At 39.3% G+C, this 72,089-nt stretch overlaps 1 long non-coding RNA gene across 2 annotated transcripts; it reads left to right on the forward strand.

Annotated features, from left to right (window-relative positions):
- The first annotated feature begins 20,965 nt into the window (after positions 1-20,965).
- Positions 20,966-50,669, forward strand: LOC121140344. Of its 2 annotated transcripts, XR_005877132.1 has the most exons (7): positions 20,966-24,021; positions 35,311-35,483; positions 40,108-40,138; positions 40,924-41,033; positions 41,565-41,614; positions 48,452-48,529; positions 50,270-50,669. It is a non-coding gene; the product is annotated as an uncharacterized LOC121140344 (long non-coding RNA). The 2 variants fall into 2 exon arrangements; XR_005877133.1 differs by lacking the exon at positions 35,311-35,483.
- The last annotated feature ends 21,420 nt before the right edge of the window (positions 50,670-72,089 follow it).

Genomic DNA, 72,089 nt, shown 5'->3' on the forward strand with positions numbered 1-72,089 from the left:
GACTCGTATGCTAATAAGAAGGAAGGAGAGATAAAAATAGAGAGATAGTCATTAAAAATTAAATATGAAAAAGAGAGTAGAGAACAAAACACTCGTTCTTATAGATTTTTAGTAATTTCCCGATTTTTTATTATTTAATTATTACTGGATTTATATTATGAATAATCAAAGTTTCATAGTAATAATAAGGATATATCTTCAAGATGTTTTGATATCACAGAGATAATATGAAAAAACAACCTGTCTAAATTTGATCTTGAATTCTGATGTAATTAATTTAGAAAAACCTTGCAGGATAGGTGGGTTTACTTACCTGAATGAAGAAAAAATAACTCCTTACCATGCCTCCAGAGCATTCTATGTTTTACATTTTGCATTCTTGATTTTATTGAACATCTATTATATACAGCACAATGCAAAAAAGCAGCAAGAACAATGTACCTTTGCCCTCACATATCCTCTGTTCTTAAGGCTCTTAGAATCTTGTTGAAAGAAAATAAACAGCAGTTTTGTCTTAGCTATGCATTCATTTTCTGCACTTCTTTTTTATTTTTTTATTTTTAAATTTAGAATCTATCTTCATTTCCTGCACTTCTAGTTACTCAATCAATTCATTTTGAATATATGGACAAATTCTATAAATAAATGACTTACAAGTTTTAAACTGTGTACCATTCATACCTGTATGCTAAAATCTTTCAGCATTCATCTTTTCACTGTGTCCATGCTATATACACCATCCACCAGGTGGTCACTTAGGAGCCGTCTTATAAGATGGCCTGTTTTTTCACAGCTCTTGTGCTCAAGCATCTCAAAGTACTTAGTGGTGTCTCCAAACCAAGATAATAACAACACTAGCAATTTACACAACACAGAAAAGCTATAAAATATGTCTTCTTGGGATAATCTTTCCATACACTGTGAAGATGTGTCTCTGTTCTTTCTCACCTGCTTAAAGCACCTTCTGATTGGTTTAACAAAGAACTGAATGGCCAATAGTTATGCAGGAAAGGATAGGCGGGACTTCCAGGCCTGGATAGGAACTGGGTTAATTTAAGTTTTAAGAGCTAGTTGGGGAAAAGCCTAAAATAAGGTCAAGCTTTCATAACTAATAAGAACTCCCTGTGTCATTATTCAGAAGCTGGTGATCCAAAGAAAGACCCGTTACAATGTCTTTTAAGTAAAAAGTGAGAGTTCTCAATAAGCTAGGGAAAAATTGTAATTTGAGGTGGCCAATTGTTTACTGTAAAATAAAATATTTTGAGAGACACCATATTCACATAAGTTTTATTACAGGATATTGTTATGCTTTTATTATTTGTTATTAGTCTTAATTCTTGCTGTTTCAGATTTATAAAATGTGTCATGAGCATGTAAGTACAGGAAAAACATGAGAGCATATTCTTAGTTCGGTACTATCCATAAATCACTGAGAGTCTTGGAATGTATCCTCATTCTAAGACAAAGTAGATGAGTTCTAGGGGGAAAGATCCCTAAATATACCACCAGAGTGGCAAGACTATACATATAAATTTAAAAAGGTAAACTATTGTGTAAATGCTGAAATGTGACAGAATAATGAGCAAGTTCCAGGAAATAATTGTGAAGGCAGGTGTCAGCTCCAAATGGTGTACAAGTATATGCATGGCTGATAACTGAAGGAATCAGAAATCATCAGAGCCCCTAACCTTAGGGAGCTCCAACTTAAATGGTGGAGACATATGATGCACTAAGTGGCAGTAGATGCTGCCACATGGGACTGTAGCAAGGATTCTTCTGTTGGGTCCTGAGAATCTCCCTCAGAGTAAGGACAGGCAAACCCACTTCCAGGAAGACTTTGGCCATGAGAGCAAAGGTAGAGCCATGCCTGCCAATCATCCTTGTATCTGTCTCTCAGTTCTGTCAGTATGGCAGCTAGGCAGGTCTTGCATATCATTTTAATCTGAATGCCAGATCAGTATATGCGCATAGTTTCACAGTCTTGCTTCCTGCTGTCGACAGACATCCCTGCCACACTCCACTCCAAAAGGAAAGGGCACAAGCACCAAGAGGACAGCCATGAGAGACCTTGTTCTCTCCTGTTCTCAGCACAGTTGGACGCCCATGAGTACTGAGCAGTGCTGGGAGTTAAGGGCTTGGACTCAGAAGACAGAGTGGGTTTCCACATATTCACTGAAAAGTGACCGGAGAACCTGGGGTGAGAGAGTGACATTTGGTCACACTGTCTGAAGGCAGTGTAATACCATCATTATTCACTTGTACTGTGCTCAAATGCTTATCATCGGAGGTCAAAATGACAACATAAATGATCTTGCACAGTGCCTGAAACACAGTTAAGGTCTAAAATGTTTTCTTAATACCATTTAATAAATACCCATTTATTTAGGTATTAATATGTTGTTGAAAACAGACATGATAAGCTTGACAGTGTTCTATGAGATCAGGCGCAATAAATGTTTTCACATAGCAAAATATAAAAAATAACTCTTACTGTAATTAAAGATTATTTTGTGTCCTATGGAAGGTTAAAATTTTATCAGTAGTCACAGAAAGAGGCAAAGGCCAGGACTTGACCGTTTAGACCTCTTAGATTTGTATGTAACTGGGACACTGAAGTACCTGCAGGACTGTGGATGACATAGGGGAGTGGATTTTCAGCTGCTGTAAGCATTGCTGAAGCCTACAGTCACCCTTCACTCTCCTCTGAACTTAGTCGCTGACAAGCATGCCTGCAGATACAGGATATTGGCACTGGTGCAGACTGGCTGCCAATCAAATAATAGTTTCCTTGCCATTTCAATCCATAGATTTGGAGAGTGAAAAGACGGGCATTGCTTTCGATATGAGAGGTTTGTCAGGCTAAGTTTGGAAATGGGCTTGGCTATGGTAGTACAGTGGGCCTTCATTCAGTAGTGACACTCTGTAGTGGCTTCATTTGCAGCTATGATGGGCTGGGATTAAATTCCATCCCTGAAGCCCGGAGGAGATGTATTACCCAAAGAGACCAGAATAGTGACTGAAGCACAACTAGGGCAGCTCTGGAAATGCTGGGGGAGAAGGGTACTGAATAAAACAGCATGGGTCCGTGTCTAAAACAACAGTTTACTGCCTCACAGTTCTGGGAGCTAGAGGCCTGAAGTCAGGAAGTCACCAGGGCTGTGCTCCTCCAAACCTTCTGGGTAGGGGTAGGAGCTCTCTCTACCCTCTTCCAGCTTCTTGGCCAGTAATCTCTGCATCCCTTGGACTATAAATGTACCACTTTAAGCTCCCGTTTCCAGGCAGTGCTTGTCATGTGTGTTGCCAACTCACAGTTATTTCTGTATAAGACCCATGCAGGCCTCATATTGATCTCTCTTTTTATAAAAGATTCACTTATTTTTATGTGCATTTGGTTGGTGCTTTGCCTGCATGGATGTGAAGATGTCACATCCCCTGGAACTGGGATTACAGACAGTTGTCAGCTGCCATGTGGGTGCTGGGAATCAAACCCGGGTCCTCTGGGAGAGCAGCCAGTGCGCTTGACTGCTGAGGCATCTCTCCAGCCCCTCATATTGATCTCTTTAAAAACAGTTTCAAATAAAATCATTAGGTTGAGATTTCAACATATCTTTTTTAGGGCGGTGGGTTGCATGATTAAATTCCTAACAGTCAATAAGATTATGCTTCTGAGAAGGCCATTCTTCCTGCATTGAGCATAGTGTGGAGGTTCTGGAATGTTTTTCTCCATTTAAATATTTAAGAAATGACTAATTATTAAAAATGTCATTTTAAAAGCTGAGAAACTCGGTCTGATGGGAAGACACCCCTCTCAAATGGTAGTCAGCAAATTACACCACTAGGAACCTTTGAAGCTGGGAGGATGGGGACCTAGTGGTAGGAAGGTTAGCATCTCTCCTGGACATTGATGTCCCAGCATGAGGAGCATCTGTGTATATAGTCTCTGCTGAGCATCCCTGATGAGGCGCTGTTTCTCCTGAGCTCTACCCCAGAGCCCTTTGTCACTTCACATTTTAGTCATTCTTATTGGAATGTGTCAGACAGTAGATGCAGGCAGTCTCAGAGATTTCTTCTGAAGACTGTCCTATCTGAAAACTGATGGCCGTATCAGTTCTATAGGGTCATTGTGAGTGTTTCATAAGCTATTGTCTATAAGGAAGTTAACATGGTTTCTGACAAATATAAATTCTGGGTGGGCTAAATGGTTCAGCAGGTAATTCCATCTCTGACACCCACCCACAGAATGGAAGGAGATATCCGAGAACAAATGCTGAAGACATTATTCAAGTTCATTCAAAAGCAGAATCTTAAATCAACAAATGATAAATGATAAAAAGAAATAGTATGTAAAATTGCTACTTAGGGTAAGCTAAGGAATTGCAATAATGAAATACACTCTGATCTTCAAAGTCATTAAACAAGTATTATTAACTGTGTTACATTGTGAAAATTTGCAAAATGAATATTGGGAAGTAATTTAAGAAAACTGTTTTATAGACTGAGGCATGTTGAATTTTAAAATTAAAAGTAACCTGAGTCATAATTTCATAGAACCTAATAAAGTTAATGAGGTAGTGTGCAAAAATGCTCTCCATTTTAAAGAGAAGTATGCGAGAGTGTACGGGTTTGAGAATCAAAGGTTAAAGGAAAACTAAATCATCCTAGCCACCCAGTGTACTTCTCACACCGTTCTTTCCATTTCAGCTGTCCTGAGGAATTAAGGGTCTTTCCAGATGAAAAACTTTAAGTCCATATCATTTTGTAGAGAAAACTACAGCTTTTGATATTTAAACTAGTCCACTTACATATAAACTACTGAGTAATTCCATATGGAATGATTATTTTAAAATGTCAGTAAGACACAGGAAATGAGAAATGAAGATAAAAGAAATGGGAAAGAGAAAGATAAATATAGGGAGTGGGCTGGGGGAATTCTTTCCTGTAAAGCTCCACAATTTCCTGGCCCCAGGGAGTGTGCTTTTATCTCCCTGGTAGCGTGTTTTCTGTAATTTGACTTAGCATTTGTTCAGTAGATTAAAAAGCCTTCTCTCCTTAGGTCTATGATGCTGCGACTGGTACTTCCCCCAGCCCCAGGAATGCTGCCCGTAAATCACTGCTTACAGTCCCTGTCTGAGACAGTCTAACTCCATGTCTATCTTTGCCTGACCTTGTGCGAGACCATGGGAACTTGGTAATGCTTCCTCCTGTTCTCCTGAGAAGTACTCAGGCCAGAATTAAGAGAAAGGTTCCTTTATTTCTAATCCAAAGTCGGATTGTCAGAAATATCTGTTTGCCAATGACAGAGCAGTGACCAGGCTGTGTTGGAAGGTGTGTGAATGTGGGGACACTGGTAAAAGTTCATAAAATTAGTGGCAACATCCCTTGTCTTTTCCCATATGACATCCCCGTCCTAATCACACTTCCCAATATTCTTCCTGGGGCATATTCCCCTCCAGCCTTTTATATACAAGTGAAGTAGTTTAATCACAAAAAGCCGATGTACCACATACCACGGTTCTTTGCGGCTTTGTGTTGTGTGCTGACTATCAAAGCTCACGACTACTGTCTTACTGAGTAGCAATGTCTAACAAGGATGGGCAAGTGGGACATAAAGCAGAGACCTCTGGGAAGCAGCCAAAGCTGCTGTCCCAGTTAGTTTTATTTCTGCTTCTCACTGACTCCTTCTTTTCTTCTGAGGCAGTCCTGGTTGTGAGTGAAAACTTAATCCTTTGACTTCTAACAGTCAACTCAAGGACACAAACAATGACAAGCATAATACTCAGTCAGTCTCAGGTCACCATAGAGATTCTCAGCTTGGTGGCTTTCATTGCTCTGCATTGTTGTAGGCAGAAAGTGGACAGTGAGGGAAGGAGTAGAATGATCACCTACCTTCTCAGGTAAATCTAATTCTCCTCCTCCATGGTGTTGTGTTTGGAGATGGGTGAAGTTGAGAGAGAAAAACAAACCATGCTTTATCACTCCATAGTTGTATGAAGGTTGTCGGTGACCTGGACTGACAGAGGTTTGAAGCACTCTCTGTCTTGGGGTCCATTTTGAAGGCTTTAAAGAAATCTGTTTTCTTTTGTTCAAGCATTCGGTAGTAGTCCCACATTTTTCTGTCATATCCTTAACTTTAAATTCATTTATGCCTTACTTCTTTTTATTTACATATTATAGAAATGGGATTAGAAAAATCTTACTTAGCATAAACTCTTGTAAAATAATTCAACTTCTGGGCCATAGTCCAGAAAGTTTGCCAATTTATTTGTCTTTAATTCTCATAAAAGCAGGTGATATTATTGTTCCGAGGTATCTGGACCAAAGTATGTGGAAAGTAACACAGGGTATCAAAAGTGGGTATTGTAGTATTTCTATAGTTTAAAGTTATACCAAGAATAAGTCAGTTTTCATATGGAACTTGTCTTCATAACCATAAAGACAATACACTTTTGTGAGTTGGGTGTCATAATTCCATTTGACAGATAATAAAATAAAATTGAGTCTCAGAAAAAATTAATGCCTTGAATGATGTCATAAGCAACATTAAAAGTCAGAACTAGGATACATATCTAAGTTGTTCTGATTCCAAGTTATGTCATGATATTATAACTTGTAGTGTCCTGAAATACATCAAAGTATTTTATTAAGTGATGATGCTCAGTATTTTCAAAACTTTAAATAGACAAAGCGTTAGGACCATGGTAACTAAGAAAATGTTTGCAGGTTACAGGGTGATATTGTGACCACCCAAATGTCCACAATTCAATCAGTCTGACACAGTGGATGGGTTCCAGTATCCTCATGCCACAAACACTGTCTTTCTTGAGTCAAAGAGTGGGATTCCCTGTTAAATCCTGCAACTGTGCTCTCAGTAACTTTCTGCAAAGGGATCTCTTAGCGGTCATTTTTATTTGGCATCTTAAAGAAGTGATCTCCTTCAGTATGATGTTCCTCAGAAAAATGGGAATCAGTCTACCACAAGTTGCAGCAATTCCACTCTTAGACACATACCCAAAATTGCACATTCATACAACAAGGACATCTGATCAACTATGTTCATGACAGCACTATTTGTAATAGCCAGAACCTGGAAGCAACCTAGATGTCCCTCAGCTAAATAATGGATAAAGAAAATGTGGTACATTTACACAACGGAGTACTGCTCAGCAGAAAAAAATGGAATCTTGGAATTCACAGGAAGATGGATAGGGCTAGAAGAAATCATCCTGTGTGAGGTAACCCAGTCACAAAGAGACAAACATGGTATATACTCACTCATATATGGATTTTAGATATAGAGCAAAGGATTACCAGCCTATAATCAATACTTCCAGAGAAGCTAGGAAACAAGGAGGAATTTAAGAGAGACATACATGGTCCCCTGGATAAGGGGAAAGGGACACGATATCCTGACTTAATTGGAAGCACGGGGGAGGGGAGAGGGAGTTAGGAGAAAGAGAAGGGGAGAAGAGGAGGGGAGAGAATATGAGGGAGCAGGAAGATTGAGTCAGGGGAAGAATAGAGGAGAGCAAGAAAAGAGATATCTTAATAGAGGGAGTCATTATAGGTTTGAAGAGAAATCTGACACTAGGGAAATGTCCAGAGATCTACAAGGATAACCCCAACTAACAATCTAAGCAATAGTGGAGAAGCTACCTTAAATGTCTTTCCCCGATAGTGATGACTACCTTATATCCCATCCTAGAGCCTTCTTCTAGTAGCTAATGGAAGCAGAATCAGACACCCACAGCTAAACACTGAGCCAAACTCCTGGAATTCAGTTGCAGAGAGGGAGGAGTGATGAGGAAAGGGGTCAAGATCAGGCTAGAGAAACCCACGGAAACAGCTGACCTGAGGAGCTCATGAACCCCAGATTGATAGCTGGAAAACCAGCATAGGACCAACCCAGATCCCCTTGAATGTTGGTGTCAGTTAGGAGGCCTGGGCAATCTATGCAGCCTCTAGTAGTGGATCAGTGTTCATCCCTAGTATATTAATGGACATTGGGAGCCCATTCCACATTGAGGAATTCTCTCTCAGCGTAGACACATGGGGGGGGGCGCTAGGCTCTGCTCTAAATGATATGACAGACTTTGAAGATCCCCCATGGAAGGCCTCATCCTCCCCTGGGGAGCAGAAAGGGGATGGAATGGGGGTGGGGGGCAGGAGAGGGAGAGGGAACTGGGAGTGACATGTAAAACAAACTTTTTTCTAATTTAAATTAAAAAAATTAAAAAAGAAGTTATTTTCTTAGTGTTTAATTTGCTTTGATGACTTTGAGTCAAAGCTAGCTGCATCATTTCTATTCTTTCATGTTTTTGTAGATGGTAAAGAGCTCCTGCCTATGTCACTCCTGTGAATATAATACATATAGGATATTCATATTCTCATTCCTCTTTGGAAGACTATTTTATTTTATTTATTTATTTATTTATTTTGGTTTTTACGAGACATGGTTTCTCTGTATTGTTTTGGAGGCTTTCGGTCCAGCCCAGCCTCGAACTCACAGAGATCCGACTGCCTCTACCTCCCGAGTGCTGGGATTAAAGGCGTGCGCCACCACCGCCTGGCTGGAAGACTATTTTAAAGTAATTTATTCTCTGAGGTGTGTTGGTTAAAAACAGGTAATATGAGTGATTTAATTGGGGTCCACTATATACATTACATTATAATGCACTAAAAACTAACAACTGAGAAAGACCATTGCCATGTTCTATCACTCTTCTTCTTTTCAGGATACCCTGAGACCTGGGTCTGGGAGGTCTTTACTCAATTTAAACTAAAGTGGTCTTATAGACAAACCATAATTTGGGGAAAAAAGTTTTATTTCATCTTACACTTTCACAATCACTATTACATTCCATACTTCACAAGGAATAGTTCATCACTGAGAGTAATCAAGTCAGGAACTCAAAGCAGGAATTGGTGGCAGGAACTAAAGTAGATACCATAGAAGAACCCTGCGTACTGGATCATTCCTCTTGGTTTACTAAGTTTGCTTTCTCATGCAACCCAGGACCGCTTTCCCAGGGATGGCACCACTCACAGTGACTTGAGTTCTTCCACACTGATCATCTCATGAAAACACCCCGTAGGCTGACATATAGGTCATTCTGATGAGGACACCTCCTCAAACAAGGTTCCCTCTTCTCAGGTAACTCTAGCTTATGTCAAGTTGACAGAAAACTAGCTAATACAATAGGTCAAGAAGAAATATGATCAAGAATTATAATGTCCTCTTTATGTGCCCCATAAGGTTGGTTTGCTAATAATTCAGGGTACAGGCATGGACTTTGAAGTCTTGTAGACCTTGATCCAAATCTTAGTTCTGATACTTAGATGCTAAGTGGTATTGGGAAGTTGCTTCATTTGTCTCCAAATCATTGCAAATTGGTGACTAGTTATTTAATTCTGTGGCTCATACTTCTAACTTTGCCAACACATGCCACACTGGTGACTGGTGGTCTTCTATAAGGAAGTGAAGACTACAAGGTATAGAGTAGGGAGATCGTAACATGTAGATTTGAGGCACAAAAATATTTAAGAAAAGAGAGTTTAGAAAATCCATTCTCACCTTCAGATGAAGGTTATATTCTAATTTTCACCAGTTTGTTCTACATAGTTCATTGAAAGTGAAAAAGTAACTCATTTTTACTACATTGTGCATTAATGAAATGCCCTGGAAACATGGGTATCCCCTTATCTCTCTCCCTTAGCAAAAGTCAGATATAATGAACACACTGACATTTGAGATGAGTAATTAATATGCAGCTTGCTTAGTCAGGATGAGTCAGCCTTTTGATGACATCTTGTGAGAACAAGATTATATAATTGGCAGGGTTTCTGCCTTATGGGTGATAATTTTAGACTCTAGAAGAAACAAGGGCACTAAATAGTACACAGCCTTATAGGGGACAAGTGCAAGTTATAGAAGCAAATTCATAAAGATAAATTAGAAATACTCTAGCTCTAATATATTCAGATCATTAAAATTTTGTTACATCTCTTGAATTATTCAAAACAATAATTTAAAACAACCAATTTAGGAAATCTCTTCTGTGGTTTGCTATCTATAACCTCAGTGAGTTTTTCCTGAATTGCCCTTTCTCTTCTCATTGACCTAATATTAATTATAATTCAAGGTAATGACTGACTTCTACAGTTACTTATTTGCCTGAGGGTTTTCATTGTTCTTAGAGACAGCATACTTATCCAAGCCTAGGATGGAATGAACACTTTGTTCCTAATCACAAATTGTCCTTGTCTATGGTAAGTCCACCCTCCCAGCCATTGTGAGGTCTATTAGCCTATCTTGGCTTCCTTTTTGGTCTCCTTCAATCCATTCAGTTCTCTGTTGCCTAAGTCTGCCCTAATTTTCACAAAGTTCTTTCCTGTTTAGTCCTGTATGGCCACAGTCTCTCTCGTCTCTTGGAAAGATGCCACAAGTGTGGATTTTTAGAACACAATGCCTCTGAGATGTTTTTGGTGACGAACAGAGAATTTAGGCAAACGCTGCACTTGCTACATCCCCCTGGGACATTCACAGTATGATGAAGTTCTACTGTAAGAAGCTTATCTTGATGAACTTGTTTGGTCATGATTTAGATCCTGAGGAATTGTTCTGTGGAATTTGCCCCAGGACTCATACACCACAGCTGTGGGAATCTGATGATTGGGATGAAGTTTTCTTATGTCATTGTTGGAGCAGTTACTCACTTCTCCCTTATTTGATGTAAAGTATTTATGCCTTTCCCCATTACCCCATGGACTTTATTCAAAGGTGTCCTTTGATTGACATGGATTGAATAAGAAACTGAGAGATTATTGTGATCCACCTAAAAGTAGTCAACTTGTTTGACTTGAAATGGCCTAACCTAGTAACTTGGACTTCGACAGGCCTTGCCTGTCCTTTCTTTTAATTCTCTAGTCATCACCTTCATTAAAAATGCTGCTAAACACATTCAACTTCAAAGACTTGTCATGGGCCTTTGATTTTAGTTCCTATTGCTAAGCCTGGCCTTTCCCGGGTGTGCAAGTCGCAGCTGGTAATGATGGAGACCAGATGATGTCCTAGTAGCACATTAAAGGTTTTTACCAGGATGTGGTTTGATGGTTTTGCCTGGGTATTTTGTTGTTGTTATTCTTTCTTTTGGAATGTGAGTTGTGGCCAAGAATTATTTCCCCGATTGCATCTTTGTTATCCCCCTGCATATGAGACTTGAAAATTATACAAATCCATAAGACATATGCTTATAAATGCTTCTCAAGATAATTAGTAGACTTTTATTTGGTGACATTTAGCTGCAAACTTTTGTTTAATCAGTAAATATGTTTCTATTATGTTCAATGTCCAAGGTACCATGGCTAAATCTTGATCTCACTTCTTGTACCTCAGCAGTATTTTTATATATCTTTAAAAAATAAAATTAGTTTATAGGTTTAACTTGACTAAAACAATAGAAATTATTTTTCACCATAAGTTCACATCCTAATGTGATGTAATATGCCTGGCATTTTGATGTAAAGATATTGGATTAAGTATGTTCTGTACAGTGTAAAAGATAGCACTATTTCAACTGCTTGTTTTTCCTCATTACAAAATTGGTACATGCTTAGTGGAGAGAACTTAAAAAAGAAAAGGGCAATAAAAATTATAATAATCTTAGCACTTGAATACACACATACACACCCACAATTCTTCTGTGTTTAAAAAAATGATGTTAGTAAAATTAATTTTCCAGCTATGTGTTTTAATAACATACCTACATGGTATGCCTACACTTAATATTTACTAGACTCAGAACCTAATGGTTTCATACTCAGAAGCTCTAGTGTTAGAGTTACCACATCCTAAGATGCCTGTCTTCTTATATGTGTGTTTGCTCTAGTTTATCTGGAGAAGTTGCTAGACTTAGAACTAATTTTGTGCCCAAATATACACCCCAGTTTTGGAATCTAAAACTCATATAGCCAATTGCCATCTCAACACGTCAATTTAGTTGTCTACTAGGCATCTCAAATGTAAGAAGGCTGGTGTTGAATCTCTGATGTTCCTTTATCTACATTTTATTTTCTAGGCATTTATTCTTCACATCTGACCAAGGAGAATCTCACCTACTTGCTCAGATCAAAGTGTGTTCACCTCCTGTAGCTAATATGGGTCTGCAGAGAAACATCTGAAGGAATTCCAGGTTTCTCAGGGTAAAGCCATTATTTAAAAATGTAATTTATAGAGGCTAACACTCCACCCGTGAGAAGCAAATGGAATCCTGTCAACTCCCAGGCTGTGGATAGGCATGGCTTGGGCAGAACAAATGCTTTCCATATTGAGTAAAATGGAAGGACCTTAGTGGATGTCCAACAATATGTATCAGACTTCAACAATTGCTGGTTTTTGGCAGTAAAAATCAACCCCAAAGGCTGAAATTTTTGAGTAGTGGCTTTCTGAGTAGCTGCCAATAAAGAATGTTCAGCAGGTTGAGTGGAAAACAGCATTCTCAGGAAGCCAAGAAAGCAGGGCATTCTGGATGAAGAGAAGTCAGGACTCAGGACTGGAGACTCTCTTTTGGGGTGATCTGTGCTAATCCATTTGTTCTATTTTGCTACACGGTACCAGCTAGAATTAGCTGATGCTGGTGGTGTGTGGAGTGGTGTTGAGAAGGGAAAATGGGTAAAGAAAGAAAAGAGCAAAATCCTCACAATCCACCACTTTAAGAGAACCTGGTAACAAGTGGCACAATTATTAGCGTTTATGCAGAGGGTTATCCATATTAGAGGACATTTGATAAGTAAGACTTTGTGTGTCAGAAGTGTTCACAGTCATGATGATGAAAGATGTCTATCCATATTTCTGTGGATGCAAAGCTGACTCAACTTCTGCAGTGTTTTCCTCTTGAGGGAATCTCCCTCAGGTGAAGAGACAAAAGAGAACAGGAGGGGGTACACAATTAATTCCATTTGCTTCTCATGGGTTGAATTTTACCCTCTATAAATTACATTTTTAAGTAACAGCTTTACCCTGAGAAATCTGGTATTCCTCCAGATCTTTCTCTGTAGACCCATATGAGCTATAGGAGGTAAAGACTTTGACCTGAGAACCAAGTAGGTGAGATTCTTCTTGGTCACATGTGAAGAATAAATGGGTGGAAAACAAAATGTACTTTTGTGTCTTAGCGTGGTCAGTCTACTCCACAGATGGAGAGCATTTCCTGTGTCAGCCTTTTCAAGGGTCCCTCAGATTGGCAGAGCATTCATTAGCATCATCCTCTAGGAGAACTGCATACCAATTAAGGCATGACCAAAATTAGATTCTTTCTGCTATGTGGATCCAAAAGCATATTGAGTACAATTCTGCTACAGCCCTATAAACAAATAGTGTGTGATACACATATCAGTGATGTCATTTTTCTGTTTGATACATTCCACCAGATTGAAATACCTAAGAACACTTACCAGCTCCCTGTAGTCTGAGCGTGGATGCAAGAGTGGTGGAATGGTTTCACTCCTGTGGAAAGATAGGTATGCTTCCTAGTTTTTATGTTAACTTGACACCAAGGTAGAAATTGGTACCAGAATATTAGAGACATGATACATTGAACCCCACAAATTAAAAGTGGGGTACTTCAACACCTAACCCTCACCAATGTAAGGGTCATCCAGACCAGATAGAAACTAAAAAGAACAGTAATGAATCTAAGAGATATCTACAGAATATTTCACCCAAACATAATAATATATATCTTTTTCTCCATACATCATGGAATATTCTTCAAAATTGACCATATACTCTGCCACAAAGAAAGTATCAACTAAAATAACCCCTTGTATCTAACTACACCACCATGGATTAAAGCTGTTGATTTCAATAACATAAACAATAGAAAGCCTTAAACTCATGAACACTGAACAACTCTCTACCTAGTTAACACTGGGTCAAGAAAGAAATAAAGAAAGAAATTAAAGTCTTCCTAGAAGTCAATTAAAATGAATGCACAACATACCCAAACTTATGGAACACAATGAAAATGGCATTAAGAAGAAAGCTCATGACATTAAAAATTTGGAGAGATCTCATACTAGTGACTTAGCAGCACACCTGAAAGTTCTAGAACTATAAGATCAAACACACACAAGAGGAGTAGATGGCAGGTAATAAACTCAGGACTGAAATAATAAAATAGAAGCAAAGAAACAATACAAAGAATCAATGAAACAAAGAGTTGGTTCTTTGAGAAAACCAACAAAAATAAATAAATCCTTATCCATACTAACTAAAAGGCAGAGGTAATATGCAAATTAGAAAAATCATAAACAAAAAGATGACATAACAACAGACACCAAGGAAGTCCAAAGAATCATTAGGTTATACTTTAAAAACCTGTACTCCATAAAATTGGAAAATCTAAAAGAAATGGACAAATTTCTTAATGGATAATACTACTTACTGAAGTTAAATCAAGATCAGATAAATAATTTAAATAGACCTAAACCCCTAAAGAAATAGGAGCAGTCATTAAAAGTCTTCCAACCAAAAATAGTTCAGGGACAGACAGTTTTCTAGTCGAATTCTACTAGACTTTCAAAGAAGAACTAATATCAATCCTCCCCAAATTATTCCCCCCAAAAAATAGAAACAGAAGGAACATTGCCAAATTCCTTATGTGAGGCCTCAGTCATCTTAATACCCAAACCACACAAAATCACAACAAAGAAAGAAAATAAAGTCTAATTTCCCTCATGAATATGGATGCAAAAGACTCAATACAATGCTGTCAAACCAAATCCAAGAACATATCAAAAAGATTATCCACCATGATCAAGTAGGCCTCATCCAGAGATAGATCAATATATAAAAATATGTCAATGTAATCCACCATATAAACAAACTGAAAGGAAAAAAATGATCATCTTATTAGATGCTGAAAAATTCTTTGACAAAATCCAACACCCTTTCAAGACAAAAGTCTTGGAGAGATCAGGGATACAAATGAAATACCTAAACATAATAAAAATATACAGCAAGTTGATTACCAACATTAAATTAATGAAGAGAAATTTAAAGCAATTCTACTAAAATCAGGAAGAAGACAAGGTTATCTGCTCTCTATATATCTATTCAATATTGTACTGGAAGTTCTAGCTACAACAATAAGAGAACTAAAGAAAATTAAAGGGATGCAAATTGGAAAGGAAGAAGTAAAAGTTTCATTATTTGCAAATGATGTGATAATACATGTAAGAGACCTCTAAAATTTTACCAGGCATCTCCTACAGTTTTAGTCAAATAGCTGGATCCTAGATTGACTCAAAAAAATCAGTAACCCTCCTATATGAAAATGATAAATAGGCCGAGAAAATAAAAATGTGGTACATTTACACAATGGAGTATTACTCAGCTCTTTAAAAAATCCACAAAATTTGCAGGCAAATGGATGGAACTAGAAAAAGTCATCCTGAGTGGGGTAACCCAGACCCAGAAAATAACTTGGCATAGACTGACTCATAAATTGATATTAGCTTTAAAGTAAGGAATAACTATACTACAATCTGAAGATAAGAGAGACCAGGTAACAAAAAAGATCTCCCTGGGAAGGAGAAATAGAAGAGATCTCATGAGTGGACTGTAGGTTGGTGGGGAAGGGACTATGAGAGATCAGGTTGGGGGAGGATTGAGAGGGAGAGTACTGAAAGAGACTACTGGAAAAAATATGAGGAGGTACTTCAGGGTCAGGTCTAAGGAAATCTCTCAGGAATCTACAAGGATGACCCCAGCTAAGACTCCTAGCAATAATGGATATATAGCCTGAATTGGCCGTCTCCTGTTATCAGGTGGTACCTAGCTCAAGCTGTCATCAGAGAGGCTTCATCCAGCAACTGATGGAAACAGATGCAGACCCACAGCCAAACATTTTGACCTTGGGGAATACTGCAGAGTGGGAGAAAAGATTGTAAGAACCAGAGGAGTCAAGCACACAACGAAAAACCCACAGAATCAACTAACCTGTGCTCACAGAGACTCCAGAAAGCAAGATTAGCAAGCTACAAGGAGCAATCCAGTAGGCAGTGTTCCTCTATGATCTCTGCTTTGGGTCCTGTCTCCAGGTTCCTGCCCTGATTTCCCTTAATGTTAGATGTTGTAAGGGAAATAAACCCTTTTCTCCCCAAGTTTCCTTTGGTCATGGCCTTTAATAGTTAATCAGACAAATGCACATTTTCCAAAGCTGCTTTCATTTCATGTTACAATATCAAAATTAGTGAGCAGTTCAACTAATTTACCTCAGCTGGAGCCTAAAAACCACAGTGCCCAGTTCTGACAAGAAATGTTTAATTTCTTTTAATAGAAGCTGAAAAAAAAATGAGGAAGGTGTAAGTGACTTATACTTCTCTTCCAGTGTCTTCTGTCTTAGCCCCAGAGTTAAATACATTCTTCTCAGAAATGAGTCTGGTGCATAGGTTATCTCATAGGAGCTAAAGAAGAGTGTAGAATCTGCCAAAGAGGCAAAAACATAAAAATAGAGAAGAGGCCACTGCTGAGATTTGTGTCATGTTCAAGCTGGGTGGTAATGGGATACTTAGTATATATGTGTGAGCTACTATGCAGCTGCTTTAGTAGCACATTATCCATTCCTTTTTTGGCTCTAAAAGGGAACAGAGAAATATGAACCGGCAAGCACCCGGGTAGCATAGGCTATACTTACAAAGAAAGAGCACCACCCCCAATAATGTGGCAAGTCATCACTCTGAATAAGACCAGTCACTCCAATAGAGATGCCCCCCCATTCAGAAACATAGGCAATGGCAACATATAAGAAAGATGGCTTGGACCATGTTTGGCATCATAGTTGGGGGTCTTGTAAACCATCAGCAGCGTTGGTGGGGTCATAATTGTGTCCATATAGAAAATTTCAGGAAAGTTCCTGACCCAAAGAGTTGACAAACAGGCTCCTCATGCAACAAGTCTGAAAAAAAAAGAGTCTTTACTTTCCTCCATTCCCCTTCTGCTTGTGAAGGAAGATGACCCATAAGATGTTCATGTAAGCTATTCAGAGCCATAGTGGCTCCTCTACCTACCAGAAGTAACTTTGTGAAGAAAGATAATTCGCAAGACTTGACTCTTTTCAACATCTGCCATTGGAAAACATTTTTTAAATATGAATTTTACAATAGGTGACTTAAAGGACAACATACATAGAAAACGGAGCAAAACAATGCAAACTGATTTGTAATCAAGTCACAATCATCCAGTTGGTAGTAGATCTTGTAATCACATCTTGGTTCTGTAAGATACAAAGGAATCTGGATGCATTTGGGTCCTCAGAGTCCTCGGTCCACTACTCCATCATCAAAGGGTGAAGGTGGTTTACAATTGCAGATCTGTTGAAATCTACACATTGCTGTCTAGTTTGTAAGTTTTTGTAAAAGCTTGATTGTGTGTGAATAATAAACTTGAAAACTTAAATTATATCATATGTGGTAAACTACTCTCTTTAGGGGAAGGAGTCCAGGTAAATAATCACAAAAATACCCATTCTAGATCACAAGCAAGGAGGTCTATATTTTGGGGGAAGGTATTGTATTTCTTCCAAGGTCATAGAAGCCAATGATGGTTTGTTGACTGTGATGATTTTGTTTTCTCATCTGACTTTTCTACTTCTCATAGGCTAAGGGGAGCTTCTTCACTTGCCTAGGGAATGAACCTTCCAATCTGATATTTTGTCCTGGAATATGGAGATGGCATCATAGATGTCACTGATACTCATGGGCACCCAGAGGCTAAACTATTCTAGAACCAAGTACCAAGCTGGTCCCAAACAGAAAAAAATCTGCACATGCTCCTGGCATGGGAAATAGTCCTGACTGTTTTAAATAGTTGTTTTCTGTCTATAGAAGAAAAATAGGGTGAACAAAACTAATCATGTGCAATCTTAATTGTTTCTGTGCAGTTGGCTATAGAGATCAGATCTTAAAATAAAAGGCATCCCCAGTCCATACGACATAAAAATTAAAGAGAAGAATAGCCATTTTGTCATGAAAATCTTTAGTGGGTGTTGTTTCCAAAGGATAATTTCCTACTTCCTGAGTTGTGCAGGTTCTCATTGCTGGAAAGAGAGATGCTAACTCCTATTAGGGTGTGTGTCATGTGGAGAGATTAGTGGAGGTGTACCTTGTGGAGGCAAAAATGCGGATTGCAAGAGAACAATTGGTACGTACAGTCTGATTTCAGGTCTATTCCAGGATTCTGGTGAGAGAGATGCACTTCAGCTCCTTCTGCCATACGTGGCTGCGGATCCACAGGGATTTGTTTTCAGCTCCTCAGTGGCGCCAGCTGTGCTGGAAAATTCACCTTCCTTGTCTGGACTAGACTCTTAATAACTGCTGTTCTTGTCATTCTGTCATCCCTTCTCCATCTAATAGCCAAGAAGGACCTTTTAAAAGTCTGGATCAGATATGAGTCTCTCCTGCTGGAAAGCATCCAGTGCCTTCCATCTCAGTGAAACAAAACACAGGATCCTCACTGTGCTGTTCAGGGCTCTGTGTGACCTGTTCTCTGTCTAACTAGGTAGAAATCCCCAGTGTGTGTGCCTTGCTTGGCTAGAGTATTTTCTTTCATAGAATATTTGTCATCATCAAAGATGAAGGGGAATTTATATGCATGTGCTAAGTAATTTCTAAAGATAACATTAACCACAATGTTACTCAGTACTTTATTGGACAATTATTGAAATATATTTCCTGCTTGTCCCTGAATACTGCCATTCAAATGTAAATATCAAGGTTGTAAAATCATACCTTGCTTCTATTATTCTAAGTCCCAAACACTTAAGTGCATCCTTAGAAAGCAGTTATATTCACTATATTGACTATCTTCTAGAATAGTTCCTGAACAAGATATATACTGAACGTGGAGGGTACTTTGGCCTAAGGACTATTTTAAGCTGAAGGCAATTCAGTCTTCAGCTCTTCAGCTGAAAACCAGCAGATGATGGAATTCTTTGACCTCCAAAACTGTGTTCTGAAAGATAGACTGAACCATAGACATGAACAAAACAGTGTAATAACAACCTTTCACCTACTCTGGGGGCACAGCTGGAGAAATTTTCATAGTGGTGTAGAGAGCTTTTGCTGAACTGTGAATCATTTTTCTTCCTCTGCAAGAGGAAAAGGTCAGGTCCATGATGTCCATTCCCCCTTCACCTAAACTCAAGAGAGATGCAAAGAGGCAAAGCAAAACATAAATGCCATTGTATGGGAAGACAAGCTTCATTTGAAAACAATTTCAATGGGAAAAACAGGCTTTAGGAACTATAGTGTTTCTGAAATAAGTAAGGAAAGGGTCTGTAAACATGGGCAGATGGACAGATAGTAGAACCCAAAGTAATGAGGGGACAGGGATAAAAAGCAGTGAGGTGAGTAGGCAGCATGGGAATGTCAGTGATTTATAAAGTGAGAGAGTAGCTGAGTTTAGGAGCCTATAGAAAGAAGGGAAGCCTAAAGTTTGATAAAGATAAAGTTTAGTGAGTAAGTCAAGGGTGATTTTAAGCTCATGAACAAAATCGGTCATTGCAAGAGCTTAATACATATGGGGGGCATGTGCTGGGGTTTGCTTTATTTATGGAAAAAGTGTAAAGTAAGAAACTGGTTGTGTCAACAAAGAAAGGATTGCTTCCATTTAGAAAAGAATTTTAACCATGGAGTTGGCTGTGTGTAGAGATTATTGAGTTTTCCTTGACCTTCCAGGGAAAGACCTTCCTACTGGCAGAAGCATCTGCATGAATGCACAGGCTCTGACAAGGAGAAGCTGATGGTATTTCTGGATTCTCAGACTCTAGTACCAGTTCATAAATTTATTTGCCTTCAACCCAGGATTTCAGGTGCAGCATCCTCAAAACCTGGGACCTTCAGATAAACTACAAATGAATTTTGGAAGAGGAAGGCTGAGTTATAAACACCTACCAAGGCTTCCAATCAAAACTGAACATCTTACTACCAATTCCTTTCTTAGGTATTACAAACCAGTTAACAAAATGCATAAGGAAGAGTAGAGGCTTGTGAATGTACTAGGATGAAAAGAAGGAAGATCACAGATGAGAGAAGAAGTCTATATTAAGGAAGGCATGTTTGCTGAACCCACACAGTAGAATTACCTCAGTGTGTAAATGTCCATCATTCAAACTATAATAAAAAGAAATATAAAATTATAATACACATATGTTTTCCATTTGTCACAAATCATTGATGGGAATATTAATAGCCCTTAATCACTACAAAAGGTCTTGCCATCTGCATATTTTTCTCTACTTAAGAGAAGCAACATCTCGGGCGTTGGTGGCGTACGCCTTTAATCCCAGCACTCGTGAGGCAGTGGCAGGCAGATCTCTGTGAGTTCGAGACCAACCTGGTCTACAAGAGCTAGTTCCAGGAGAGCCTCCAAAACTACACAGAGAAGCCCTGTCTCAAAAAACCAAAATAAATAATAATAAAAATTTAAAAAAAGAGAAGCAACGTCTAATGGAATATTTTTGTTAACATTATTAAAAATAAATAATTCTTACTGTTTAGGAAAACTCTAGTGAAGCATGAAAGGCAAATTGATCCAACATAGAGTCACATAATGGGACCTGCATGCTGGTCAGACTAACAGATTATGAAGTATAGTAGCATCAGTTCTCTCCATGCTACACTAAATAATCCTAGGTTTGTATTTCATAGAACCTTCCTTTCGTTCTCATTTATAAGATTCTAAAGTCTACATATTGATTTCTTTCTGAGGACTTCCCTTGAGATATCATGCCAATCTTATCTTCTACACTCAGTTCACTCGAGGACAATCAATAATCTATTCTGGTCCTGATCAAATCACTTGATGTTTCTGTGATCTTGTATCCTCCCAAGCTAGAAGCAATCAGGCAGAGAATTATTGGGACATTGAAAGATTAGCCTCATCAGTTACCTGCTGTGATCATCAGCTTTCTGTATATTCATAAGGAAGAAAGAGCCTGATGTTTGTCATTTAAATTACATGAAGATATATTTGTCTTTTGCAATTTCAAGGCATTTAAAGATAGTATAAGACCAAAACACATTAAAGAAGGCAAAGAGATGATTTGTCAAATATTTTCCAGGATGCATAAGTATATAAAAATTGTACTGTGGAGAACATAAGTACATTTTGTGCTTAATCGTTTTTCAACTGAAACACAATTTAATCTGACCAAAATTAATTGAGCACTAACTATGGGCAAAGTTTGTAACAGGAAAATTATGACTAGTTAAACTTGTCCTCAAATCCCAAACTCACATTATAAATGACACAACACAAGGCAGACTACTATGTACAATGCAAAACGAGCCATACAACTTCCAACGTTGAAAACACCACAACCAGTGTGTTGAAAGAAGGAGAATTCCTAAATAGGCTCCTGAAGACATGAAATCAGTGTGGCAATTATGAAGGCATAAGAATGAAGGTTGGAGATCTGAAGGTCCTCTCACCTTATAACTCACATTTGTAATGCATGGCCAGTTTTTTTCATGCTCTACTGTTCTGAGGCTTCTGTTCGGCTAATGGAAGATGCTCAGCAAACATGTAGGCAGGGGTTGCAGGGACCAGGGAGATGAGGCCTCTGAGTGGAAGCCCAACAGGACAAAGTTGGACTTAAGTCCTCAGGTAGGATGACTCCAACATGTGGAGATACTCAGTAATATTGGGCTTCGGGTTTCTACAATGACTGGTGGTCACTGACAAATGCTACATTGACTTTCTTCCTGTTTCAGGCTTCTTATCTACTGGTATGCATTTCCTGGTATCACTTCTTTAATGACATACTTGCACTGATGTCCAACCTAAAACAAAGCAACAATCACAAGTCTGTTTACTTAACAACCCGGGCAGTGCACTTAAAGATGGGAGGGGATGTAATGTCTTAAAGGAGAAATGTTCCCCAATGATGCACATACCTGAACACTTAGTCTCCAAGTGCACTGCTGGAGGAGGTCATGGAGCTTTTAGGGAATGGAGCCTTGCTTAAGAAAGCATGTCATGCCGGGCAGTGGTGGTGCACGCCTTTAATGCCAGCACTTGGGAAGCAGAGGCAGGCGGATCTCTGTGAGTTCGAGGCTGGGCTGGACCGACAGCCTCCAAAACAATACAGGGAAACCCTGTCTCGTAAAACCAAAAAAAAAAAAAAAAAAAGAAAGAAAAAAGAAAGCATGTCACTAGGGGCATGCTGTATAGAATCACCCTATTTCTAGTTTATCGTCTCTTGATGTCTTGTGTGATAAAGATGTGATATCTCAGGTTTCCTGTTTTGGCTGCTTGAGAGTCCATTAATGGACTCTCTCCCTGGAGCCATAAACCAAGATAAACTCTTTCTCCAATTGTTGGTTTGGTCATCAGATTTTATCATAGTAACACACTATAGAGTCAACGCAATCACAAGAACTAATACAGAAGTTGGTGTCAGAGAGTGGGTTGTCACTGTGAAGAAGCTGACCATATTGTATTTGGAGTGACTGTCAAAGACTTTGAAATTTGATTGAATGCTCTAAGCAGAGCTTAGGATGGTCCAGCAGGAAGCTAAAAGACAGCAGTACAGAGATTAGAAGCCTGGATCATGAGATTTCAGGGGGCAAGGATTTTATTAGCAACTGAGTTACAGTCCATCATGTGATATTTAGCAAAGAATCTGTTTTTCTGCCTTTGCTCTGAGAACTTACCTGAGACTAATTCACAAAGAGTGGACTAATTTCTCTGGCAAAGGAGATTTCAAGGCAACATAATGTTGAATCTGTGGAATGGTTGTTATTGATGACCCTCTTGTAGGAGTACAATGAAAAAATGCAAATAGGGAAAAAAGAAGTGCAAACTTTGTGGTTTGGAGAGAAAAAGAACACTAGGAACCTTAAAGTTACAGAAAAGCCATGTGCTGAAAGAGGTTTAATTACTAGTGAGATTAGCACCATTAAGGAGTGGTCTCCTGTTTTTCCATAGGAAAGGGAAAAGGTGCCATTAGGGCAAGATCTTACCTAGCAAAGATTCCAACTTAGAAATGGAGAAAGCCTAAAGGGTTGCTTGCTTTTAGGAAGCAGTTGTTTAAAGAAAATGCTATTGGAAATGATTCAGATGGAGGCATGTATCTGTGTGTAGTTGGCAGCCAAACTTAGCAGTGTCTTCAGTATGGTACTGACTTTGGGGCAATGAAAGCACAACAGATTGAGAGGGTTACAAGTTTTTCCTCTGCAGTTTCAGAGAGTCACTGAATCCAGGCCACCTGTGCTATGAGAGACCCATGTGTGAAGCTGTGGAAATGAAGACTGGGTGACAGTGGCAAACACAGAGACATCTACTGAGGAGAGTTTGATACAGGGTGTGGAATCAGCCAGCCAGGGAGACTTTCCTTGCAAGCAGCAAAGCTGGGGTCGGGGTAGAACTCTCTAAGTCCCTTAAATCTAAATCTCCAGATACTGAACATGAAGCTACAGGATTTTTTGCTTTTCCTGCTCAATTTTGGTTTTGTTTTGCTTCAACATTCCTCACTATTGCCCATTTACCCCTTGGGAATGGGGATATGTAATTTATACCACTGTGTGTTGGAAGTAATTTCTTCTTGATTGTATAGGGAGGCCACAATAAAGAGATTTCTTTGAGTTTCAGCAGGTACTTTGGACACAGAAACACTTCTGAGACTGTATAAGACGATGGGGACCTTTAAAGTTGGACTAGATACATTTTTCTTTGTGATATGGCCATGAGCCTATGAGGGCCTGGGAGTGAAATGTAGCAGTTTGAATGAGAAATGTCCCCCACAAGTGCATGTATCTAAACACTTGGTCCCCAGCTAGCGGTGCTGTTTGTGTAGGACATGGAACTTTGTTACAGCAATGTACGTCAAAGGTGGTAGGCTTTGAGAGTTTATGGCCTCACAGTGATTCCGATTTATTGTCTCTTGGCTTCCTGTGTGATGAAGACATGATCTCTCAGTTTCCTGCTACCAAGCCTCCCTACCATCATGAACTCTCTCCAAGGTAAGCTTTCCCCCTCCACAATTCACTTGGCCATGATGTTTTATAACAGCAGCAGAAAACTAACTGATACTGGCTGTATGGGACAAATAGCAGGAACAAAGGCAGGTTTTGGCTTTTTGCTCTCTACCAGAAATTGTGCAAAGCATTACAATTTTCTTTACTTTCTTTTTATTTATTCTATGATTCTTTTGTTTCATGTATCTTGATCCTATTTATTTAACCTCACTTCCAATCTGCCCTCCACTCTTACACCTCTTCCCTCCAAAATAAAACAAATTTTAAGAGATAAAAGGAAAAAAAGAGAAAAAATTAAAAGTCTCCTCATGGGAGCTGCAGTGTAACACAGTGAGTCACACAGTAAGCCCCGTTGTCCACATATCTTCACTTGAAAGTGTTCATTGTGAAGTCATTGGTCTGGTTCTATGCTTTCAATGCCGGGTCCTCATTAGGACTCTTCCTGGAAATCCTGTTGTCCTATGTTGGGGAGATTATACAGCTTTGGATCTGTAGGCCAGATCCCTTCATGTGCTCCAGCAGATCATAGGTGGGGTGGATGTTGGGACCAGCCAAGCTATAACCCTGGCTCTTGGCCTAGGCAACTGTAGGGCTGGTCCACTAGCCAATTCTTCTCCATCCTCACCACTTGGGTGAGCTCTCCAACATTGCCCTAGCTGATTCACCTCTTACAGCAACAGGCAAGATGTGGGACCAGTTCTCTTGCTTTCACATTCTCAGGGATGGCTCTCTGTCACATACCTATACCATTAGAGCCCCCTATATTGTGATGCCCAGGTGAGGTATAGGGGCAATTTTTCAGATGCTATATCTGGTGAGGGGCAGGGACAGCTCTCCTGCTCTTATGACCCCAGAGCCATTTCCTCCACCTGTCTCAGGCATTGATGGGTGGGAGGTGGTGGGGAGGGCATCTCTCATCCACCCATGCTATCACAGGTCTAATAAGTAATGAGAACAGCTCTCCTTTGCTCATAACATCGGGACTAGGTCATCCTTGCCTTTGACCACTGGTCAGTTCTGTAATGCCTAGGTGAGGGCAGGGCTTGTTTCTTGAGTTCTGCATCTGGTAAAGGGGAGAGTCAACTCTCATCTGTTGTAGGTGGTCAGGGGTGAGAAGGGTAAGGGGTAAGGGGTGGTGTCTCTCACCCTCTCATACCGCTACATGACAGACGAGTAGTGGAGACAGTTCTCTCACACTTAACAACATCAGGGCTGGCTCACCCACACCTCTGCCAACAAGATTGACTGTGTACAATTTTAATTCCTTTTATCGGAAAATTTTTCTACAAATTGTGTATCACTGGAAACCAAAGGCATGGGGGCAGGGTGAACTAAGTATAGATGGTATATTGGATGAGGATTCAAGTTTATTTCTCTGAGACTCAGGAAGCACTTTGAAATGCAATGCTCTGCTGTGTCTCCAGTGGTTTTTGAGGTATTATATATCCCAAATGGAGAGTTCTTCCTCCGTGGGGAGTGGTTCTGAGACCGCCATGGTACAATACAGGGATACAACTGTGGCTTGGTGACTGAGAAGAGGAGAATTAAGATGATGCAATCAAAGTTTAATCTGGACAATTCTTAGGAACTCAGCTAGTTCACTGCAAGCCAGGGTTCTTTTCTGTGTGACCCAATGGGCCACACTGCAGCTTCCATGACAAAATTAATTCTCCTACTTCTCGTCCTCGTCCTCCTTGTTCTCCTCCTCGTTCTCATTCTCCTCATCCTCCTTCTCCTCGTTTTCCTCCCCTTCCTCTTCCCCTCCTCCTCTTCCTCCTCTTCCTCCTCCTCCTTCTTCTTCCTTCATTGTTTTTGTTTTTATTTTTGTTTTGTTTCTTTGTTTGTTTTTTCCTTTAAATTTGGTTTGATGGAGGGGTTGCAAGGGTAGAGGGTGGGTGTGAGGGAATGAAGAGATAGGTGGGATCAGAGCACATGATGTAAAAATGAGAAAAATGACTAAATTTATAAGACTTTGTGCTTTCCCTTTGATATTCAATATAGGCTAGCTGCTATCATTAAAGCCTAGAACTCTACCTATACATGTAGAGTGACTTTTAAGTTTTTAGATGACAAGGTCTAACATTTTAGACAAGGCTGGCCTTACATCCATCTTGTGGCCAACGGTAACCTCAAATTCAATGTCCTTGTGCCCTAGGCTGTGTTGCTGGCATTGCAGACAGGTGTTACCACATCTGTTTTAATGCTGCTCTTAAATCTCATCCTCCCCCCAAAAAAACTCAAGATTACAAAGTATGCCATTGCTTTATTGATTATTGTAGGGTGAGTCTCTCTAATCTCAAAATCTGATATGCAAAACACTACAGAAATGTTAAACTCTTGGAGTACTACATGTAATGCTGCATAGTCAAAATGCAGGAGAGGAACAGGAGAAATAGCATAGTGGGTAGAGCACTTGCATAAAAAACTGATTCTGGATTTCAGCACTCACATAAAAAACTGAGGATGGCTGACCAAATCTATAACTCAAAGGCAACAGGGGTATTACTGGGGCTTGCTGGCCACCAGCTTAGCTCTAGGTACAGTGAGAGACCCTGTCTTAAAGCAAAAAAGTGGAAAGTTATAGAGCAGGGCACCAAATGTCTTCCTCTGGCCTCTCTAGGTTTAGGTTTTCATGTGCATGCATAGCACACACACACACACACACACACACACCTTTCCACCCCACACCTCCACACAAAAGCATGGACTGAACTACTATAAGAAATTACCTTCATTTATCTGATTTTGCTTGACATTACTGATCAGTGCCTTGGTTTTCCTACTATGGTGGACTGTAACCTGGAACTGCAAGTGGAAATAAACCTTTTCTCCCATAAAAAAAGAAATTACCTCCAGATTGTGTGTAAATGCCATATATATATATATATATACACATATGTATATGAATTTCTCATTTAGAATAGGGTCCCATCCACAAGATAATTTATTATGTATAAACATATACTCCAAAATCTGAAAATAACTTTGCATTTAAGAGACATTCATCATGCACACATGATAAACATAGATATGTATTCTCAGCAACCCCAGATGAGATCTATTGCTGAAAAAATTTTGGCTTTGTATGACTATCAACCAGGAGTTGAGTAGCAATATGGCCACACTAGGAACACTGTCATGTGTGAACCGATGCATGCTTTGGATGCAAGATCAGCCTTGTCTACAAAGTTAGACCTTGTCATCTAAAAAGTTAAAAGTTATGTCAGCACCGTTTGTTGAAGATGCTTTCTTTTTTCCATTGTATAATTTTAGTGTTTTGTCAAAAATCAAGTATTCATAGGTGAGTGGGTCCATATCAGGGTTTTCAATTTGATTCCATTGGTCTACCTGTCTATTTTTATGCCAATAATGCCAAGCTGTTTTCCATTGTTTCTTTCTTATAATAATAATAATAATAATGTGATGATAAAGTGTATAGGTCACATAGTTTGCTAAATGCAATGTTTTCATGCTCTAATTTAATTATCACAGATTCTATTTGCATATGGTAATCCATTTGAAATGGAGAAACGGATTTTAAAAGATCAAATAAATGACTAAGCCAAGCAGAGTTGAAAAACTAGTCAAATTCTGTTCACTTCCAAAGCCCACATCTCAAACCACTAATCTGTGACTATTTACCAACTCAAGTGGTTCACTTTTTGGCCAACTGTGACCCCATATGGGAACAGATCAAAGAAGACCATGATAAAGGGGGAGAGACATAGGCAGATAGAGCTGAGGCTCCTGTCTAAAGCTCTTGGTTTTTCTTCAAAGAAAAAGCCATGAAGAAATTAAGTTTACCTATTTGAGTGGATCCTAGATGACTTGATTATTTCAGAAATACCAAAGCTATGAACCCTATTATTCCAGAAACTTAGTTACCAGATAATCCAATAGAACCAACTAAAACCCATGCTATCTATAGTTGAGGATCTATTACGAAGATTCTCAGTTATGAAAATGGAATGATAAAGGCATATGTTTCTGCCTTATTAGTGCCCCATTACTAGCTATCTGACAAGAGGCTCTACTGTAAATATTAATTGAAAGCCATAACTTCATTTGAATTTACAACTGAATTAAAACTTTAATCATAGGTTGACTTATTTCTTCTCACTTATGATATAGAAATAAAACTTCTATTATGCATTACATATGTCTCCTATGTCCTGCAGTCAGAGGCATGTACCAGCACAAGCCCTGTCATATTGTGTCCCCTCTGCTGCTCTCTTACGCCACTTACATGCTTCTAATTGGAGACAGGCCTTTGTTTTCTAGAGTGCTAGTAATTAGATTAAGTCTACCTGGACAAGCTAAGATCCTATGCCTATTTTCAATTCCATGACCTTCCTTCACAGAAGAACTCAAATTACCATTGACTGAATGAATATTCATGGTGCGGGAATCGTGAGTAACTACTTTAGAATTCCATCACAATTACACAATGTGTAATCACTAGGGCAAATTTAAAAGATGTTATTCACTACCTATTTTTGCAACTTCTTGTAAATATATACTTATCTTAAAATAAAAAGGATTTGAAGGTATAAAAGAAAAAATATAAATGTATTTTTCATCAAAATATTTTCTGCCAGGCACTTGAGAGTATCTACTGCTTTTCTAGAGAACCTGAGTTCTTTTCCTGGCACCTGCATACAGAGGCTTACAACTGCCTGTCATCCCAGTTCCAAGAGATCTGAGGCCCTCTTCTGTCCTCTTTAGGCATCCACACACAAGTAGCATCCACTCACACAGACATACATATGCATAAATAAGAGTAACTCTTTTTCAAAAAGAGAAAGATGATCACAAGATACATGTTATGATAAATAAAATAACACCTTTTCCTGAAATTATGGTTATTCTTTTATGTTTTGCTTTTATTTGGTATGGTGTGGTTGGTCGGTCGGTCTATCTATCTATCTATCTATCTATCTATCTATCTATCTATCTATTGAGACAAAGCCTCATTCTGTAGCCTAAGCTGGCCTGAATGCTACCTTGGTCTTCTATGAATAGGACAGAATCTTTTGCAAAATTTACTGTTCTGTGACTTTTCCAGGGGAGTCTAGTTCTATTTGTTCTATTGTAGAAAAGGCCACAATAATTTTTTAAAAAATCCATCCAAGTCCAGCCTGATGAATCACTTAGGGAACTGGGGCTATGTACAGGAGTATGGGATGATGTGACAATATCAATTACTTCTTACTAACTGACTAATTCAGTTGATGAATTTGACATGTGACTGCATAGATGGAAAGAATATATATTTTTGATGAAGTACATTTACACAATGGAGTACTATTTAGTGGAAAAAAACAATGGAATCTTGAAATTTGCAGGCAAATAGATGGCACTAGAAGAAATTATCCTGAGTGAGGTACCCCAGTCACAAAAAGAGAAACATGGTGTGTACTCACTCATTTATGGATTTTAGACATAAATCAGGGGAGTGCCCGCATACAATCCCACTGCTAGACAGTCAGGGAAACAGCACCTGCATCCAGAGACTGATGAAAGCAGAGGCAGACACCCACAGCTAAACACTGAGCTGAACTCCTGGAATCCATTGTCAGAAAGAGAACTGATGGGCAAAGGAGTTAAGACTGGGCTGGTTTAACCCATGGAAACAGGTGACCTGAACAAGGGGGAGCTCTTGAACCCCAGATTGATGGCTTTCCCAGGTTGTGGAAAGCATGGGACTGACCCAGACCCCGTGAATGTGGGTGTCAGTGAGGAGGCCTAGGTAATCTATGGGGCCTTGGGTAGTATTTATCCCTGGCGTACAAATAGACTTTGAGTGCCCATGCTACAATGTGGGATCTTCTATTAGCCTGGACTCTTGAAGGAGGGCCTAGACCCTACCCTGGCTGACATGACAGACTCTGGAGATCTACCCTGGAGGGCCTCACCCTGCCTGGGGATCAAGTGGAGATTAGGTGGAAGACTAGGGAGGTCTGGTGGGGAGGGATGGGGAAGAGGGGAGGAAGAGGGAGCTGTGATTGATATGTGAAACAAGCTTGTTTCTAACTTACATAAAAACAAATACAAATAAAAAAAAAAGAAACTCCTATAATCCTACAATTGGGAGACTGGGTTTAAGAGAATTACAGCTCAAGGCCAAGCAGGGAAACAGAAGAAGGGAGTTGGAGGTCAGCCTCCACTATATCTGAACATACTGTCTCAGTTATAAAGTAATGCCAGTCTTTGTAAAGGAACGCTTTTGCCCGCTTTCAGAAATTGGATACGACTGACACCCAGCAGAGATGTTCTTAAATAGGTACATTCAAAGTGAAATTGATTTCAAAAGGTAACTAAAAAAGGAGAAAATGTTTGAAATTTTCCATTTTGAAAGAATCCGCTAGTCAAAGAAAATACTCTACTAGAAATTAGCAAGTATTTTTGAAGTGAAAAACGAAACAAAACAAAACAAAATAAATTACAGAACATCAGACTCCACGGGGTACGGCACAAACATGAGGCTGTGTGGAAATCTAAGCTTTGTAGATGCTTTTTTTTCTTTTTTGGTTTTATGAGACAGGGTTTCTCTGTATTATTTTGGAGGCTGTCGGTCCAGCCTAGCCTCGAACTCACAGAGTGTAGATGCTGTTTGAGGAAGAGGTTAGGCTAGAGATTCAGTTGAGTATCTGAGGCAGTCACAAACAGCCAGGTCAAGGCTGTCCCTTCTCCATTTACCAGTATTTCAAATCCTCAGGATTTTAAGGGAAGACCTTTCCAAATTCATGGATCTGACCAAGAGGTGCTACTGTTGGGTTTAGAACAATGGAGTTTCATGTAGGAATTCACCTCAGTCAGAGGCTTTAATCAAAACTCATCGAGGTTGTTTGGGAGACTTGTGATGCTGTCCTGTGACCTCCCTGTAGCATCTTTGTCTTAAAGTGCCTTCAAATGCACATATTTTTGCATCCCAGAATGCTATATTTAAATATTAATGCATGCTTTAACATTTTTAAGAACTTACAAATCAGCCAATGATAAGAGCAATACAAATGCAAAAAAATAAAGTATGTTTTTTTCAAACCATTTATAATGTTTAGAATAAAGATGAAATGAGAGAAACTAAAGAGGGAGCCAAACCACAAAATTGGAGTGTCTGCTTCCTGATTTCATTTTAAAACAACCTAGATCCTGTGGAATAAAGATAAGGGTGTCTATAGGATTGATGCGCCAACACAGTAATAATCTAAAAACAAGGTAAATGCTGAAGAGACCAAGGGAGTGCTTAAATAGAACGAGCGACTGCTTTTCCTCAGATTCATCAAAATGGTAGAGTGGATATCCAATCTGGTGCAAATCCTCGTGAACAAACTGCTTAGTCTCACTTCACCAATCAGTCCATCCAGTCTACAGCTGTACCATCCCCCATGCGCCCCATCTCGTCTAATCAGCCCATCCAGCTGTCAACCAGTAGGATGGTGTAGAAGCCACAATGCCCCGTGGTGAGCACTCCCTGAAGATGGATCGCAAGGAGCCAGGGAACAAAATGTTCTGTGAGCAGGTAATTAGGGGATAACTCTAGGGAGACAGGGTCCCTCCTTCAGAAAATCATTCCTGACCTACAGTCTGGACAGGAACATCAGCCAGCTCCTCAGCTGAGAGAAATGTTGGTGGAAGCTTTCCAATACGAGCAAAGGCCTTGCATATACTTGAAATAACATGTGGCTTAAGGCCCACTTGAAGAAAAATCTCTGGGAAGGATCTTTGACTAAAAGGATCAGTGGAGGGGGGGAGTAAAGCAGTAGGAAGTGACAGAGCACATGGCTTTAGAAGCCCTGTTGAAGTCTTGGCTTCCCTCCCACTAAGAAAAGGAAGCTGGGGAATGAATAGGGAATGAAATGGCTAACCTCAGCATTTCAGAGACCACAGTCTCCGGGCTTTGAAAGATAAAGTCTGGACTCTAGGATATGATCGTGTTATAGCACGGCAGTTTGGAATGGTGATCAACATTATTCCTCCTAAATTGTTCCTAGCTTGTCACTCTTATTCCTGGAGGACCCTCCTTAATGGATGTCATCTTCTTTTGCCTGCATCACCACTGCATTGTACAGCAGGGCTTATCTTCCATCCCCCTGCTTCCTTAGAACATTACCACATCCTTCTTTCTCAACAGTACACACTTGTTGGGTCTCTCTTCTGTCTCTGGCAAAATTATATGCTGCATTTGCAGAGACAAAAAAATGTGGTTTGCATTTATCCACATTCTCTAAAGGACAAGCATAGGCTGAGACTATGTGCAAAACACTTTTTGCCCTAATTAAGTCCTAATGCAATAAAAAGTGCAACAGTTTATGGGTGGTTATTTGGAGAAATCCGAAATCTGAAGTTCTACTTAAGGCAAAAAGACACTGCAAAAAGACTGCAGATAGATCCATATCTATTGCCATGCACAAAACTTAAGTCCAAATGGATCAAACACCTCAACATAAATCCAGCCACACTGAACCTCTTAGAAGAGAAGATAGGAAATACCCTTGAACGAATTGGTACAAAAGACTGATACCTGAACATAACACCAGTATCACAGATACTGAGATTGACAGTTAATAAATTGGACCTCCTGAAACTGAGCAGATTCTTTCAGGCAAGGGACATAGTCCAGAAGACAAAATGGCAGCCCACAGAATGGGAAAGGATATTCACCAACCCCACATCTGACAGAGGGCAAGAAACTAGTCACCAAAACACCAAATAATCTGATTAAAAAGTGGGGTACAGAACTAAACAGAGAATTCCCAATAGAGGAATCTATAATGACTGAAAGACACTTAACAAAGTGCTTAACATCCTTAGCCATCAGGGAAATGCAAATCAAAACAACTCTGAGATACCATCTTGCTCCTGTCAGAATGGCTAAAATCAAAAACACTAATGACAGTTTATCCTGGAGAGGATGTGGAGAAAGGGGAACACTCTCCACTGCTGGTGGGATTGCAAACTCATGTAGCCACTTTGCAAATCATTATGGCTGTTTAAATGGGAATCAGTTTAGCACAAGATCTAGCAATTCCACTCTTAGGCATATACCCAAAAGATGCACATTCATACAAAAAGGACATCTGTTCAACCATGTTCATAGCAGCATTATTTGCAATAGCCAGAACCTAAAAGTAAACTAGATGCCCCTCAACTGAAGAATGGATGAAGAAAATATGGTGCATTTACACAATGGAGTACTACTCAGTGGAAAAAAACAATGGAATCTTGAAATTCGCAGGCAAATGGATGGCCATCCTGAGTGAGGTAAACCCAGTCACAAAAAGACAAACATGGTATGTACTCACTCAAATATGGATTTTAGACATAGAACAAAGGATTACCACCCTACAATCCACACTGTCAGAGATCATAGGAAACAAGAAGGACCCTAAGAGAGACATGCATGGTCCCCTGGAGAAGAGGAAAAGGACAAGATATCCTGAGCTAATTGGGAGAATGGGGGGAGGGGAGAAAGAGAAAGGGAGAAGAGGAGGACATGAGGGAGCAGGAAGATTTAAGTAAGGGGAAGAATAGAGGGGAGAAAGAAAAGAGATACCGTAATAGAGGGAGCCATTATAGGTTTGAAGAGAAATCTGGCACTAGGGAAATGTCCAGAGATCTACAAAAATGACTCCAACTAACAATCTAACCAATAGTGGAGAGGCTACCTTAAATGCCCTTTTCCAAGAATGAGATTGATGACTACCTTATATGCTATCCTACAGCCTTCATCCAGTAGCTGATGGAAGCAGAAGCAGACACACACAGTTGAACACTGAGCCATACTCCTGGAATCCAGTTGCAGAGAAGTAGGAGTGATGAGCAAAAGGGTCAGGACCAGGCTGGAGAAACCCACAGCAACACCTGACCTGAGCAAGAGGGAGTTCATGTGCCCCAGACCGATTGCTGGAAATCAGCATAGGACTAATCCAGACCCCTTGAATATAGATGTCAGTTTGGAGGTCTGGGCATTCTATGGGGCCTCTGGTAATGGATCCGTATTTATCCCTAGTATAAGAATGGACTTTGGGAGTTCATTCCCCATAGAGGGATAGTCTCTCAATCTAGACACATGGGGGAGATCCTAGGCCCTGCTCCAAAGGATATGACAGACTTTGAAGATCCCCCATGGAAAGCCTCCCACTCCCTGGAGAGAAGAAAGGGGATGGGATAGGGGTTGGTGGGGGGCAGGGGAGGATGGGAGGGAGAGAAAACAGATTGACATGTAAAACAAGCTTGTTTCTAATTTAAATAAATAAAAAGAAAGAAACATTGATCTCACTTAGAATGTACATTTATTCAGTACTCCCCAAATATCATGTAAGCATGGTCCCCTTAAACTGACTTCTGTGAATTTTTGTTGGCACAAAACCACCTTACTTGTGAGACTTACATGTTAGTCCTAAGTCTGGGACTCTAACACACAATTCTAGAAAGACAGACATGTTAAAAATAGGCATGATGGTAAACACACCTTTAATCTCAGAATTTGGGAAGTAGGGATAGAAGGATTCAGAAATTCAAGGTCATCCTCAGCCACATAGATAATTTGAGGCTAGTCTTGGATACATAAGACCATGCCTCAAGAGATAAAACAAACACTTTGAAAACCCAACAAACATAACAAACATATCGTAGTGTGTTGAACAATAGGTCGGCAGTCCACAAAACTTAGCAGGCTGATGTAGGAGGATCTTGAGTTCAAGGCATACTGAGTCATTTCAAGCACATCCTGGGTTAAATAGAGAGACCCTATTTCAAAACCAAAACCAAAAATAACAACCAAAACAACCCTTTCACCAAAACAGAACTGTAAAAATGAAATTAAATATCCAAAGTGGGGATCTGAGTTTGAATCTTCTCACCAACTGCTATCTGTACAAGTCCAGGATGGTTATTTTACCTCACACTCTGTAGTCCAGTGCTTCCATCAAACCCACATCTCATGGTTCTGAGCACACTAGAAAAGTCAGCAGATGTAAAATATGTGGTCAAGTGCAGGCAATCAGTTAATATTGGTTTTTAGTTATGTCTGATCACACAACGTTTCAGTATATAGCAACTGTTAGGCTGTTTTTCAGTGCCTACCAGATAATCAATTCCAGCGTTATCCTGGAGAAGGGTGAAAGGATAAGATCTTTCCATGTCTTCATGTTGTCATGAAAAAGTAACTTTTACAGGATTTCCTTCATTGTTCCATCTGAAGAGCTCAGGGGAAACTTTTCTTTCACTGCCCATTATGTAGATGTTTTCCTACTTATTTTCCCTTAACAGAAGTAGATCACCTGTGGGAGAGCATGGATGCAGAGTCCACAGAGTTACCATGGATGCATTTATTTTCATCCATCCATTTGAGATGGAATGTGGGGCTGTTTTCAGTACGATGGAGTATTTTTCATAATCTGAGAGAAGGCTCCTCCCAGGAAGAAGCCGGAGGAACTCACTCAGTGAGTAACATGTGATTATTGCTTAATGTCTTGAGTTTAAAAAATGAAGACTGAGCTGGGCACACGCCTTTAATCCCAGCACTCGGGAGGCAGATTTCTATGAGTTTGAGGCCAGCCTGGTCTATACAGCAAGTTCCAGGACAACCTCTAAAGCAATACAAAGAAACCCTGTCTTAAAAAACCTAAATAAATAAATAAATAATAAAAAAGAAGACTACTCTACCATGTCTTCTGTAACTTCTGGCTCTTTCATCCAGTTTTACAAAAAAAGCCCACTCTTCTACCTTAGACCTTGGAAGGAGGAGGGTCCCTCAACTTTTGGAGAAAACAGAACATATTCTATGTAAAAGAACACCAATGACTATATATAGCCAAATATTTTTCAATGTTTTTAATCCATTCCAATTGATTTTTGAATGGACTATCAAGGAAATATTTAAATATTAGTCTTTCCTCTAAGTTTAATGAACGTATTCCATTTTTAAAAAATCTATTTTATTGAAGCAAAATCTCAAACAACAAAGTGAAATACTCATTTGGAATTATGAAGTTAAGTGAGTTTGAAAAGTATGCACATTTTTATAACCGCCACCAATCAGTATGTAGCACATCACCACCATTCCAATGCCTATGTCTTTTACGTTTGGCAGCTGCATCCTCTCCCCAGCTCCTTGCCCCTCCAATTTGCTTTCTCTCAGTGCAGATTTTATTTTTCCTCATAAACGTTCATGTAAATAGCGTATCATTTATACTCTTTGTGTCTGGCTGGTTTTGCAAAGTATGTCAATTTACCATTTGCCCTGTCACCGTAGATACGGGGGTTTTGCTTCTTTCTTACTCTCGTTTTTTCTTTTATCCAGCAATATTCTATTTTTACCATTTTTGATCCATCCACCTGTTGAAGATCAGGAGCATTGGTTGGGGCTGCTGGGAACAAAGCTGCTAGAAGCATTTATATCCAAGTCCTGTGCTGGGTACATTTCTGCACTGACTAAATATGAGAGAAGATGGCATGGCATCATTAACACCCCCTGCTGTGGCTATAAGAGCTTTGATTCTGTTTCTAAGATGCATCATGCTTTCAGTATCCGGAATATGGCCCTGTGTCATTTGTTTAGTTACTGTGTTACCAAGCTACCCAGGACACATGGGATGGTGAAGCATTTCAGGTGGCTGTTTTTAGCACTTTCTAAGCTTCCCTTTTTCTGCCTGTGAGATGACTAGTCATGACCAAGAATGGATAGAAATGCAGAGTGTACGCAGAATTTCTTTGAAGATCTGACTTAATGTCTTCCATGGGAAGATGTTTTTCCCCTTCTTTTGGTCTGTATTCAGACTTAGTCCTTTTACAAGCTCTTACTTACTGACCCCCTGGAGTCTTCTTAGCCATTAGTCTTAGTGCTGAAGCTACTGGGAGAGGAGCCAAGAAGCAGCTGCAACAGACTGGAGTCACACATTTCAAACCTCCCCAGCTTTTACCTTGACCCCTGAACTTGTGATCTCAGTGTATCATTCCCATAACAGATGAGGCCTTTCTTTGCTCCCTAGATTATGGGGAAATTTCAAACTTTTCTGAAACTGGGGCTTTCCCTGCACTGGTGTGTGTGTGTGTGTGTGCATGTGTGTGTGTGTGTGTGTGTGTGTGTGTGTGTGTGTGTGTGTGTGTATGAGCACTTTTTGCAATCAATTAAATTCTTTTATTTAATCCCTACTGTGATGATAGTTCTGAAATGCTGCATCCCCAGTTAGTGAAGCCCAAATAACTGTGTGTTGTTAGAAACTACCCAGACCAGACTTTCAATAAGACAGATACCAAGAACCAAAGACAAGTAGATACAGCAGTGTGCAGCCCTTCGGCTCTGCTTGGGGACAATGATTCTGAATGTCAAAGAAGTGCCGGAGTTCCTGTGCCCATCAGCCCATTGTTATATAAGACACCAAACCAAACTGTCTCCTAAAAAGAGGGACTCAGAGCCTAATTGATGTGAGAATCAAATACATATTATGGAATTACTTTAGGAGGAAGGAATTCCTTTCAATTTGCATTTCTTTTTAATGGAATTCATTGAAGCTCTTCAAAAATTTCCATAAAATGTCTAGTAAAAAGCCTGGAGTCTTGAAGGATTAAATCATCTTTTAAAGAGGGATGGTGACACTCTCTCTTTCCCCAACCACATGAGAGGAGACATGTTCTGATGTAAATTCCAATGTAATCTTAGCTGTGGGGACTTTGATCTGAGGGAGGAGAGTGTCTTTCTGAAGAGTTCAAGCTGCCATGAAGCTTCGAGAGGTCGCAAGGCACTGAGAACTCAAGGTTCTCACTGGATGCAGTGAGACTGACACATTCAACACGTCAGTCACAGGACAAAGAGTGTCCAGCCAGCCCGTGATTTTCTTCTCTTCATGCCACAATATTGGTTTGGTGGCTTCTTTTTCTTAGTTACTCTCCAGGTTTTATTTTACTTACAGATTTTACTAAGGAGTTGCTTCCTGTTTTATGTAGATAGCCTGGGAAGATTTCTACGTGATACTGAAAAATGCTGATGTCTCTCACTGTTATAGCTGGATCCCTTTCAATAATGTCTAGAGAGGGAGGGAGGAGGTGAGAAGTAAGGAAAACCAAGCTTTCAATCATGATGGCAGCCAAGTCCATTGACTCCTTCAGCAGACGAAATGCCATTACAACAAATACTCTGATACACTTTTCCAGTTTTATCATTTTTGTCATTTCTTGATTAGTTTGTCTGGGCTGATAGTGCTCCTCATTCTATTGGTATTTTCCTATTGCTTTTTATGATCTGGAATTTTTATGGCATATATGAGTTGTCTGTTTTTCTTTTATTCTTTAGTTTCCATAATTAAACTCTGCTCTGAAACATCAATATGTTATTGGAAAACAACTGCTCCTTTCTTTTTTTTTTTTTTTTTTTTTTGGTTGAGACAGGGTTTCTCTGTATTGTTTTGGAATCTATCGCTCCAGCCCGGCCTTGAACTCATAGAGATCCGCCTGCCTCTGCCTCCCGAGTGCTGGGATTAAAGGCATGCACCACCACTGGCTGGCACAACTGCTCCTTTCCAAGCTTGATTTTCAGCTTTGTTAGGCAATACCAAAGTAGCCTTTAATTTAATTTGGACAAATTAAAGGCTACTTATTTAATTTCCCTAATGTTCTGTGGACTGTAAGGATTTCCAGGCTGGACAGATGGCTTAATAGGTAAGATCACATGCTGTGCAAGTATGAGAACCTGGGTTAGAATCCCAGCAACCATGTACAAAGTTGTGTGTACAGGTTGGTGGTGGTTGAGACTTGCTGGCCATCAACCTAACTTCAGACCCAGTGAAAGACCCTTTCTGAAGGGATGAAGACAGAGATTGCTAAAGTAGAACACCTGATGTCATCATCTGAACTCCATATGCATGTGGGTGCAAATGCCTGTTGTAGAGTATTATTTTAACTGGGCAAAGATGTGTTACATTTACTCATGCTGCAGAACATTAACTTTAACTGCATGAAGGTGTGTTACATTTGTTTGTGCTGCATTTGTTTCACCTTGCCTGCCCAAGGTATCTGATTGGCCTAATAAAGAGCTGAACAGCCAGTAGCTAGTCAGAAAAATGGATATGTGAAATTGGCAGGCAAATGGAATAGGAGGGGCAATCTAGGCTTGAGACGGATGAGGAAAGAGCCTAAGCTAGGTCAAGCATTCAAAACTAATAATAAGCCTCCATGTAGTGATTTGGAAACTGGCTTGTGGCTCAAAATAAAAAGCATGATATGCATACCTACACACACATGTACATACACAACACACACACACACAGACACACACACATACATCTGGGGTCTCTCTCTGTGCAGAATTTTCTGCTCTGGGATCCTGAACTATAGTTATAGTGCTTAGGTCTCTCTTCATGTTTATCTCTATCATATGAACTCAGTATGATTATTAGGAACTCTATCCATCTACTTGAGTCAGGATAACTCCACATGGTAATTTAGGGAGATCAATGACTCTTGTACGTGCTTCTCCTCTTGTGAGGATGGCTATGTGTTAAGGTGATGGGGGAGGTCCTTCTGTATACTGTGAATATATGTTTCTCTTATCAGTTGACGAATAAAGCTATTTCAGACAATAAACAAGCAGGAAATCCAAACAGGGATATAGAAAGATAGTAGGTAGAGTCAGAGAGATGCCATGTAGCTTCTATGGAAGCAAGAGTCCTAGGCATCACTGGTAGTCCAAGACTATGTGGAGATATACAGATTAATAGAAATGGGTTAATAACTAAGAGAGAGCTAGCCAATAAGAAGCTCGAGCCTCCAGTAAGCCACTTTATAATTAATACAATACTCTGTGTGTTTATTTGGGACTAAATGGCTGCAGGACCAGGTAGGACAGAAACTTCCACCTACACTTAGGTCTAGTGTTTTCCTGTTTCTTTCATGTACTTGTAGTTGCTTACATTTAGCAATTAAGTCTTATCCTTGCTTTTCATCTTGGATAGATAGATGCATATAGCAAATGTCTTGATTTTTATTGCATATTTTTCTGTTTTCCAAAAGTAGAGTAAATCTAGTATGTGTCTATGACTGTACTAATTTGGAATTATCTCCTTATTGCAGATATTCTAAATGAAGCTGTACTGCTTTGGAGGTATGGAAAAGTCTTCATGAAACTGACCTATGATGCACATTTTCTATATGAAAAGTAGATGTGCCCATTCTTTTTGTCTTCCTCAGTTTCTCCTGTGCATTCACTTGTTACTCTTGGGAAAACCCAAAACTCCTAGCTAAGACAGATGACTCATTTCTACTACTACACCGGTCCATGATCCATATCTTAGCCAGAAAGCAATCACAACGTAGTGTAACTTAGAAACTATAAAGGTGGCACCAGCTCACATACACTGCCTGCTCATATTGCACAATAAGGCCATCATATAGGCAGCACTGTTTCATCATCATCAAGAGTCTCATCTAGTTCCCTAGTAGATAAGAAATGCTGTGTAAGTGGCAGTCCTGGTGTCTACTTAAGCAGAGTAAAACTCACCTATGGTTTGCATGTTCAGACATTTCATATCAGAAGAATGATGATATGAAAGAGATGTCTTGGAGGGTCTGCGTGGACATTTTGTGGTATACAAAGTCAGTGATGTCCATAGTGCAGTCAATGACACTGCCCCCTGTTCTTCTGGATAGGGGTTAATCTATCCTCTAAGATAATTGATTCTCTACACTTTCCTCCCTTGCCATGGCAGACACAGGCCTATTCATCATCATTTTAAATCAAGGTTGTGAAGACCATGCAATTCTGACTTGCAAATTGATGATGTCTGCCAGAGCCCGTGTCACTCCAGGGAACAGCATTGGGCACAGTACAGCTGCCAGTACCTTCACCGGCACTTCTGCATTACTGAATTCTCTCACTCATACTTGCAGGCTTGAGAACCTTGCCTGAGATGCCATCATTCCTTAAACATGTCTCTCTGACCATGGAACTGTTGCATGCAGATTGCAAGTGTTACAACAGAGACCCATGTGATCATTGAGTAAGACAGATACTTTTGCATATCCCTCTTTCTCTTGGGTTGAGCTGTTGTCTATTCTCCCCCTTCAAAATCCTGCCCTTTCTCTGACTACTTGTTTATCACAGTTTTTAACTTAGCTAATTACAGAATGGTTATAAATTCTTTATGGGGAAAACCAAATTCCTGTTTGCATGTTACCTGGACAATCAATTATGTTTGTCAGGGAATACTTGACCATGTCAAATTAAAGGGAACACTCCTTAAGGTGTTAAGAGGCAGCCTAAAATCTTATTCCCATTCCACTTCACAGCAAAAGCTGCCAGCACCATTGCAGCTGCGGGGGTGGGGGGCAGTCTGAGGTATACCCTCAGTTGTTCAAGTATAATCTGATTCTTCTCATGCATTTCTTTTCTGGACCAAATTTGAAATTAATTAGCACTTACTGAGGGCTTATTATGTGCTTAGCACCAAGTAAGTAGTTTCACAAATTCTTTATATCTCATTAAGCCACAAAGGGAAATCTGCAGTAAATATTCAATCCTCATTTTGCAGATAAGCACACTGACACCGTAAGAGGCTAAGTGACTGTTGACACCCTCCTGGTAAGTTTCAGTGGCAATATTCTAACATCTATCTAGATTTTTTTCCCCACTACACACAGTTTGGGAGCAAAAGTAATTAACACGAAGATCCCAAGGCTGTGTGCATTAAGCTCCCAATTATGCTCAGCAGGTTTAGCACAAGATCATTATATTTATAAAGTATGGGATTATATACACAGCTTGCAATCAGATGCACACAAAGATCAAAATACTTAGTTGTCCTGCCTTGATCTGAGCACAGGAAAGACCCTCTCTGAATCCATGGAGAAGATCATGAGGCATAATCATTGGAGGTGAGTACCATAAGAGAGGCAATATCTGCAAACTTTTAAAGTCTCCATCTGAAGATACAGCTGTTGATACAATATGAGCATTTTTACATTGAAAGAATAGTTTCATATAAGTAAAAACAGCATAATGGGGTATTTATGCTACTCATGGATATGATCTGCTTGCTCACTGAGTGTATGCTATGTTTATTATATAAAGAAATGTCTGTGCTACTCTAACCTTTTCAAGTTCCAAATACTAATACTCTTCAATTATTCCACTAAATAGAAACAGAAGGAACATTGCCAAATTCATTTTATGAGGCCGTAGTCACCCTGATACCGAAACTACAAAAAGATTCAACAATTTCCTTCACGAACCTTGATGCAAAAATACTCAATAAAATGCTTTCAAACAGAATTCAAGAACACATCAAAAAGATCATCCACCATGAACAAGTAGGCTTCATCCCAGAGATGCAGGGATGGTTCAGCATATGAATATCAATCAATGATCTTTTAAGTCATCATATAAACAAAATGAAAGAAAAACCACATGGCCTTCTCATTAAATTCTGGAAAAGACTTTGACAAAATCCAACATCCCTGAATGATACAAGTCTTGGAGAGACTAGGGATAAATGGGACACATGTATCCATAATAAAAGCAATATACAGCACACCAATTATCAACATCAAATTAAATGGAGAAAGATCCAAAACAATTCCACTAAAACCAGAAATAAGACAAGGCTGTTCATATCTATTCAATATAGTTCTTGAAGTCTTAGTTAGAAAAATATGATAACAAAGAAGATCAAGGGAATACAAACAGGAAAGAAAGAACTCAAAGTATCATTATTTGCAAATGATATGATAGCATACATTAGTGACCTTAAAAATTCCACCAGGGAACTCCTGTAGCTCACAAACACTTTCAGGAAAGTGGCTGGATACAAGATTATCAGAAAAAATTAATAGCTCTCATAAAGAAAACAGGGGATTAGAAAAAAATCAGCGAAAAATACCCTTGGTAATAGCCACAAATACTACTAAATATCTCAAGGTAACTCTAACCAAGTGAGTGAAACACTCGTACAAGGAAAACTTCAAGTCTTTGAAGAAAGAAGTTGAAGAAGATAACAGAAGATCGAAAAATCTTACATGCTCATGGATCTGTAGGATTAACATAGTAAAAATGGCTTTCCTAAGGAAAGCAATTGCAAGATTCAACACAATCCCATCAAAATTCCAACACAATTCTTTACAGTCCTTGAGAGAACAATACTCAACTTCACATGGAAAAACAAACAAACAAAAAAACAGGAGAGTTAAAACAACCTTGTACAATAAAAGAATTTCCACAGGTATCACTATCCTGTTTTCAAGTCCTACTGCAGAGTTATAGTAATAAAAACTACACCGTATTGGCATAAAACAGAAAGATTGATTAATGGAATCTAATTGAAGTCCCAGACATAAATCCACATACCCATGGACACCTGTTTTTTTTTTTTATAAAGGAGCCAGAAAGACAGAATAGAAAACAGAAAGTATCTTCAATAACTGATGCTGGTCTAACTGAATTTCAGCATGTAGAAGAAAACAAATAGATCCATATCTATCACTGTGCTCAAAACTCAAGTCCAAGTAGAGCAAAGATTGCACTGTAAAACCAGAACTCTGAACACAAGAGAAGAGAAATTAGGGAATAACCTTGAACACATTGGCACAGGAGACCACTTCCTGAACAGAACACCAATAGCACAGGCACTAATATGAACAATTAATAAATGGGACCTCCTGAAAAAGGAAAGCTTCTAAAAAAACCAAAGGACACAGTCAATAGGGCAAAAAGCAGCCTACAGAATGGAAAAAGATCTTGACCAACTCCACATCTGACAGAGGGATGATCTCCAAGAAATTAGACATCAACAAACCAGATGATCCAATTTAAAAATGAGGTACAGGTCTAAACAGAGAATTATCAGCAGAGGAATTTCAAGTGGCTGAGATACACTTTAAGAAATGTTCGACAACAATAGCCATCAGGGAAGTGCAAATCAAAACTACTTGGAGATTTTATGTTACACCTGTCCTAATGGCTAAGATCAATAACATAGGTGACAGCTCATGATGGTGTGGAGTAAGGGGAACACTCCTCCATTGCTGATAGCAGCCCCATGGAAAGTAATACGGTGGTTTCTCAGAAAATTGGGAATCCAGCCATACCATGCTTGGGCATATATCCACAGAATGCTTCATCCTACCACAAAGACAGTAGCTCAACTGTGTTCATAGCAGCTTTATTCAGAATAGCCAGAAATTGGAAACAACCTAGACATCCCTCAGACAAAGAAAGGATAAAGATGAGATACCTTTACATAATGGTATATTAATTAGCTGTTAAAAATGATATCATGGATTTTTCAGGCAAATGGATGGAACTGGAAATATTCTGAGTGAGATAAACCAGATACAGTAAGATAAATGTGGTATATACTCAGTTATAAGTAGACATTAGCTCTTAAGTAAAAGATAATCATGCTTCAATCCACAGACCCAGAGAGGGTAAGTCACAAGGAGGGCGGGGGGGGCACATGTATCTTCCAGGAAGGGGAATTAAAATAGATTTTTGTGGAGTAGGGGGATTGTCTATAATTCTTTTGCTTGCTCTTGACACCCCTTTCCTCCTACTGGGTTGCCTTGCCAAGCCTTTATATGAGGGTTTGTGCCTAGTCTTAATTGTAACTTATTAAGCTGTGTTTGGTTGATATTCCCGGAAGAACTGCCTTTTTGTTTTTTAAAAGTGAAATGGAGGAGTGGATCTGGGGGGAGTGGAGGTATGAAGGAGTGACTACGAGGGCTGGAGGGAAAACTGTAGTCATGATTAATGTATGATATAATAATTACAACACACACACACTTTTCTGCTTTCTTTTTCTTTCTCCAATCTCTCTCATGTTCTCATACCCTTGCTCCTTCCTAAAACATGGCATTGTCTTTAACTGATACATATATGCCCTCTGTGCTCAAATACATAAATACAACCTGATGTGTTTGCTTAGTTTTACTTGTGTGCATGTGATTTCAGGGAAGACCACTTGATATTGGATAATCAGTTAAGGGACTCTTCCCTGGGGAAGACTATTTCTCCCACATCCAGTATTCTCTGGCTGCCTATAGTTCTTTGTCCATGGGTGGAGCCCCATGAGATTCCCCCTTTCCCTGTTAGCATGACTATTGGTAATGTGCTTCTCCAGGTCATACTTAGATAGTCAAATTGTTAAGGTATTTGAGTGTACCTTTCCTGTCATTTCTAGGAAATACATGATCATAGCAGATTTTTAATCTCCTAGCTCTTACTGTCTTTCAATGTTCCCTGAGTCTTGGGTACAGGAGTTGTGTTGTAAATGCATCAACTGTGTCTGGACACCCAGTAATTCTCTGCTTTCTGATGAGTTGTAGTTTTCTGTAATGATCTCTATCTGTAGCAAAGAGAAGTTTCTTTAATATGTGGTGAGAGCTATTTGACTCGTGATTATAAGGATAAGTATTTAGAATGTAGTTAGGGATTACACTAGTTTAGTAACTTGGAGATAATACGTTCTCCTCTAAGATTCATGACCTCTTTATCCCTGGGTAGTTGGCTAAGTGTCTGAAACAAAGCATGGCTTTCCCCCCATCGAGAGGACCTTAGTCCAATTAGAGAGCTGTTGGTTAAAGGTAAGGTATGAGTACCACTACTGCACCCTTATGGTTAATGATTAATGTACCATGCTGGTTGTAACTGTGGTTCATTGTATCTCAGAAAGGCAGGACTGTTGATTGCCTCCCCCTGCCTTGATCTTGTGTAGCACCTTTTGGTACCATGAAAACTAGACCCCAGGAAGGAGGCTTTCAAGTCACATCCACCGTGGGTCCTCTGGGTCTTGTTTTCCAAGTACATGATGTTGTACAAAATATTCCTTTTAGGTATACCCCTAAGCTCAGCATTTTAGGAAAATTTTAACAAGTTTACTGAGAAGGTCAAGTTATATTTTTCCTACATGAAGATAAATAGGTAGAAATATGTACATGTATATTATAATTCATTACAATGCTCTGAAATTTAGAAAGTAATATTACAAAACAATTTAAATAAGTTATAAACATCTTAGAAGATATATCATCCCACCACCCCATTTTCTATCTCTTCCTTTGATTTTCTGCAGAGGCTGTCTTTAAATCTGTTATTACATTCATTTATTTGTGTGTGTGTGTGTGTGTGTGTGTGTACACGTGCGCGTGCGCAAGCAGTAATGTGCCCATGCAACAGTGTCTTTGCAGAAGTCTGCAGAAGTTGTTTCTCTCCTTCTACCAATGGGCTCTGGCATCAAATCAGGTTGTGAACCTTGGCATCAAGCTGCTGAGCAAGACCACCAGTCAATGCTTTAGCAGTGTGGGGTGCAGCATTGCAGATGGCATTTTTCTAAGCAAGTTGTGCACATGCACAAAGAGTTCTCTGGCTCTCCCTCCTTCCCTCCCCCCTCTCTGTGCACAGGCACATGCGCATACAAGGTGCATTCCATAGTAGGGCCTCGGATCTTATTCATTAATAAAGTACTAAAACAGTGCTGGTATGTTCGTACTTTTATTGTAAAATGCCATTAACCAGATCCCTTTCTGAGAAAACCCAGGTCCATTTAATCTGTAATGTCTTTACTGATTGGTTTTATGTCAAGTTGACACAAATGAGAGTCATCAGAGAGGACAGAGCCTTGTGAGAAAATGCGTACTTAATATTTGGCTATGGACAAGTCTATAGTGCATTTTCTTAATTAGTTATTGATGGGGAGGGCAGGGTATCCTCTTAACTGCTTCACTTTGGTTGAACTTGTCTGTTTTGAATAAAGTTCTCACCTTTAGTTCTTTCATCCAATGTTCTCTTATGGGGACAGTTGCTAGACTCAAGTCATCCTGCAAAACACAAAGTAAGTCACTAAGTTGACAGACACCGAAGCAAGGAAAACGTGAAATCATTAGAAAAGCCAACTTGACTTGAAAGTTGAAGACTCTTGTCAAGGGTCCATCTTAGCAGGCAGCTGATTTAGGACTGGTTTATATAGGTGACTAATGGATAGTCTCAGCTCGAGGGGGGGTGGGAAACAGGGGACATTCTCAAGGACAAGTGCCATTATTTCCTCAGGCTGTTCTTACCTCTGATTATGTTGCCCATGTGCAATTTCTGACATAATACATAATTGGCAGGCTAAAGGGGGCCAGTTGCCCTGGGGTCCTCTTACTGATTGCCAAGCTCACAGTAATGAGAGAAACCATTCTTAATGCAGGGCTTCAGAACTCATCCTTTGTTTTCTTCATGATTATATCGAGGCAATGGATTGAGGGGGGTAAGATAAAGCCATTTTCTTCATGTTATGTCAAGGACACATTATTGACATGACTTAGAACTGCTGATAACTCTGATGAGTAGGTTGAAATAGTTTGCCAGATTTCACTGACATAAAGTTACTCTTAGAACTACTCCCTCTCTTTTTGTGCTGTACTCTTCAGAGGGAAGCCAGTACCCATAACAATACATAAAGAGTGGAGAGCTAGATTTGACTTCCTTGAGAGTGGAGTGGCCACATCATTTCTGCATAATTTTTCTGCATGGAAAGCTTTTTCTTATCCTCAATTTATTTATTCAGTTACTTAAATAAGTATGGATTCATAGGCATATATTTCAATCTTCTAGTTCTAATCCAATTCTACTTCATTTTGTTACTCAACTTATTCTAGGCTGGGCCAGTAGCAGCTTATCAAGTTGGCTTACAATCTCTCTCTCTCTCTGTGTCTCTCTGTCTCTGTCTCTCTGTCTCTGTCTCTCTCTCTCTCTGTCTCTCTGCCTCTGTGTGTGTGTGTGTGTGCGTGCGTGTGTGCGTGTGTGCGTGTGTGCGTGTGTGTGTGTGTGTGTGTGTGTGTGTGTGTGTGTGTTTGGGGTGGTAGTAGTAGTTAAAGCTGTTCTTTAGTCCCTGACAGTTTAAATGCTCTATATTGTTTTGTGTATTTACTGTCTCAGTCTTAGGACAGCTGTGTGTCTAAGAAGTCCTCATTCTATGCAATTATAGTAGTATTTGAAACCACTATCCAAGTGCTAAATATGTTTGCTGCTACCAGAATACCAGAGTACTGCCGGTCTCTTTGATTTTAGTTATTCACTCCATGGGATTTTAATTTTCTCTTCCATGATGAGTAACAAAACTGAGCATTTTTGCTGTTGTTCTTTAACTTTTTCTCTGGGGTTTACTTTTTATTAAGTATTTGTCAAATTATTTGCCCATTTTTGTTGTTTTTCTTAGTTGAATTGTAAGAATCCCTACAAATTTTGAATGTGATGGTGTGAGCCTGCTAAAGAAACACACAGATATAAATGAAGATTCTGAAAATACTTTCTTGAAATCTGGGGTGGTGTATTACCTTCTAGTTATCTTAAAAGTATGTACAGTGATACTGAGAAATTTGAATGTATGTGCAATTGACATAAAACCATTTTACTGTTTTCTCTTCCTTTTTTCTCATTTCTCAGTTTCTCTTCTATTGATGTCTTTGAGAATATATGGCTATTTGGAGATCAACCATCATTTGTAACACATTTAAATTACAGGTATTACTCTATATAACTTTTGTAGTGGCTTGTCTAGACATTTTAGAATCACTGCCTAATTTATAGTAGTCAACTGATATCAGTGTTTAATTAATTCTTTCAAATGAAGCATGTAAGTGTTAATTCCATTTAACGTTATTCTATACTAAACTATAATTATCTTAGTATTTTCTGTACATATATGTTGGGTACTCATTGAGTGCTATTGTGAGTCTGCCATTGTCAACCTGACTTTTATAGCTATTCATTAAGGTTGACTTGCTAGCACATATTTTTTAGCTTCCCTTTGCCTAAAACCAAGTGAACTTCCTTCTTATTCCTGAAGGAATTTTGGTTAAGATGCAGAATTTATGATTGACAGTTGTCTTCTTTCAGTTCCTGAAAAAAATGTGGAGCTACTGTTTCACTGACCATAGGTTTCATTCAAACTGGTGGTCTTCTATGAGTAAGTTGTGGTTTAAAAATCAAAGATCTTTGTTTTTAATTTTCAGGTGCTTAATTATGGTATGTTTTGGGATGATTTGAATTTATCCTACATGTGGTTTTCTTGGACTCTGGAATCTGAATTAAGGAGTTTCAGACACTATTTCCTTCAAATACTTTTTCCTTGTAAAGATTTATTTAGTTTTGTTTGTTTGGCATGTTTATATATACACTTTGTGTATGTCTGATGTCCTCAGAGACCAGAAGAGGGCACCAGATCCCATGTAAATACTGTTATGGACACTAGAGAGTCATCTTGTGAGTGCTAGGAACAGAACGTGGACTCTCTGCAAAGCTAGCAAGTGCTCTTAAGTGCTGAGCCATATCCCTCTTCCTATGAATGAGTTATTACTTTTTTCTCCAAGTTCCATCTGATCACTTCTCTTTCAAAATGCTAGCTCAGACAGCCTCAGTCACGTAGCAACCAGAGACTGTTCCAGTATGTCTGATCTCTCTTGTTCACACTGAATAGTCTGTTGACCTACCCTCACTTTCAGTGTTCCCTTTCCTTTGCTTGATCAACAAACATAGTTTGTGCAGTGAGATTTTTTAGTTTTTTTTTAACTTTAGATCTTGTAGCTGTGCAATTTTCATATGGTTAGTTTTTAGTATATGTTCTTATTTTGACCTTTTGTAATGTTTTCAATTGTCCCAAAGAATTTCTAAGTGTGTTTGGAGGTATGTTTTGATGAAAGCTGTAAAGTTCCCATTAGATAGTTACCTATCTGATTTATTTTGTTTTGGCATCTGTGGATTCTTTTCTTACTGTAGAATAATTTTTGGGGGATCATGGTTTGATGAGTAGCATTTGGGTTTCTTGTACCTTTTTGGATGTTGTGAAACTCTGGACTCCTTTATATCTTTTTAAATGTTAATTTTTCCCACTGAAATATATCATGAGAGCTGCGTGGGCATATATGCTACCTACTATAGAAATGGAGCCACTGACCAACAATATTTTGTGGCAGAAAGTTGGGAGAGTTTGGCTCCTTCTCACTTCCCAGAACCCACATGAAGCAGCTCAGAGCTGCCTGAATTCCTGCTCCCGGAATGCCAACACCCTCTTCTGACTAACAAAACAGTGGGATTCACCCACAAAACCTTTGCTTTTGAGTGATTTCTGAGTCTTTGAAATATACATTTTTTATCCTTGGTATTTGAAAAGATGAATTATCTTTATCATATCATGTTTTTCCTTAATCTTCACAATATTTCTCTGAGGCACGTGAGGTTATCCATGCTTTATTTTTAAAATAGGAGAGTGAAGTTCCCACTTGCAGTGAGGAGTGACATACCCCCAAATAGTACGAAGTCCTGGGGGACCTGGATCCACAGTTGGGATCATGTGCGCCAGACTGGTAATCATCAGAAGAATGCTGAACTTAGGAGGAGAAACAGCAGGGTCATGCTGCATCAAAAATACTGGAAAGAGTCTTCCAGAAAACCCTCTGCGACATTGCCTACATGATGGATGTTCTGCTGACTGTAGAAGGGCCAACGGGTCATCATTAGTCTTTACGGTTACCTCATGGTCATAAAATTTCCCCTCATATGCATTTGAACACTGATTCTCAATAAATGTCAAGAACAAAACAAAAATCCTATATTTGTCACAGTCTTTCAGTGTCTCTCAGAGCACCTCATCTCTTACCTAAGTGCTGGGTTTATAGTAAAGGAAGACTCATGCTTCAATCCTTTGATAAACAGAGCTACGACATGCTGGGTATATTCCACAGTGGCTCCCCGGCCTGTATGGGTGTGAAAGAGCCACTGTCTTACCTCCGTAATTGGATGCAGTCTCTGATAACCTCACATGACCAGGATATGGGCAGGTGTGCCAAAAACCCATCCGAACTTAGCTTCTCTGCTTACCTTTCAACTCCTTTATTCCTATTGGTCTCTTCTGGTCTCTGAAACACTAAAAGGCTTCTAGAATCGCTCTCAGCTCTTAGGGAAGGGAACTAATACAATCTACAATTTGACCAACAGAAGTCATCTCCCATCCATATCTGTGTTTTAAGCATGTCTCTGGGACCCATTTGGAGACACACAGACACCTATGTATTAACTGGTAGTTTGTTTTCTTCTTTGTGGTCTTCTGGTGGTAGAAGACTGCTGTCTTTAGACAGTGTAAACGTTGCTATCATTAATATGTATGGCATGGATCTCTCATATTATTGATATTTTGGGAGAAATTACTAACAGTATGTCACATAGCATGACCACGGTTAATGACGCTCACCTCCATTCTTCTTGTGTGGTTTGGAAGTCATTTTGTAGTCACCTTTGTGTCTGCCTGCTTCAGGTTTTATTGTCTGTTTCCCATTTCTCCTGCTGGCAGTGTCTAGCTGTGTTTTATGTGTCTGTCGGTTGTACCAGACTGGAAATACAGCAGATATAAAGCAGAAACTGATTTCCCCCCTCCATCTGATGTGGACACTGTTAATTTATAACAAAGCTGTTTTGCCATTGCTGGGAAACAAATAAAAGCAAACAGCTGGTTTAATGGAAAAGCTTCCGTAATCCCCAGAGAACAGTGAGTTCGGATGTGATATAAGCTGACAGAGGGTGAAAAAAAAAAGTAATCTCCAGGCTGATAACTGAGTGCAGCGACGATGAACAGGGCTGGGTGGCATTTGCCAGAGCGGAGGACACAGAGTAACATGAAATAACACCACGCACTTAGGAAAGGTGACATTGGAGGTGATAATGATCAGCTCACCTGTGTTTACAGCATTGAGAGTGTGATGAAAAATGTGTGATTGGGGTTTTGAGTGATGCTCACACAAAAGCAAGGCTTGCCTCCTTAGATTCTTTTAAATCTCTGGATCTGTATCACTTGATGTTTTCCTAAACACCAGTAGAGGCCCCCAGATACTTCATTAAGTAAACAAACACACCAGTACCCTGACAGTCTGCTCAGGCAGGGCAGAGAATCCCCTGGCATGGGAAGGAACTAATGACACTCTCCATTTCAGTTGTAATGAGAGGAAGTGCTTAACCTCATAGCAGAAGCTGCTCTGATGCCCACTAAAAAAAGTGGTGCTTGTCTAGAATGGAAGGCGGTCATGGTAAGTGTCTGTGTTGTCATTTTGTATTTCATGTAACTAATTACCATGAGGTGTGGTGTCCATTTCACTGTTAACCGTTAAGTCACTTCATTTATCCAACACGTTTAGAATAAAATACCATAGCAGAAACAAAACAGAAATGAAAGTATTTGTCACCTATCCCCCTGAGTCTGGGTTCCTTGGCCAGGGAATGCTATCCTGTCCTTTTGAAGTCTTAAGTTTCAAGCTGCACATAGTCCTAAAGGAAATGATTATTCAATAGTTACTGGCTGCAAAGCCCCCCCCCATACTTCACAAAACTAGAACCAGTAACTTAGGAAGAAATTCCAATAAACAACTAAAAGCACCTCTCTTGCTTACTCAATATTCGCAGTTCTGCACATGCAGTTTCAAGTCAACACCAAGAACTGCATGAGCATCGCTGATGTCCTACATGATCTCCACCCCTAGGTTTTAATGCATAATCAGTGTTAAACACCTAAATCCTCTCTGGTCTCTGGTGGTGTGGGGTATAGGCCACTGCTGTGACAAGTGACCTTCAGATTCCGGTGCCACTCATTAGCTGTAGGCACCAGACCTTCACTCTTAAGTTCCTGTAGGAACCGGCTCTTCACTGACTGCCTAAAGCAAGTCCAGTGGCCCCTTTATGCTTCACCCATTGCTTGAGTAAACCTTTCACTGATGGTAAATATCCATTTAGTTAGCTGTCCTGATCATTGATTTTTAGCTAATTAGGAGCACTTGTGGGCCCTAATTTGATAAGGAAGTGTAAATGTGTTTTTATTCCCCCACAACAGGTTTTGTTATTTGCAGGTTATTTGGGGGGGAGGGGTGTTAATTAGGCTCCATTCTTCTGTCACACAGAGAATTTAAAAACCTTCACCATACTGACTAGACCCATCAGAGAGAAAACTAGGTATTAGCAATTTAGGTTAGTTAGCTCTGGAGAGGGATTTGAAAGAAGGGGTATGTGCCGAGATGCCTGCCCTGTTCTTTCCATTCCTCAGTGTTCCTCAGGGTTCAGCATCCCTCTTGGTGTGTATAGAACCCCCCAGGTGTCTGCAGAAACCTTGTCTCTTTATTCATTGTTATTCTCTCAACCCTTCAGCATCCCTCTTGGTGTCCATCTTGGCTCGTCTTGATTTTAAAGCAAAAGTCACAGGTTTTGAATATCTCCAGCTCTCAAATGTTTGCAGATGCTCTTGTGAACTGTTTGGGTCCTGAGATTTCTTTGTTTGGTTTCATCTGCTGACAGCAGAGCTGGGCAGACTGACTGCTGTCTGCCTGGAACAGCAAAGCGAAGGGAAACAAACAGAGCGGTGGAAAGAAATTCCTGCTAGGAGCTTGTTTGTGGAGGGAGCCCATATAGTGCCTTTTGTTTATCTGTGGTGATTTTCACAGGGAAGGGTGGCTGTGTGCATGAAAAGGGTCCTGCAACAAGACACCATTTAGAAGGAAGGAAATGGGATTCAGGATAACAAGATTTTACATTTTGAGGCTGCAAGCAATCCTCATTTACATAGTGTGGGATTTTTGGGATGCCTTGGTTATGCTCTCTAAGGCATGTACTTTACTTGCATTTATGGATTTTTCTAGTAGCTAGTCATTTGAATATTTCCTCCCATCCTGCTTGCGACCATCCTATAAAATTCAAGCATAAATATAATTGTCTTTGTATATCTTTTGGAGAATTATAGAAGTAAATAAAATCATATTGTCACATCTTTCTGTAACTGTATCCTTCCAGTTAAAGAATACAAATTAAGCCTGGAATGCTAGTGTTACAACCAACAGGCCATTGGAAGGGTTACAGTGTTCTATGGAACTTTATTTTCTTGTGTGTGGCTTACCAGTGTCTTAGAATCACAGACCATAACAAAACGGATAAAGAATGTATGGCTGTCTAAAAACATCTTGATGAATTGGGAAGAATTTGTTATTTCAAGTCTCCATCCATTCCTTGCTCGTGAATTTGTTTCCTTAACTTTTGTAATCACTGTTTTCTCCTTAGTGAAATGTAGTCCACGATGACAATGTCCTAGCATATTGAAGTACTAAGTCTGGATGTTCATCCTAGCCATTCTTAATTTCAAAACTGGTATTACAATCATTGAATAAATGCCTGAATGCCTAGCATCATCTCCTATGTTTGTGTGTCTGTGATTACCATCAGCTAACCCCCATTACTACCAATTTCATGAACATCAAGATGTGTCCTATTCATTGTTGTCTTCAGCTCCTTGTCCATGGTAAAAACTCAGTAGACATTTATTATACAGCTTAATGAATGACAGTTTTAGTGTACTTAGTGTGACTGAAAATTTTGGGAAGTCCTGGTAGAGGAATACATGTTACAGGGAAAGTGGGCTCCTTTGAAGAATTTTAGTCTCATTAATAAAAGAATTAAAAGCAGACTGAAAAAGAGCAATTTTAATAGAGTTTAAAAGAAAAGAAAACTTCAAAGCGTGCAGCTTGCAAAGTTTGGCAGCTGCCCAGAACAGGAGACAGAGAGGGAAGAAAGAAAGCCATGCCATTTGAGTTAGGCAGGGTTTTCAACCACATAGCACACAAGCAGTCACATAGTAATGGGGAAGGAGGTCACAAGGAAGAGTTAGGAAGCCCAAAGTACCAGAAAAAACATCCTTAGTCTCTGGCCTGTATTAAAAAGAAAGACAGAAGAGAAGTAAAAGGAAAAGTTAAGCCTTTCTGAGTCTTGACCCGACAGAACCTTTTGCTCGCTGTGGAGTAACTTCATTAGGGGATAGGAACTCTAAAGGAAAAATGTACTATCTCATTAAAGAGATAACTATTCTTCCCATCTCTTTAGCATGTCTTAAGGTAGACCGACCTTCCTGAGGGTTGGTGCTTTAGCCAGGTGGTTGACCTGCCCACATGAAATGCTGGGTCTCTACCCAGGACAGATTCAATTAGTTTGATCAGAAAAGAACAGTTTCCCCTGAATGGACCTTTATTGACATAGTGACACTATTATTGCTCTTTGCTATGGTGAAAACTTATCAGCTAAGGTTTTCCTAACATAAATTGTAAAAGAACATATTTAATTATCACTTTGTAGCAGAAAGTTATCAAAGAAAAAAGAAAGGCTGACAATAAATTATTTAATCTTATATAAAAAACACAGAGAAAAAGGAGAGCTAACTAAAGCCAACAAAGTAGACTGAAGGAAATTCTAAAAACAATGCAAAAAATCAAAGAAACAGAGTTCTTAAAACATAAAATTTCATGAAAATGAAATTAATGACATAGAAGAAAATATGAAATAGAAAAAAATGGACAAACCTGATTTGATTTATTAAAAGGTGTAATAGTTAGCTAATCTTTAACAAAACTGAGCCAGGAAAAAAGGGAGAAAATAAAACACAAGGTTGAAGAGATGACTGGATGCTTGAAAGTCCTTGATTGGAAATTATGAAGACCTGCCTGAATGTAGATGCCAGTCACCACATAACAAGCCCAGCATGGTTATGCATGCACCTGTTGCCCCAGTGCCCCTGTGAGAGGAGTAGAAACACTATGGTCACTGGTCACTGGATATGCTGATTACCAGACTAGTAGTGGGAGGGGCAAATGGGGAGTGGATGGATCTAAGCTCCTGTGTTAAGATGAAGAGTAAGAAATGAATGAAAGACAAGGACACCTGTGATATCCTTCTTTGGCCTCTGACTGAGAGTGTGTACATATGTGTGCTGTATAACGACACATACGCATACCACATACACACACGAAAGGAAAGGAATTCTAACAATGTCAGAAATAATATTAAAAAGTAGTGATCATATGTATATGGTTAAAATGTTAATACTGAGAAACTTTAGTTATTTAGGATGTAGAGGAAATAAAAGACTCATAAGAAATAACACTTATGCATAGTCAACCTAAATAATTATGACTTTCAAGGAAATTGGATAGATGATTATGTTATAATCATTTATTGATGCCATTGAATAAAAATTCATATTATTATCTTTAAATTTTCAGGGCAGTTATCATGTAGGTATATCATAATCTGTTTTAAATGCCACCCTTATCTAAATAACTTATGTGATTTTTCAAGCCCCTTAAATAGTACTTACATTAACTCCCTCTAGTTTAAAGTCATTGGTGCTTGGCTTCTGTGGTGATTTGAATGATGAATGTCCTCCATAGTCTTGGGCATTTGAATACTTGCTCCCCCAGTTGGTAGTACTGTTTGGGAAGGCTTAGGATGTATGACCTTGCTGGTGGAAGTGTGTCATTGGGAGTGTGCGTTGAAAGCTTAAAGACTTTCTGTCTGCTCTCTGCTTCCTGCTTACATTTTGAGATGTTATCTCTTAGCATCCTGCTTCTTCTGCCATGCTACCCCACCACGATGGACTCCCATCTCTCTGGAGCTGTAAGCCCAAATAAATCCTTTCTAGATGTCTAGAAAGTTCTTCTGATGCAACCCAGATCCTTAACCTCCTGAGACTCATTCCCAAAATGGCCTTTCACAGGCTTCCTCTGAAACAGTGTTCTTAGAGACTTGAGAAGTTCCAGAGGAGGCAATGCTTGAACACTCATTTCTTAATCTTCCCCAAGTTAGCTCAGGAGACTAGAATGCTGTGGTGCAATTGTTCCAAAATATCCTAGTAATTAACTTCTTGCATACTTTTAACCTAAGTATTTTCAAGTTTTCATTAAGTGAGAATTATTTAAATTCCTTGTTATGACCTTCCTTTTCAAGTTTTCTTATTCCAGAAGAGCCAAATTCCACATTGAAAAGTAAAAGAAAAAGGAATGTGAATGTGTTTTTCCTCCTCCCTCTACTTGTATGTGAGTGAGTACAGATTTTCAAAGCAGTAGACAGAGGTCTGAAGTCTACAGTTCAAAGCCAAGGACAAACGCATAGACGAAAGCTGTGGGTACAGATTAGTTGCAGTGAGATTACTTACAACAGAAACATAATGACCTCCTTGCTCAGGACTTGCAGCATTGCCCCTGGTTAATGTGACTTTCTCTTTTCTCTCTGCCACAGCCTCTTAGGACAGAGAAGGTGTGAAGAGGATTGAGGTCCACAGCCTGCAGGAACAAACCTGGCCAGGGACTCAGAGTATGCACAATTGGATTTGAATCAAGCAAGAAGAATAGCTTCCCCTTCAGTATATTTGGTAGCTGCCATCTCCTTCCTCCCTTATATATATGGTGGATGCTAAAAATATGTCAACTCATGACATTATATGGAAAATATGTGTGAGGAATGTCTTGAAAAGCAAATTGATTTTCATTAGCATTAACCTGTCAATTCATTCTAGCATACAGCAAGTCTAATATATGTGGAGCCTTAAGGAAAAAAAAAATCCTAAAATCCAAGTGCAATGAGGAAATGTGTAATCCTGACCTCCTTTCTTTTTATCTTTGAGAACAGACAATACTGAATTTGTCAGTGCATTGCAACAGCAAGTAGGTCCCATGCTGAAGCCATCTGTGCTGGTTTGTTTGCACACTGACCAGAGAGTCACCTGAGGGATTTTTCCCTTCTAAAACAGAAAAGCCACATTAGGATTTCCACAAGGTAGAAAAGGAAACTCTTCCAATCCCAAGGAAGGTGACAGCAGACTGGAAAAAATGCACTAATTGTTCTTCAAATAAAATCTGTGAAAAATTTAAATGAACATCTGTTTGAAGAATAGAGCTATTAAAGGGAATGCTCTGCACAGACAATATGCCATGCAGGATAGTTGTACAAATAATGCTGTGAAATTGTTTAATTAACTCATAAAGGAAGGAACCTAGTAAAGGAAATATAAGCACTGCACTCTGGAGATGTTTGACAGTCTTCAAGAGCAGATGTGATTATGATTATAATTATTTTAGTAAATTGAGCCATAATTTCTCTTTCTGTTGTAAAATACAGTATATTATGAATCCTAAATAGGATAAACCTTTAAGCATAAATAATTCATAGGAATCCTGACTCCAGCATTGCCATCCTTTCCTGGAGATGTATTGTGTAAATACAACTGAGAAGAGCAAGCATTCAGCGTGGGACTGGAAAGTGAGGAGACCCGACTGCATGTGTGTGCTGCAGAAATTGGCTTCAATATTTTATAGAGACAACTTCATCACAGATTTGGATGTTTGCCTCTAGGAAGTAGCAATTATTCGTAAGATAATGGTGTATTGGGGATATTGGGTAATTTTATTTTCTTAATAACAGAAATGCAATCAGAGGCCTTACAGTATTGAACATGAAGGCCACAACAACATTTCTTTGTGTATGTCTGAGGTCAGCTAGTTTTATTTGAAGCAGATTCAGTGACCATACATTATGTATCAAGTTTGTTTAATATTATTATGTAAATTACTAAATCTGTGCTACTCTATTATTTTTCATTCTCCATTTTGACAATCACATATTTTTACATTCATAACTTTAGCTGGTAATTACAGGAATGTTACATTTTCTGTATATTGCCTTTATCACTCTTATTAACTGAAATTACTGCAGGAAGGAAATTAATCAGAGAAATTAGTATGCTTATTCACGAAACCTAGATTACAGTAAACCCCAAGATTAAGACTAATGAAACAATTACTTATTTAATCATTATTGAAAATAGGAACATTGCTCAGCTAGCTGACAATTAACTGCAGTAAGTCTTGGAAATAGATAAATGAGTATGCTTTTCTTGACTGCTCTTTCATGAAAGTAAGATTATCATCAACTGCTGGGAGTTTTGCTTTCATATTGAACAATTTTTTTCCTGGAAAAGGGTTCCTTTTACTAAGAAGAGAGAAGGTCTACTTGTTCAATAAATTCCTCTCCTTGAAAAACTTATCCTGGCTCTGAAATCTCACAAGGTATAAGCTAAGGCTGTAGAAAGAATGGATGTGAAACTTTTGTTCTTTCACAAAAGTTAACATTGCACTAGGAGTAAAAGTATTCACCCAAGATATTGTAAAATGCCAATCTAAATTGACAGCTTATTTTAAAAATTAAAATGTGTAACGGTAGGTTTATGGTGAAAACTCACAGTCTCCAAATGTCACTGTAGCAGCTGCCTGGTACCTGGAGACAATTGTTATACAATTACTTCCACTTTTAAGGGTTCTGGCCATTATTTGCAGGTTAAATTGCCTTTCCTGTTTTTCAGGGTTATGTATTAGTAGAAAGCTAGTGATTGTTTTTAATATAATAGGTAAATACATTAGTTCATTTCTTCCTACATCCTATTTACATCCCTAAAATATTTGCTTAGTAACTATGATATTTGTCTTAAATTTTAAAAAAACTAGTTTTTGTTATCAATTTATATGCCATCTCATGATTTTCCATGATATGACAATATCAGTATTACTAACATTTTCTTAACCTGTTTCACCTCATTTGGTAGCATGATAAAAAGTGAGATATCTTTCATTACATTTGCTAATGAGCACTAATCTTTTAGTGTATCCTATTTTTTGTGATACATAACACTATTTAAAATTTTCATTTGTTAACATAAACAGATTAATGTATTTGATTAATTATTTGCATGTGTACAAATTTCATTGTTGAGATATAAAAAACAGGCTAATCATTGGGAGGCAGAGGCAGGTTGTAAGTTTTGGGCTAGCCTGGTGTACATGGTGAGTTCCAGACCAGCCAGGAGGACTATGTTTTGAGACCCTGACTGCAAAAGAAAAAGAAGGAGTTGGAAGAGGAGGAGGAGGAGAAGGAAAAAGAAGAAGGAGAAAGAAGAAGGAGAGGAGCACTCAGTTCTTGCATAAGACTCCAAGTCCTAGAAAATTGCCATATCAGTTCTCTATTGCGCTTAGAAGGTGAGGCTGGAATCAGTAAGACTGGGGCAAAGCTTCATTTAAGGTAAAGGTGTATAGACCACTATCTCAAACCTCTGTCTCTGAAAGAATTCTGTGACCCACCCAGCAGAGGAAAAATTCCTTTCTTGTGTTGTTGATACAGAGAAACTCAGCCAACGAATCTAAAATCGGGAGCTTGGGGTTGTGTAGCTCAGAATGTCTAGGTGGCATAATATATGTGAGTTGCTGGGCTTAGTCCCCAGTACTGCAAGACTAAACCCAACAAAAGACAAAGTGAGACCAAGCAAAAAGAAACCAACAGCAGGATGATGCAGCCTTGAATTGGAAAGATGTTCTGTGTTCAGTCCTGGGAAACCTCTGACTGGCCCCGTTCCTGCTTTGGATATTTAGAAAGCTGATTCAGCCAGGGACTTAGCTCTCACCCCAAATCAAAACGGAGCTCTCAAACAAAAAAGTATACAAAGATGTTGTGAGGGCACTTCATGTGAAAGAGCAAGGTCCTACCATCACTCACCTGTCACAGAGCTATCAGTCCACAGCCTTTGTAACCCACAATAAAGTTCCCTTTAAATCAGTCTTAATATTCCCCACCGGAGAAAGAAGCCCAGCATAGGAGCTCTCCAATGTCACAGACCTCAAACAAAAAGTAGAAAAGGAAAATTCAGAGGATGCCTTCCTGATAAAGCAAAGAGTAAAACTTGAAAACAAATTGGAATTTAACGTCAGTAAGGTAAGACTCTGTACTGAAAACACCTGGGCTCTCCAACATGGAAGCATCCTTGGAGCAAGAAAACCCTTTGGCAAACTACAGTCAAGGTACAAGAAATCTGAAAAGCAATCAGATGCCTCAAACATACAAGAGACAGTATTTCCAGGGGCATCAAGAGACAAAAACGAAAAATGAAACGAAAAGTTAGAGAAGAATTGTGGTCTGGTCTGGTAACAGAATCCTGTCTTTTTCCGGTCTTATTAGAAAGCATTAGACTGTATGCGAGGACCCAGGCAGGGGACAAGGGTCCTCTTATTTTTTTAAGAGGGGATAGGAGTAGACAAACAAATGGAGATTGAAAAAGGAAATAAAAGGAAGAGGACATGACTACTCCTATAGTATGAAGAACATTTTTATTGTATATAGGTGGGAAAGCATTAGGAGATGCAGAGACATCTAGGAGAGTCCAGAATGGACATGACCCTAAGCTGGGCTATGTGAAGACAGCAGGAAGGGGGAGAGGAGAGCCAGGAGACCAGGAGAGTAAAGGGTCAATAAAAGGGCTGGGCTACCCAAAAGGCTGTATTATGTAGGGAAGGGTAGCTGGGGAAAGGTAGCCCAGGCTCTGGGCTGGGGAAGTTTAGGGTAAGGGTCAGGGAAAGTCAGTCATACCCTGTAACAGGTAGGGACTGCAAGATACTCGGTAAACCTACCAGCCAGATCTATTTTGATATGTTAAATAGGCACCTCAATTAGTCATTTCTCTGGAGTTTGAGACCTAACAAAGATTAAAATGGTGATTTGTGCTTGTCAAGTTGGTTTTACTTAAGCTATTTGACTTTTCAAAGCATGCATATGTATACCTTTACTATAAGTGGCTGAACAAATAATTCAAGAGTTAAAAAAAAGAGACAAAGCTCTACTCATTCCTGATGTGTTTTGTTTTTACAATTCTGTCACCAAATGATCCCAAAAGCATCCCAAAGAAGAAAGATTTATTTTGCTGGGTGGTTTCAGAGATGTCATTCCCATGTGTCAGGAGGAATGTGACCACGAGGAGCACAGCTTACATTGTGGTGGTCAGGAAGCAGAGAAAAGCAGGCAATCCTAGAAGGAGCCCAAGAATGATAATGCACCTGCCGACAGGTTCTTTCAGTTAGGCCCCATCTAATTTTTAGACCTCTTAACAGTGCCATTGTACTGGCTAGTTTTATGTCAACATGGCACAAGCTAGAGTCATCAGAGAGAAGGGAGCCTCAACCAAGAAAATGCCTCCATTAGGTTGCACTGTAGGCAAGCCTGTAGGGCATTTTCTCAATCTCACTGATCAGTGGGGAAGGGCCTAGCCCACTGTGGGTGGTTCTATCCCTTGGCTGGAGGTCCTGGGTTCTATAAGAAAGTAGGCTGAACAAGCCATGTGGAACTGGCCAGTATGAAACACCCCTCCATGGCCTCTGCATCAGCTTCCAACTCCAGATTCCCGCCCCCTTTTTAGTCCCTGGCCTGACTTCCTCAGATGATGAACAGTGGTATGGAAGTATAAGCTAAATAAACCCTTTTTTCCTCAATTTGCCTTTCAGTCATGATATCTCTTCATATCAATAGAACACCTACCAAGACAGTCATCATATGACATTATCAAGAGCTTATGCTCTAACTGTTTCTGGAAGAAGTTTCACAGATACAGCCAGAGAGGCACTTCACTGGTCTCTGCATTTAATAATCTAGTCCGGTTGACAACCAAAATTATCCATCGTAGTGTTCATGCATTTACCAACAGGAACAAAAGAAATCAGTTAAGCCATGCAGAGCAGCTCTGGCTGGGGAAGCATGGCCATTTTCCGGCTGAGAAAAAGAGGGTCGATTTTCCTGAAACCATTCACAATGCATAACATGCAGAAAGGTGAGCCAATGGCATGGTAGGCTGCGCTTCCTGCTCAGAAATCTGAGGACTTGGCAGAAAACACTTGTGTGATGGACCCTGGTGGGATTGAAAGTCAGTGACCCAACATGGCTCTGTGGTAGGAGCCAGAGGTTTCACAGACCACCTCTTTTCTGAACTTCGTTATGGTGTGAATATGAAATGTCTCCCACAGGCTTTTGTTTTGAAAGCTTAGTCACAAGCTTGTGTATAGGATTTTGAAGGCTGTGGAGCATATAGGAGATGTGCCTGGCTGAAATGGGTCCCTAGAGGTGGACCTTTGGTGTTTGTACCTGCCTCTGGTGCCGGTCTAGCTCCTTTTACTTCCCATCTACCAAAATGTGAGAACATCCTTCTGCCGTGCAATGCTTTCCTGCTCTGTGAATTCATTCTGCCTTCTCTGCAGTGATAGCCGGAAGTCTTTCTAAAGCCATGATCCAAAGCAAATCTGTCTTCACATGGTTTATCTCTGTCAGGTACATAGCCACAGTCAGGTAGAAGATAATACAAACTTGGTTTTCAAAAGCCTGAAAAACTAAAAACTCCCCTTTTGCAGAGCAAAGCAGGTGTTTAGAACCCAGACATTTGGAGTTGTGAGGTTGTTGTCTCAGGACCCAGTATAGCTACTGTTTTCTTGAATTTTCTGTTGTTGCGAATACCCATAGGAGACCTGCATAACTTTGGGTCCAGTGATGTTCTATCACAGTAAGGGGATGGGATCTCATGAGCCTCCTCCCTGAGGATATATGTGCAGCTCCTGGTTCCAAGGTGGAGAAGACATTTTCTTCAGTGGTATAGATATTAGAAAACTGTTTATGTTCCTGTTGGCAACCGGTTGCCCATACTCTTGTGAACCCAATTAAACTCATTGGTTCACAATGTTAGACTCAGTGAAATGGTTTCTTTGGTCTCTCATTGGTGCCCTGTGTGGGGTAGACAGGAAACATTCACAGTGTAGGAACAGTGATCATGAATCTGTAACAGAACCAGTTTAATTTTGTTGTCTTAAAGCAAATGAAAGTAACAAAAAATATCACTTATCCCTTATTGTGCTAATTATAAAATAGCTTTGCTTACGACACTTCACATACATACACCAGCCACAGGCATATATCAAGGCAACATGGGTGAAATATGAGAAAAAAACCATTACTCAGAAATATCAAGAATACATCACAGCTTTGCTAAGCATGTGCCAAACCCATTAAAACTTAGCTTTATAGGGTGTACAAGATGTTACTCACAATGCAATGTTAAGCTATCTCCATAAAATTACAGGATCTAAACTAAAAGAGGTAAATCTTTCACTTTGCCTGGGACATACCATATTTAGAATGTTGTGATAACCTGATGTGGATTGAGTTGATCTAAATAATGAAATGACAAGCATAAGAAGAAATAAAATAGTATTATATGAGGAAAGGCTAAGACCACCAGTGACTTAAGTTTAGGGAACAGCAGACTGCTTGTAATGTATGTTGGCTATCTTACCGCATTTGGGTACTCTTGTGTAAATAAAGGAATGGATTCCATTCTTGACATTTTTTCCCCTGAGACTGGAACTTCCACGTGGATTCAATTAACAGAAGGTATTATCAGAAGAAATTCTGACAAGTAATAGATGGTTTACTTCTACATCTCACACGTCACCATCATTGAACATGTTCAAGAAGCAATCAGCTGGTCAAGGCCTTCAGGATTATAATTATGTCAGAATAGAGACTGAGTCAATTGCAATTTAATATCTGATTTAGGTCTAACAATGTAGGTGCTGAGAACTGTCAATCTTAAGATCCAGTCTCCATATGTTGATTATTCATTAATGTTGGTCACTTCCTATTAATCAGGGAATAAGAACACAATTTTCCCTCCTTCTAAAGTGGTAAGCCCAACAGAGGAGCTAACCGTTAGGCAGATGATACATAAATGATAATCTTCATTAGCAAATTTCACTGTAATGAGTATTGGGAACAATAGAGTATCTTAAGAGTGTATAATTCAGCTTCAGATAAAGTTTGGAGAGTGATATTTGGGTTTAACTCCAAAGGCTGACTTCATTACTAAGAAACAATTCTGGGTTTAGAGTTGAGGTTCAGAAAAATGTCTTGGATTAGACACATATCAAACTGAAAATTCTTTCTGATTCCTCAGGCAATCTTCTAAAGGATTTAGCAGCTTCCTGATTTGTTGTGTATTGTGGACATTGCCTAAAGGTTGATTTTCTGCTTTCTGGAAAGTTTTCTGTTACATTCTGGTCAAATACGCTTTGGGCTTCTACTGTGGGCCCTTTATTTTCACTGAATGATTATATTTTGTTAGATATGACACCATGTCCTATTACTAAGTCCCAACATACTCATATTCTGAGTTGTATGCACAGACAATAGAAATTGCTTCCTTGTCCTTAACTTTAGAGCTAGAATGCTGTCTTTTCAGAGCTAATCATAAAACCAAGAGTGGAAAGTTTTGAAAAATGTCAGTTATAGTTTCAGACTTCACATACTGATTACTTAAGAAATCAGTGTTGGCCACTTTCTATGATTCCACCTCATGGTTAGTACTTAGTGTCAGCTTGTTCTGGGATCATCTGGAAAACACCTCTATGCATGACTATGAGGGACCATTTAGCTTCCTAGCATGCCTCTGAAAATTATCTTGTTGTGGTTAAAAGATGGGAAAACCTTAAAAGTGGGCAGCACCATCTTCTGGGCTGGGTCCTAGTCTGCATCAGAAGGGAAAAGGTAGTTAAGCACCAACTGGCATTGGTTGGTCTTTGCTTTTTGACTAAGGACACAATATCATTAGCTGCCTGAGCTCTTGATGCTGAGTTTTCCCTGCTAAGATGGGCTGTGACCTCAAATTGAGCCAAAATAAATAATCCTTCCTTAAGTTGCTTTTGTCAGAGTATTTTATCATTCTGACAAGCAACTAAGACAACCAGTGAACAATTTGTTGCTACTGTCTGAACCTACCATTCTTCTGAAAGTATTTTAGAAATCTACAGGTAGAAATCAGCCATCTAAATTAAACACAAAGTTTAAAAGCATCCAATGATATGAAATGAAGATCCAGGGTTTATGAAGTTCTTCATAAGGGAGCATTTCTATGTATGTGAGTTGTTATTGAACTTATAGTAGATATTAATTAGTTAATAAATTCAACATTATGCTATAACATTTGACATGGTCCCCACTGGGGACTTTGACATAAAAAAGTGACTCCTAAGAAATTGCTGATTGGGATTTTAGTGTGCCTAGTGTGTCTTGATACAGATAGTTGGTGATTTTTCATCAGCACCTGTGCATAATAACAATGATATCAGTATAAAGAGTAGGGGGACTTCTCAACAATGAAATTTGTCAATGCAGTCTATAACTAATACAACTGAAAATCAAATAATAACATTGCAACTGTCAAGCATTTGCTAGTGAAAATTTTCATATTTACCCCAAAGTTGTGGCTTTATTTTTAGTAACATGAAAATTTACTCATGTATCTATTCAAATACAGCCCTAGAAAGGGTTGGTCATGAATCCAGCAAAGAGGTTCCTTTAATTTATTTTAATATTATAAATAACAAAGCAAACAGAAGACATGAAGAAAATCTTTGAAGAATAATGTGCCCTCCCATATTTCAGCAACCTTAATTGGGGTCACAAAAAATCCTCTAAAACAGACTTCAGGACTGAAGGATAAAATGCAGTTGGAAAGAAATAAACAGTAGTTGTTTAAATCAAGCATTGTTATAAAAATATATAGCTTGTGGACATGAAGCATATATAAGCTGCATTAAATTATTCCAACCTTTAACAGTGTATCCTACATTATGGGTTACTCAGTGAATATTAACTATATTCTTTTAAAAACATTATAATTTATCCTTTGAGAAATTCATATATGTATATAAGAGGTTTTGAAAATATATACTCACATTCCTCTCTCTCGTCCCTTCTCTGAGGTTAAGGCCAGCCTGGTCTACAACGTAAATTTCTGGGCAGCCAGAGATACATAGAAAAACTCTTGTTTTGAAAAAATCAAGGGCCTGAGCAGAAACACCAGAGACCTGAGGACTGCACACAGCAGATCCAGATCCCAGCCCGACGGGATTCAGCCCACCCAGCGACTGCCAGCTTGCAAGTCCATTCTCCACCCACAGGACAGGTCAGGTAAATGTGGGTCTGTCTCTAGCCTGCTTTCCTGTGGCCAGAGCAGAACCACCGGAGACCTGAGGACTGCGCACAGTAGATCAGGATTCCAGCCCGATGGGATTCAGCCCGCCCAGAGACTGCCAACTTCCAAGTCCCAGTCTCCACCCACAGGACAGGGGAGGTGAGAGGAGCCTAACTTCCAGTGGCCTGAGCAGAACCACCAGAGACCTGAGGACTGCACACAGGCACAGATCCCAGACTGACAGGATTCAGGGCGCCCAGAGACTGCCAGCTCCCAAGTCCCAGTTTCCACCCACGGGACAGACGAGGCGAGAGTCCAGCCTACCCAGAGTTTGCTAAGGTCCTGATGCTAGGATGGCCTCCATCCACGCAAGAGAAAAAACACCATGGTATTGGACCTCCTCTCACCCACTTGAAAAGGGTCACATGCCCACCAGGGGAAAAAGAGACTCCTTCTGCACCCACAAGAAGAAATGATGGAAAGGAGACAATACAAAAACACACCCACCAACAGAAAAACCAATATGACACCACCAGAAACTAGAGAATCTACACCTGCAAGACCTGAACAGTCCATTGTGGAAGAAGCAGATGAGAAAAACCTTAAAGCAACTTCATGAAAATTATAGAGAAAATCCCTTAAATACATGAAGAAAAAAACAAACCAAAAATACAAGACCTGATAGAAATGAAGGAAAAAACAATCCAAAAAATGCAAGAAATGGAAGAAAAGACAAAGCAAAAACTTCAACAAATGCAAGAAAGAGAGGAAAAGACAAAGCAAAAATTACACGAAATAATTCAAAAAGTACATAGGCAATACATAATCCAACCTTACCAACAGCCAAAAGAAAAGGGATGGAAATCCACATATAATTCCACCACCATCAACTATTCCAAAACAAACAAGAATGAGCAATCAATGAGACCCAGGCTAACAGACTGGAATCGAAGACAGAACCCATCCTTTTGCTGCATACAACAAACACACCTCAGCCTTAAAGACAGACATTGCCTCAGTTAAGGGTTGGGAAAAGATTTTCCAATCAAATGGACCCAAGAAAACAGCAGAGGTAGCAATTCTAATATTTAACAAATTAGATTTCAAAATAAAATCAATCAAAAGAGATGAAAGAGGGCACTTCATACTCATCACAGGAGATATACACCATGATGAAGTCTCAATTTTGAACATTTATGCCCCAAATACAAAGGCACCCACATTCATAAAAGAAACATTACTAAAACTCAAATCACATATAAAGCCCCACACACTTATAGTGGGAGACTTCAACTCCCCATTCTCACCTCTAGACAGGACTACCAGACATAAAGGAACTAATAGAGGTTATGACCCAATTGGGATTAACAGATTTCTATAGAACATTCCACCCAAATAAAAAAGAATATGCCTTCTTCTCAGTGCCATATGGAACCTTCTCAAAAATCGACCACATAGTTGGCAATTATGGAATATTAACAGGTACAAAAAAATTGGAATAACTCTAAGCACCTTATCAGACAACCAAGCATTAAAATTGGAATTCAACAACAACACAAATTGAGGAAACCCTACAAAATCATGGAAGTTGAGTAATACACAATTGTACCATTCCTGGGTCAATGAAGAAATAAAAAAGGAAATTCCTAGATCAATGGAATGGTAACACAACATACCCAAACTTATGGGACACTTTGAAAGCAGTGCTATGAGGGAAGCTCATACCACTAAGTGCCCACATGAAGAAACTGAAGGATAGTTACACTAGAGAATTAACAGCACAACTGAATGCTCTATAACACAAAGAAGCAAATTCACCCAGGAGGAGTAGATGCCAGGAAATAATCAAATTGTGGGCTGAAATCAATAAAGCAGAGACTAGGAAAACAATACAAAAAAACCAATGTAACAAAGAGTTGGTTCTTTGAGAAAATCAACAAGATAGGCAAGCCTTTATCCAAACTTACCAAACGACAGAGTGTGAACATGCAAATAAACAAAATCAGAAATGAAAAGGGGGACCTAACAACGGACACTGAGGAATTCCAGAGAATCACCAGGTCATACTTTGAAAACCTATACTCTACACAATTTGAAAATCTAAAGGAAATGGACAATTTTCTGGATAGATATCATTTGTCAAAATTAAATCAAGAACAGATAAGCTATTTAAATAGACCTATAACCTCTAAGGAAATAGAAGCAGTCATCAAAAGTCTCCCAACTAAAAAAAGCCCAGGTCCAGATGGCCTCAGTGAAGAATTCTACCAGAAATTCAAGGAATAGCTTATACCAATTCTACTCAAAGTATTCCACTCAATAGAAGCAGAAGGGACTTTGCCAAACTCTTTCTATGAAGCTTCAATAACCTTGATACCTAAGCCACACAAAGTCACAACTAAGAATGAGAACTTCAGACCAATATCCCTCATGAGCATTGATGCAAAAATACTCAATAAAACACTGGCAAATCGGATCCAAGAACACATCAGAAAGCTCATCCACCACGACCACGTAGGCTTCATTCCAGGCATGCAGGGTTGGTTCAACATACGAAAATCCATCAATGTAATCCACTATATAAACAAGTTGAGAAACAAAAGTCACATGATCATCTCACTGGATGCTGAAAAAGCCTTTGACAAAATCCAACACACCTCCATGATAAAGATCTTGGAGAGATCTGGGATTACAGGAATTTACCTCAACATAATAAAAACTATATGCAGCAAACCAACAGCCAACATCAAACTAAATGGACAGAAGCTAAATGCAATTCCTCTAAGATCAGGAACAAGATAAGGCTGACCACTCTCTCAATACCTCTTCAATATTGTACTTGAAGTTCTAGCTAGAGCCACATGACAACAAAAGGAAATCAAGGGGAAACAAATTGGAAAGGAAGAACTCAAACTTTCACTATTTGCAGATGATATGATAGTTTACATAAGTGACCCAAAAAACTCCACCAGGGAACTTTTGCAGCTGACAAATACTTTCAGCAAAGTGGCAGGATACAAGATCAACTCAAGAAAATCAGTAGCCCTACTATATAAAGAGGAGAAAAGGGCTGAGAAAGAAATCAGAGAAACATCACGCTTTACAATAGCCACAAACAACATAAAATACCTTGGTTACGCTAATCAAACAAGTGAAAGACCTGTATAGCAAAATCTTTGAGTCATTAAAGAAATAAATTAAAGAAGACACTAGGTGGAAAGATCTCCCATGCTCTTGGATAGGTAGGATCAACATAGTAAAAATGGCAATCTTACCGAAAGCAATATACAGATTTAACGCAATCCCCATTAAAATCCCAGCACAGTTCTTCACAGACCTTGAAAGAACAATAATCAACTTTGTATGGAAAACCAAAAGACCTAGGATAGCCAAAACAACCTTATTCAACAAAGCAACATCTGGAAGCATCACCATCCCTGACTTCAAGCTCTATTATAGAGCTGCAGTCCTTAAAACAGTTTGGTATTGGCATAAAAATAGACAAGTAGACCAATGGAATCGAATTGAACACACTGATATTAACCCATACATGTATGAACATCTGATTTTCGACAAAGAAGCTAAAAATATACAATGGAAAAACGAAAGCATCATCAACAAATGGTGCTGGCATAACTGGATGCTGGCATGTAGAAGAATGCGGATAGATCTATGTCTATCTCCATGCACAAAACTTAAGTACAAATGGATCAAAGGCCTCAACAAAAATCCAGCCACACTGAACCTGTTAGAAGAGAAAGTGGGAGGCACCCTTGAATGAATTGGTACAGGAGGCAGCTTCCTGAACATAACTCCAGTAGCATAGACACTGAGATCAACAATTAATAAATGGGACCTCCTGAAACTGAGAAGCTTCTGTAAGGCAAAGGACACAGTCAGCAAGACAAAAAGGCACCCCACTAATTGGGAAAAGATATTCACTAATCCCACCTCTGACAGAGGGCTGGTCTCCAAAATTTACAAAGAAATCAATAACCAAGTCTCCAAAACACCAAAGAATCCAATCAAACATTGGGGTACCAAACTAAATAGAGAATTCTCAATAGAGGAGACTAAAATGGCTGAGAGACACCTGAGAAAGTGCTCAACATCCCTAGTCATCTGGGAAATGCGAATTAAAACAACTCTGAGATACCATCTCACTCCTGTAAGAATGGCTAAAATCAAAAACACCAATGACAGTTTATGCTGGAGAGGATGTGGGGAGAATGGAACACTCCTACACTACTGGTGGGATTGCCGACTTGCATAGCCACTTTGGAAATCAGTATGGAGATTCCTCAGGGAAATGGTAATCAGTCTACCACCAGACCCAGCAATTCCACTCTTAGGCATATACTCAAAAGATGCCCATTCATACAACAAGGATGTCTGTTCCACTATGTTCATAGCAGCATTATTTATAATAGCCAGAACCTAGGAGCAACCTAGATGCCCCTCAACTGAAGAGTGGATAGAGAAAATGTGGTACATTTACACAATGGAGTATTATTCAGTGGAAAAAAACAATGGAGTCTTGAAATTTGCAGGCAAATGGATGGCACTAAAAGAAACCATAATGAGTGAGGTAACCCAGTCACAAAAAGAAACATGGTATGTGTTCATTCATTTATGGATTTTAGACATGAATGAGGGGAGTGCCAGCATACAATCCCACTGCCAGAGTCTAGGAAACAGAACCTTCATCCAGTGACTGATGAAAGCAGAGGCAGATACCCACAGAAAAACCCTGAACTGAACTAGAATCCAATGTCAGAAAGAGAGAATTGATGGGCAAAGGAGTTAAGAGTGGGCTGGTTTAACCCACAGAAACAGTTGACCTGAACAACTCATGGACTCCAGATGTATGGCTCTGTGGAAAGCATGGGACTGACCCAGACCCCCTGAATGTGGGTGTCAGTAAGGAGGCCTAGGTAATCTATGGGGCCTTGGGTAGTATTTACCCCTGGTGTACAAATAGACTTTGAGTGCCCATGCCACAATATGGGAAGCTCTCTCTTGGGTAAGGACCTAGGCCCTGCCCTGGATGAAATGACAGTTACTGGAGATCCACCATGGAAGGCCTCACCCTCCTTGGTGATCAGAGTGGAGATTGGGTGGGGGAGCTGGGGGACCTAGTGGAGCGGAGGGAGAGGGAGCTGCGATTGACTTGTGAAACAAGATTGTTTCTAACCTAAATTTTTAAAAAAATGAAAAAAAGAAAAAGAAAAAATCAAAACCAAAAAAAGCCAACATTTCACATTTGTACATTTGTTTATACGATTATGATCTTGGCATACTTTTACATCTAACAAGTTATTTAGTTGTCACAGTAACTCTCTAAGTAGGTCTTGCTATGAGTGTTCATTGCTAATGAAAAAATGGCTTTCCTTGCTGAATAGT

The sequence above is a fragment of the Mesocricetus auratus genome, unplaced genomic scaffold (assembly GCF_017639785.1).
Source record: "Mesocricetus auratus isolate SY011 unplaced genomic scaffold, BCM_Maur_2.0 Super-Scaffold_100004, whole genome shotgun sequence".
In the NCBI taxonomy this organism is placed as follows: Eukaryota; Metazoa; Chordata; class Mammalia; order Rodentia; family Cricetidae; genus Mesocricetus; species Mesocricetus auratus.